This window comes from Sceloporus occidentalis, unplaced genomic scaffold, assembly GCF_023333645.1.
Source record: "Sceloporus occidentalis isolate IW3139 unplaced genomic scaffold, rSceOcc1.0.p SCAF_72, whole genome shotgun sequence".
NCBI lineage: Eukaryota > Metazoa > Chordata > Lepidosauria > Squamata > Phrynosomatidae > Sceloporus > Sceloporus occidentalis.
Window position 1 is genome coordinate 613,642 of NW_028317052.1, and position 72,089 is coordinate 685,730.

At 38.2% G+C, this 72,089-nt stretch overlaps 1 protein-coding gene across 1 annotated transcript; it reads left to right on the forward strand.

Moving 5' to 3' along the window:
• The first annotated feature begins 15,872 nt into the window (after positions 1-15,872).
• LOC149286052 (gastrin-releasing peptide receptor-like) lies at positions 15,873-54,098 on the forward strand. Its single transcript, XM_089494480.1, has 3 exons — positions 15,873-16,285; positions 47,864-48,215; positions 53,706-54,098. Exons 1-3 carry the CDS (start codon positions 15,873-15,875, stop codon positions 54,096-54,098), a joined length of 1,158 nt encoding a protein of 385 aa, XP_089350606.1.
• The last annotated feature ends 17,991 nt before the right edge of the window (positions 54,099-72,089 follow it).

A 72,089-nucleotide genomic window follows, 5' to 3' on the forward strand; every position in this document is an offset into this window, starting at 1 on the left:
CAGTTTTCTTCACTGAGCACTAAAAATCTCTGGGCCTAAAGGACATGAAAGGGACACCCCCATCATCATATGCACTTTAATGCAAATAATGGTTGAGTGTCACCTTTAAATTACACACCCCCTGTGCAAATACATGAAGGCCACAGTACTTTTTAACCACCATACCAAGTATGTCACTAGTACTATGACTAAATTTGGCATGACGTACCTGGCACCTCTCTGGTCATGAAAGGATTAAAAAGAAAAGGCACGCAAAGAGAGGTTCCACAAAATAAAGGATGAGTGCAAAAACAATGCTTTTATTCCAAAGTATAATGCGGACGCATAGTGAAATACGCTGATGGTAACGCCTTATGCATTTTGTGCTGAATAGGCTCAAGGTAGGAGGTCTGGCGCATGCTCTATATAGCGTTACCTGTTAATTGATCTAGTCAATTAAACACAAATGGACAATCACAGGGAATATACCCTTAGAGTAAAAAAATAATCAGGCCACTTAGTTTGCCAGGCAACTTGGTAACAGATAACTGAAAGTTCGCAGTGACCCAACAATCTATTTTTCTACTTTATGGGTTGCTGTACCTTCATCCTCTTGTTGTTAATTATGTTGCTTGTTTTTTTGTAGGTTATAATGCTTCATTTTATTTCTTATGGTTTAATGTCAAATATGGAGCAAGTATGATACTAAAAACAGAATTCCAATGTTTGAATGTCAACCAAAAGTTCTAATGCAGTTTTATTTCCCTATATGATACTCATGTTGTGGCTTTATAGTAGGCTGCAACCAGATGGGGCTCCAGAAGGTAAAGGTCAAATAAAGATTCATTTTTGTATACATGAAATTTCCTCTGTTAGCCATACAATACTGCCAAAAACTATATCTGCACAGAATATCTGCTCTGAGAAACTGCCAACAAATATCTCTGCATTACATCTAGTCTACACTGCATGTCGTATATACAAGTATAAGGTTATGTTGCAGCTTACAATTGGAAATAATTTTTTACTGCCACATATAAACGCAGAGAGGTATTAGAGAATAGTTTACTAAATCTTATTGTAACAGCTACCTAAGCTAAGCAAAGATGTCTAATGCAGTGGATCATGGGCAGATCAGTGGATTCAGCTGTGCTTTAGGATTATTAAACATTTTTACTTTTCACCGGAAGTTACATAAACCTAGTACACACATCTCAGCGCTAATGTACAGGGCTATTAATTACAGGGTGTATTAATACTAAATAGAGTGTTTGCCGGTACGTTACGTGTTTTTTGTGCCCAGAAACCTGAGACTTTTTTAGTATTTTTACACTGTATTTCCTTAGCCATGATTCTCCTTTTTCCTTTTTAATTTTTCATGCACACACAAATTATATAAATATATATTTTACAAAGATAGATAACGCTTTCTTTTCATGTGTAGATGTATAGCCCAACATGTACTATGAATAATAATTAAAATACAAAAAAATTAAATATTCTTTGAGCCCATATGCATAGGGTTTTGTGTATATATATATATATATATATATATATATATATATATATATATATATATATATTTTAAAATCTACAGGGCACACTACGTACTACCAGGGCCAGACTGGGACTGAAAAACAGCCCTGGAGACCAGCCCATATAGTTTATCTCGCGGTCGAGCTCTTATACCCACACGCACCCCTTATACATACCCGGGTCACACTATTTGCCATACAAATAACTATAAAACATTATTTTTATCACATTATTTGTATTAAAATGGCAGAAAGCACAAGTGTTAAAAGGCCCTAATAAATGAAATACATTAGACAGAAAAGAATCAAAACATTCGCTACTGCAAACATTTTTAGATGAAAAAGTTCCATTTTATTCAGTAGAACAAAAAAAACAAAACTTCAGTGATCACATTATTCTTCACGATATTCTTGTAAGAAACTTTTATTTCTTAATGAATTCATGTAAACTATTTTTTTCAAATTTAATAAAAGTTGTGATTGAGAAAAATATTTTTTTTATTTCCTTTTATTTGCCACTCTGCCCCCAGAAATGCCTTATACCCTCCTATATGCCACTCTGCCCACAGAAATGCCTTTTAACCCCCTATATGCCACTCTGCCTCGAGAAATGCCTTATACCCCTATATGCCAGGGGCATATCATGGGACATAGTGGCATACAGGGGGTTATAAGGCATTTCTGGAGGTAGAGTGGCATATAAGGGGTTAAAAGGCATTTCTAGAGGCAGAGTGGCATAAAGGGGATTAAAAGGCATATCATGGGACACTCTGCCACCAGAAAAGCCTTAAACCCCCATATAACACTCCCCCCTCCCCTGACTTACCACTGCTTCTGGTGTCTGGTGAGGGAAGCTGGTAGAGGCCGGCATTCGAGAAATTAAAGGGGGCGGCGTGCACGCACCGTGCCGCCCAATAGCCGTGCCTCAGCTCTTCGTCCTGTGGTGTTTAACCAAATATAAAAATATATCTCACAAAGGTTCGTCTACTTTAACAGATATTTAAGAAGAGACAAAAACACAGTAACATACAATAAATGAGTGACAGCCCAACATACAATGCAACGCTTTCCAAGACTAACCTGCAACCTAAAGGTCCAACATAACCCAGCACACCACCGATTACCCCATCCATGCAGGATGGTGGGCAGAGAGAGATTTTGCATTCAACAGGCATATTGAATCACTGTACGTGTGCCCTCGTTAACATATCAAAAGACACGTGATACAGGAAGAGTTCAACTGGCAAAAACATTGACAACAATACTTATGTCACCACACGTCCTTTTAAGACATGGGACAAAGTGTTGAGGCTCAGCCATTGGGTGGCGCGGTGTGTGCAGGTCGGCTGCCGCTTTCAATCCCGCTCGCAGTGGATCAGTGGCTGTTTTGAATGTGGCCCACAGACCGACTGGCCCACCAGGAAATTTCCCGGTATCCCTGTGGGCCAGTCCGGCCCTGCGTACTACATTTCACTGCGCAACAGCACACAGAATAGGGCAAGTTAGGTTACATTTCACTGTTATCTGTCCATGTGCTGACATCTCCCACAATGATATTCCTGTGTTTATTAGTAATCAGCTGGGCCCCAAGATCGTAATTGTAAGGAAGAACGTAAATGGTCCTGATGGGCAGTATATTAAAATTATTGTTGTTGCCACTGCTTCATGCATGTCTGATGTGAAGTGAAGTGATAGGGCCTTTAATCTATGTACATTCATGCCACTCTTCCTCCTGATCCTTCACGAAGGGATGATTGGTTGTGAATGACAATCCATATTTCCTTGAAGCCCCTGCTGATCTTGACCTCTCAATGAAGTTTTAGGTATATCTGTCCATTGGCAACTGCAGATCTTATATTGATTAGGTGAAATTTTCAGTTGATGTTGTTTTTGATGAAATTTAGTTGTATTAGATTGGTATGAGAGTGGTAGTTCAACATGTTGATGTCTTGAGGTAGACAGTTTGGGTTTTTATATCTAGGAGCTGTTCTGTTAAAGGTTTAGATTTGGTTTTTCGGTATGGTCAGCTTTAGAGGTCGTCCTACCTTTAAAAGCTCTGGCATTGCATGGCATTGCTTTGATAGGAGACATGTATAGTTGTCTTAACAATCTGGTTATTTACTGGGAAATCTCTAGGAACCCATTTCAGATAGGGAGCCCTGTTAAGTATGTTCTGGCTGCAGTATGACAATCTAGTCAAATTGAGGATTTAGGTTTTTTTTCCCCCTAGTTTAATTTTTAGATGTAGATAACAGCCTCTCTGGGAGCTGTGTTTTCTTTTGTTTAAGATTGTTTTATTGTTTTTATGTGTGGAAGATGAATTACATTCATTGTCCAGAGGGTCAGTTAAAAAGATGAACATTTGAAGCTAAGACACGCTAACTTTCCATGTTAGCTACACCTTCTTTTCATGACATTTAATGTAGATGTCCTTTTAGCAGTTGTGAGAGTTTCCATGAAGGCACAGCTGGCAGTTCAATCTTCAGAATATCCCCATTTAGCAATACAATCCATTAAGTTAGATCCAAAAGTGTAGTCAGTGAATGGGATCTGGGCTCTTGAGTATTTCTGGTGTTCTTTGAGATCTATTGCCTAAAATTAAAATAAGTTGGAGAGGTTCAGGATCTGAGAAAATGTGTGCCAGACATTTTGGATGCCAAACTACATCATGTGCATAACTTATTAAATGGATCATAGGGTACAGACAGTCATAGAAATGTAGGCTTTATGAATCAGAGAATCAATCTGAGCCACTGATAATAGAATTCAACAAAGAACTTTAAAATGAATGGATCAAAGCAAGCAGTCATGGTTTTTCCTTTTGGGAGAGTCACAACCTGCCTTATTTGGATCTGTTCCAGATAAAAAGAATCACTGGTGTGATTTCCTGTGGTTACCTGTCATTTTCGGGAACTAAAAGTACTTAAAAAAACTGAATGTTCTTTTTTGCAATAATCTAAGCTTTTGTTTTTTGAACTATCTATTGTAATTAGTTTTTGTAATTAAGGTTATTCTGTGACCCTCTAATAAGCCATCCATAAAAAGCAATATTTTGCCCAGAGCCAGTTTGTTATTTAGAAGAATAAGGAAAAAAAGTGAAAATCCAACAATCTATAATTTATCCCTGAAAGGGGGTGCATATTATACCCAAGTCTAACTTTGTGTGCCATTAACCCCTTCAATGCCATAAGTGCAGCATTGTACAGATTAACATTTATGTCTTGTGGGGATCAAGTCACAATCAATGTTGCTTCTTTGGAGCACCAGCATTGAAAGAGTTAAACAAAACAAAAAATAACATAAAAAATCTTCTCCAGCACTGACCTGGAAGTCAAAAGATACTTCCCAATGTCAGTTACACTATGTAGCAGATGACCCCTCCCCCTCTCATCGGTGAGAGTCAGATAAAGAAAGAGGGGTGATTTTAGTCACATGATATTAAAAAAACAAACATACATTGTTAATAAAAATATTTTATCATTTTCACCTGATCAATGACTAGTGACATTTAAGGTCTGATTATTGTTCGGATTTACTGATCAATGTCAATGGCCTAAAATAAATTTGATTTTATTTTTAACAATTATAAACCTAATAAATTACCTGATCAATGACTCTTTGATCTCTGATTATTAACCAGTCTTACTGATCTTCAGCAAGTGACCTAATCTGGTGGGTATTAGACTTGTGCATTCGGATTCGTAGGAATTGCAAATTTATGGAATTTTGGTAAATTTGGCAATCCGTTTGACGTCCCGAAGACGTAGCCAGTTCACCTGGGCAAAATGTGTGCACTTGAAGTGACGTCCTCTCCCTAAATTGGATGACTGGGGAGAGCACGTCACAGCAAGTGCCACCGTATTGCCCTCAGCTGGCACTCTCAGTAACTTCCTCTTCCCCTATTGGAGGAAGCAAGTGCAGCCATTTTGAGGACAGCATATTAAACTAAACATGGATTCATATTAGAAAATGCTGTGTATTCACCTGGCCACTTCATAATTCAACCAAGAGAGCAATGGGGCATCAAATTAGGACCAACCTATGTGTAGAGAAAATGCTGGGGAGATGAAGTTCACAGAAGAAACCAGTTACTGTTTATAAGATACAGTCTTATCTAGCAAACTGTGACAACTCTGCACAAAATTCCTTTTTATATAACAAGACTAGGCCCAAAGTATAATACAGGATCTTTGTAACACAGGCAACTAGACCTTAGAGATGAACATGTTCTATATTTTACCAATATTCAAAGAGACCTTTGGTTGTTCTTTTGGGTTGATTCAGAAATTCCTGTTGACCTGAAGACAGCTTTGCATTGCTGGCAGTTTTTACAAATTCAGTACACTTTAGGTTAGTTCTTGGTTAATGCTTGGAAAATTATGAAGTGAAAACAATAGTATTTATTCACAAAAGGGACATATGGAAGGTGAGTTTAAAGGAAAATTGTAGTTTGGTCTTCCTCACTTTGCTATTCATTAGGAAGGGCTAACATTGACAGTGTTTTCTAGTTAGAAGGGCTGAGCTGTCCCTGCATAATGCATAATTCGATGGATGAAGCGACTTCAATGATGTCTCGATGATTCAATAATACTTTATACAGAGCCCACCAAGAGACCCAGGAGGCAAACAGTATTAGAATTCTGAGTGTTTTCTTTTCTGCATGGAGACATTGTTGGGGCTTTCTTTACCTCTTTTTAATATTGTTTAATATTTTATTTACCAAGCAAATGAAACTTTATATTGTATATTGGAAACAGAGAAGGGAAGCTAACATGTTTTAGAAATGTAATCAGTCAATATCCCTTGGAGTTTTATGGCTGTTGAGAGGAATGTCTTGAGGGGATATACATTTCTGTTCAATCTTGTCGTTAAGCGCATATTATATTATGTTATATTAAATGCCAATAATTATGTCATATGTATGTATGTAAAGATTACATTATTTTTTTTTCCGTACATCTACAGATAGAGTTTTGTTGTAATTATAGTTGATTTATTTATGACTCTATTTAAATAAATTATAGCTTAAACTGAATATGTACACAGATGAAAAATTGATTCATTTCATATTTTTGAAACTGAACATCCGAAGTGTTAAGCTTTATTTAAAGCCAATAGTACATACTAAGCAGTAAATTCTATGTAATTGCAGGAAGATCTTTAGTGCTTGTTTAGCATGTTTAACTACACTCAGTACTAGTTTTCTATTGAATGGGAAAAGCTAATAGGGAGTATGCCAGCTGCAGTTTAATGTTGATAAATGTAAAACAATGCACTTGGGACGTCAGAACAGAGGGACCTGAGAATCCTGTTGACTTAAACAAGGCATAAAGCCTATTCACTTGCACAGTCTCTGCAATACAGCATCTATGTGGTCTGTGTGGCATTATTCCCAGGGGCTGCTAGAATATTCATTGGCATAGAGTGCTCTGTAGTTCGATTTAGCAGTGGTACAGAGATGTGTTTTATTCCTGACAAGCAAGTATACCAGTGCAAGAAATTCTGGTTTAAAAATATTGCCCCTGCACACTTCCCAAATCCCACATCATACCTCACAACTGTCCCATTTCACAAGGGACAATATTGATTTTGGAGCGGTATCACTAAGCAGATTTTGGTCCTGTGATGCAGCAGGTTTTCTTTCTCTTACATAACAGATGCCAAGAAGTGCTATTGCATCGGTGAGTGCAGTATAGTCAGCCAAAGAGAGCATGGAGCTAAAGGACGGTGGCTGCAGATAGAGTATCCCCGCAGTGGGGGTATGGGGACATGTGTGCTGTGAGTATACCTGCAGCTGGGTTGGGGGGGGCAGAGAAAGTATACCTGTGGCAATGGGGTGTAAAGTAAAAATGCCCGCAACAGGAGTCATGTACCTTTCTTATTATTCTATGGTTTATGTTGTGTTTTTCCAATTTCTAATTCATAACAAAAATACTCAAAGCACATTATAAAATTGTAAAGAGTATCTCTACAAACAACGCATCTCAATGGTTTTGTCACACAGAATGTTGTCCACTACACAGCAAGACATTGTTATTTAAGAGCTAAACTATAGAAGAAAATGTGCTTCCATATAATAGCAATCTCATATCATATGGCCGTCTATTTAAGAAATAGAAATTCCATTATTCCCTCTGCATCTTGACACCTCTGCTCAGTGCCTCCATATTATGAATGTGGGCTACCACCGCATTCTCGTATGCGCCTCTGATATCTACTTTTCTCAAGCACCAGTTTCAAGGTCTTAGCTATATAAATGCTTATTGGCCTGATGCTTGTTTGTCATCTATTCTAACTTACTGTTCCTAGAGATGGAGGCTGAGCCTTGTGTTCGTGTGTTCCTTTGTTAGTAAATCATCCTGCGTGCCTTCTTTGTGATTTTTGGTTGCTCTTTAATGTCGCTGATTTCTGGTTTTCCTAATTCAAAATGTACTAAGGCTACGTTGCAGTGTTCTGTATTCCATAATTTTTACTGCATACATTTCAGACTGAAATAACATTAAAAAGCAGTCAATGTTACAATGTTGGTACACTCACCAAGTCCTGCACTTGTGGTGGGTTGCACAGCTAAGTAAGAGAAATTGTCTACTATTTCTCCCCTGTCACATATGCATTATTCCAGACCTGCTTAGTCCTTGCAACAGAAGCTCCTAGTGAAATGAAATGTTCTGCTTACTTGCAAACTTTGCATTTTTTTAAATGAAATATTTATTTGCATGCAACTATCCAACAATTGCTGCCAGGAAGGTGGTAAATAAGCCTCCTAGCTGAAGTGGTAGAGGCTAATACTGAGAGGGAACATGCATGGGATAGACACAAAGCTATCCTGAATCTAAGACGAGTCCAAGAACTGATTAAGGTTTGAGTCTTTACATCAGGAATAATTGGCGGACTAGATGGGCAGAATTGCCTTATCTGCGTTAAAGTCTATGTTTCTATGAATATTGTGTATGCAAATTCTGTTAACTTGAATGTTAGAAGAGATACTACAATTTAGTGTGCAAGAAAGAACCTTTCAGAATCACAACAGGACTATAGTAAGGGTAGATGAAGGTTAGGGAGCATTAAAGTGCTGAAGAGTCAGAGCCTTTAATGTTCTTTTAAGTCTGTTTTAAATACTCGGTTTCATTGTTAAGAGTAATACTTCCAGGTACTTTTCATTTTTAAGCTATGCTTTTAGTTCGTATTCCCTTTTTAATGAAGGCTTTAGGCTTGAGCATTTGGATTCGTACAAATTACAAATTTACAGAATTTTTGCAAATCCAGGAGGAGATGTTCAGAAGGCAGAAGAACAAGAAGAGTCAAGATAAGAAGTGGAGCCATGGGAAAAGAGACAGGGACACAGAGGCAGTCAGCAAAAAAGGGAGGAAGACACTGAGAGTGTGAATGAGAGTGTGAGAGAGCATGAGTGAGAGTGTAAGAAAACATGAGAGAATAACATACTGGATGTGGGCGTGGTTTTGGTGGTTAGGGTGGCCTTGGTTCCAGGCAGCTCAATGTCTAGGGCTGGCCCTGCCAGATACCTACACTAACATACCCATGTTCCAATACCCAGACAGAGACACATATCCAGACACACAAGCTAACATACCCAATTAAAGACATGTTTGCAAACTAACATACTCACCCCGACACACTAACATACCCAGACACTCACACTAACATACTCAAAGACACATGTTCACACGCTAATATGATCACATACCCATACATACACACAAACAAACCCAGACAAAGACACCTGTTCACATACTAACACTAACATACACCCCTCACACACACACGTATATACCCAGACAGACATGCAAGCAACTCACTTACCCTGCCTCCCCCTGGAAATTAGGAGGATAAAGAGGTAAGTCTGAGTGTCAGCACTTACCTTTTTCTCCTTACTACCGGAGCACACCCCCTATCTCGAGGGGTGGTTACAATTGCCCTGTTACACCACCTCCCCCAGATCTGCCAATGTTTACATGTAGCAGCTACCTTATGACACCTGTGTCACCTACTTTTCACTATGTATGTGATTTCTAGATTCCTCCAAAAATGGCCTAAACAATGCTCAAAAGCTCACAATCATGTTGACTTACACGAAGTTAAGTTCTTACTGCCGTGCTTTCTTAACATTCCTACCTAGATGAGAATGTAAAGGGTAAATTTCCGTTATGACTGGTATCGTAGATCATGGCAACATTGATAGATAAGAAACCACATGTAACATACGTGTTTGGTACTACATAAGAATAGTGACAGCAATTATAACAGCCATCATTTCTCTCAGGAGCAGTAGCTTCCTGGATTGCAAATAATCAGTGACAGATGACTTCCTTTTCTCCCACTCACACTGCCCTCTGTGCAAAGACTTTGTAATGTGCATATAAACACATACATTTATTGCTTATAATTAATCTCCTGTCTGCCTTTCCCTATTGTCACATGTAAAAGACAACTCCTGGGTTATTTTAAGTACGCATTAAAATCACTGTTACATATTCATTGTGATCCCTCTTTGTGGTTAAAGCTTAAATATTGCGTAGTATTGCTATCATTTAAGGATATGTTTTCCTGTTATTATTAGATTCGCAGAAGACAAAAATCAATAAAAGTTGTATATTACAAAGAAAAGTAAACATGATGCAAATGTATCCGGAAACTAAGCCTTCCAAATTCACAATTGTTGAAATAAAAAAAAAGTCAATATGAGAATAACTAAAATATCGGCAAATTTATTAAACACTGTCGTTAAAAGGGAGTTGACGGCTTCAAAGTGTTTCACGTAACTAAACCTTCAGAATCATAAACTTAAAAAGAGGGGGAGGACTAAATCCGGAGGAATAATCATGCAGACCCAGAAAATGAAAGTTAAGATAGCTACTCCGATAGTAAATATACATAAGGCTAGTTCAACAAGTGATTTCACTTTAAGGACATAGGTGACTAGTGACAAAATATAAATAAATAATGTTCTGCACGTTCATCCAATAGAATGCACTTTTTACATTGTTTAAAAGAGGCAAAGAATTCCTTCCTGACTCCAAAACGTCTCCAAACGTTTTTTTTCCTGGCTCAGTCTTCCCCATTATTTCCAAAAATCGTATTTGTTTGCCACCGTGTGCCAAAACTGTATCCTGTGTTTTTCTGAAATTTAGATTCCAAAAATATCGGGGCTCGTCCACCTTTACAAGCTGCTTTGTTTTATATTATATTTATATTAATTTATCTTAACAACAACAAAAAATATGCCACAGAATACATTATTATTGTTAGATAGGAAGACTAAGTTATGCCAACTGTGCCCTGCTAAAAAGGATAATGTATATACATTATTAATAGTCATAATATATATAATATTTTACATAATTTTACATTTATTCAAGAGAGAGAACATATAGGCAACACATATATAAGCTAAATTGTTTATGCTTTTTTAAGCATACTATTGACTTAGTACTATTGACAGGTTCAAGAAAATGGTCAAATTTAACATCAACATTTTATTTCATTCTGCTGTGGAGTATAGTAATTTAATAATATTTTTTATAGTGCTTTTCTCCCCGTGAGACTCAAAGCACTTAACAAACATAAACAGACAAATACAGTAGGTCAAGGGTTTCTGATGGTCAGATGAGATGACTGAGTGCCTGATAAAAGAGGTGACTCTTTAGATTTTTTTGCAAGGTTTGGAATGATGGTGACTCACTGAGCGTGATAAAGAGTTCCAGAGTGTGGGAGCAGCGTGGCTAAATGCCAAGGAACCTGATTTTGTCCAGGAGGGATCCGTTGGCTGATCAAAGAGAGCAAGAGGGAATATAGGGTGTACTTTGGTCCTTGATTGTTGAAGGCTTTGAAGGTAAGAAGGATAAATATTAAAGATCGTTCCCCATTTAATTGGAAGCCATTGCAGGATGTGGAGAATGGGGTTTATGTGACATGAACGAGTCACTAGTCTGGCTGCTGTATTTTGTCTGTAGACATTGGAGTTCTTTTTCTAGTAGGTCCAAGGTAAAGTGTGTTACTGTATTCTAGACAAGAGGACACATGCATGGATTAAAGCTGGCATATCATCTGGTGAAATCGGGTGTCACATCCTGGCTATGTTTCTCAGAGGAAAAAAGGCAGATTTTATTATGGAAGAAATGTGCTTTTTAAATGACAGTCTGATGCAATCAGCACTGCAAGATTTCATACCACTGTTGATCTTAGCAGTTCCAGGCCAGTTGGGTGATCATCAGGTATTCTTGTTGCACAGGGTCCCCTCACCAAGAGTTTTGGGTTCACTTTTAGTCTGCTAGCATTCATCCACTCTATGAGGTCTGCTAAGCAACGATTGATGAGGTATGTCTGGTCTTTAGTATCTGGTGCAAATGAGCAGTAGAGTTGTGTGTCATCTGTGTAGCAATGGCATCTTAAGCCGTGTCACCTAATGATGTCTCCCAGTGGTAGCAAGTAAATTGTGAATCTTATGGGAGACAAGATGGAAATGTGTAGAACTCTGCAGGCTTATTCTGTTGAATCCAATGAGCATGATCTGGATGTTACTGTCTGTGATCTACAATAAAAAAAATATTTAAACAAGTTAAGGACTGTGCTTCCTAGATCACAGATGTCACTCTATTACAATTCTTTGGTCAACGGTGTCAAATGCAGATGAAAGATCCAAGAGGTTTAGGATGCAGTAATCACTTTTATCTCTGGCCATAAGGAGATCATTTAGCACTCAGACTAGCGCTGTTTCTGTACAGTGGCAACATCTGAAACCTGACTGAAAAGGATCAGATATGTTACAGCTTGATAGATGGGCTTCCAGTTGTGTGGCCACTACCTTTTCAATGACTGTCCCCAAAAATGGAAGGTTGGATACTGGTCTGCAATTTGCCATGCAGCCTGAGTCTTTTAACACTGCTTCTTTTAGAGGATCCAAGAGGTTTCCAGTTTTTAGTGAACACAGCACTATTTTTTTGAGAGGTAGGGCGAGTGCATGTGGAGATGCGAAGCATGAAATCAAAGTAAACATCTTTGATAAAGAAAGAAAATGATGTGGATGATGTTTATTTCATAAATTGGGTCTACGGCTCAGTAAAAGTCGTTGCTGTTGTTGTGACATGCACAGACGCTTTTGCCTTTTTGAGTATAAACATAAAATCAGTTTAATCTCAAACAAAAGATAAAGACATACAAGTTACGCCAGCCAACCGATCGAATAATGTAACAGCTGAAGAAAACTGAAATATTGCTTAAGTTGTTTAATAAATATATGTTAAATTTATGAAGCATATAGATTAGGCTAGATGTACCTCATCTGGACATAAGTGAACTATGTAATTAACATTTACAGTATGTCAATGCAAAGCCACTGCACTCCCACTCTGATGTAAGCATGTTACAGTGTTTCCCACAGTTTTTGATTTCTTGAGGAGACATTGGAGAGCATTTAGAGAACACTGGATACATGGACACATGAGGAAACACAGGAACACACAAACCAACAAGGGGACAACGTGCCCCAGAGCCACTCATGTTGAAAAAGGCTGTTCACTCCTTCCTTTATGTTAAGCTTTCAAGGACCCTACAGATGTATTATTACAGCCACAAAAAAGTATATTTAGCATTGTGCACAAGTGTGGGGGATCTTCACATTGATGCACTGGACATCAGGCTGTCTAAAGACATTGGTGGCTCCATGCTAACAGGTTCAGTGTAATGGAGCTTGGTGTAAACGCCAGTACATCTGCACAGTTTGAATACCCCAACATACATGGAGTAGCCCAGGGGTCTGACCATGCTAAGATATGTGAACCTGGGAAGTCTCATGGCTTTTGCCCCAGTATCAGGGTTAAGAGGCATATTTTCAAAGTCACCAAATCATTCATAATCTATAATGCTGTGTTTATATAAAAGGCTGCAGTATGTTATGATTGATATACCTGCTTGAATGCATCTGATTCAATTAAGTTTATCTTTAAATAATGACAAGTCAGTGTTTTCCATGAGGACTGCTATTAGATCAATGCCATTAATACATTTTGTGAGTCACTGCATAGAATCTTCACAATGGTCTATTAATAATTAATATTTCAAAGTAAGCTCATTTAGAAAGTTCCGAGGTATGCTGATACCCAGCATACCCGGGAACTTTAGATCAGGTCTTAATTTGTTTCTTTAAGGGTCCCTCCTCATTTTTGGACATTCGCTGTCTGCTGTTTGAGTGCATTGAGGGCCCTGGTTTATTGAGAAGGGTAAAAAGAAAGAAGACAGAAGAACAAGAAGGGGCAAGAAAAGAACAGAGCTTTGGGCAAATTTCGTACAAACTGAGAGGGCAGGAAACGAAATGAAAAATGTGTCCAAATAATTTTGGCCCAATTAATGAAATTATGAAATATATTATATTATGAATGAAATGAATCAATAAATATAAATGAAAAACCACAAATTCTTTCTGACATAGGTGAGAACCCTTTCAAACAGAATAGCTATTAGCAGCATCACATTTCCACATATTGCAATTTAATAAATGTTTGATTTGTAAAAGTGAAGTAAATGTCATTAGAAAAAAAAAGACTTTTCAAAATTCCTTGTGAATGCTTAATTGATCAGTTTGGTATACCTCTTAATACCTGTATAAGCTGTTAGTGTTATGATATATCAGTACTAGCTTGTGATTTTTGGAATGTCTGCAGGGAAAAAAGACATTGCATATAACAGCTGGCTGTTGTTAGATTGCTTGTGCATCTGCTTGTCATCTGCACTGGTTTCCTATGTATTAGTATGATTTGATGGACTAATAATGGAGGGAAACAGATGGTTTCTTTCCAGAATAGAGATTGTGGCTCATAGAAAGCCTCATCACCCAACAGGGTGCTCTACACCCCCACCTCCCATTGGGTGGCCATATCTAAGAGCTTCCCAGGGAAACTACGTGCAGCTTCACAAATGCGCAGGACTAGCCAGTAGCCACAAAATAGGCAGGGCTAAACCCAGATAGCATTAAGTTAGTTGGGGTGGGTGGGGAATTGGTCAGGAAGTAGGTGTGGCTAAATGCTGCTCCTCTTCCTTGAGAAACCTGAGAGTAACTCAGAGGCATGGGGAAGCAACAGTTCACTCGGAGACTCTGGGTCAGGCCTGGAGAGTTCCCAGCTATGAGAGTGGCAGAAGTTCTGCTGCGCCCCCGGATCTGCTAAACTGACAAATAGTACTTTGCAGATACATCAAAGAGATGGGTACATTTTACCACCAATAAGCCAATTCATCAGTCCAGTTTGACCGTTAGCATATCCAGCTGTACACCCATCTACTGCATATGTAGGTGTTGCCTCCTTATGTATAGACAGCTGTGGTGACTACTATAGTCTAACAGAATATAACTATATATTTTATCAATAGACAGTAGATATTGCAACAAATAATATATATATATATATACCGGTATATATACACACACAAATAATAAGTGGTGCAATATACATGTATTATGTAAGAACGAATTTAGCAGTCTACTAAAATAACACATATAAGCAGACCATAAAGCTGTTTAGAGCCCCATAAAGTAAGGGGGTCCCTATCAGTGGGGAAAAGGGAGAACCTTAGCATATATTTCACTTTAATGTATTTTGAAACAAAATGAGAACTGTTGAATTAATTCTGAACATGGCCATCTCTACTATGGACTGCACATGGTTGATTTTCTAATGTTAAGAAAATCAACTCCTGCAGATGTCAGTGACGTAAGAAGTTGTGATTTTCCTCCCATGACAGTTCTCTGTCTGGCTCCAAGGAACATTTCCCTGTAACAAGCAGGAAGGGAAGACATGGTTATATTGATTGAAGTCCTTGCTACCAGTGATGCTGCATTTGGCCAGCAGATGGCTTCATTTGTCATTAGAAGCCTCAGTCTTGCTGCAGTAGAGATCCAGAACACTTTCCCTGCTACTTAGCTGTGCTACAGTTGTCTTGTGCAAGAAGGTGAACAGATGACATTCCCAGGATTGTGTCTAGGAAGATCACAAGGGTTCAAAATAACTACAAATTCTTCCACTTTTAAATTCAAGCAACAACACAAGCATGGACCCAATTTAGGAGGACAGTAGTGGGGAGATACATCTCAGTGAATGCACTGGAAGTGAACATAGAACTAAACGTGGATCTGGCTGTGTAGTGCTTTTACAATAAGGAATCATTTGGGATGCGGGTAAGGAAACATCAGCTGACTAATATATGCTTTAAAAACTCAACAGCACAGAAGATCCATATAAGAAAAATAATGTGAAGATATTGAGAAGATGAAGAGCTGAAGGTCAATTGCAAGGCATATTAAGCAAAATATTTCCCGTGCATTTAAACACAAGTCAAAAGAGACAAACCATGAGTCCGGAAAACTGCTTTCTGCTTGACTTTGAATCAGATAACTTTGCTCTGGCCAGCTCCTGTATGAATCAAAGCTCTAACCATTCATCTGAAGATTGGTTTTACCCCGGAGTCACGTATGCTATAGCCCCAGTGTATGGGATCATTATCCTCATCGGGCTCATTGGGAATGTCACTCTGATTAAGATATTTTGCACTGTGAAGTCTATGAGAAATGTCCCCAATCTGTTCATCTCTAGTCTGGCTTTGGGAGATCTGCTACTCCTTGTGACTTGTGCCCCAGTGGACGCCAGCAGGTACCTGGCAGATAAATGGCTCTTTGGACGAGTGGGTTGCAAGCTTATCCCCTTCATCCAGCTCACCTCGGTGGGGGTGTCTGTCTTCACATTGACAGCCCTTTCGGCTGACAGGTATGTAAAGCGCTTTAAACCCCAAGGGAAACTGCAACAGCTGCTAAAAGTTACCTGCAAGCAGCAGTGTGCACAATGTGGCGGGGAAAGGGTTAACAGCAGTGTGCACAACACGGCAGGGAAAGGGTTAACAATCATTGCGCGCACCTTGCTGATGCTCCTTTACCTTCTACTGTCTTGGTTTGTTAAAGAGTGTTACAGAATGTTGGAAACACTTAAATACATAAATAGATTTAGCAAAGTATGGATTGGATGTTTACAAACAAGAGGTCATAATATAAAACTAGAGATTCTGGGGTGTAATAGTAAAGAAGTTTTACTTTACTGAGAATATGGTAGATAAGTGAAACAGCCTCCCAGAAGTAGTGGTAGAAGACAGAACAGGGAAGGAATTTAAACATGAATGGGGTGGGTATATGGCTCTTGAATTAAAAAAATGAGGGGCAGATTAAGGTCTAAGACTTTACATTGCCTTTCTATGTGCCTTTATCTAAATTTTGCAACAGATGTTGAAAGCAGTAACATAATTACCTAAATTTAGAACTGGTTTTCTTAAGTGGTCTCAACATCTTAGGGCTGGAAGACAGTTCCCTGTAACTATGATTCTCTACATAGTGATCACTGTCTAAACCCATTGGGGGAATATATTTTGTGTCCTGTAAAGAGTGTGTTTATAGTTTCATTGACACGTTTGAAAATATTACTGAGGATAAAGATTGCTATAGAATGCTAGTGACTTGCATGTGGCTGAAAGTTCTGTTATAATCCATAACATAGAATTCACAAAGAAATAGTGCAGAGCTGTATAGGCAGATCCTGTCTCAGACAGTCTAAAAATATAATGCTTTTTTCTATAAAATGCAAGTAAAAGCTGAAATGAAGGTATGGCATACCAACTGTCAAAAATAAGTATACAGCTCTATGGAATATGTTGGCGCAATAAATAATAATGTGTTAGAAATATTACCAGTCTTGTTTGGTGATATTTTCAAAGATCAGGGGCAAAAAAGCTTTCATTCATAAGGTTTGGCTGTATAGCCATTGCCCTGGACTCTTGTTGTACCAGTGGCTGCCAATTGTAATTTGAATTATCCATCCAATTCACATTATACAACAATAATAGTAATGGAATTTACTTCATTCATGAAAAACAAATAATCCATACACTTTACCTCTTCCTTCTAAGGTGATATTTGTATTTTCTGTTGGAACCCATAGGTAATGACACATTGCAGTCCAGTAGCAACTCTTAATGCATGATATAATGTATGTGATATATACAGACATTTACCAGCATGGTCTGCCGTAGCAAATTTATATTCCATAACGGACTGCAAGCTTGTTAACAAAGAATTAATAGGACATTTGTGTAGCGCTAGCAGGAAGCCCAGTACATGCTTGAAGGTGATGAACAATCATAACTATATATATATATATAGATAGATATATATAGATATATATAGATATAGATATATATAGATATATATAGATATATACATGCAACTTGGCAAATGTCCAATTAAGTTTGTTTTCATAAAACAAAGTACGTAATAGTACTCTGAATATATATATCTTTATTGTGTTTAGTATACCTCAAGAAAAAATCCTCCCATGAAAGTCAAAAATTAAAGGTGTGTTTCGATAATTGGCTTACAAGAGATAAAAGAGCTAGAAGCCAGAGAAGCATAAACATTATTTTATTTATCTTTATCATCTATATGCCCACTATCGATCAATGTGTATATACACACGTGTTTATATATATATATATATATATAAATATATAGATTCCAAAAATATATATATATATTTATATATACACAATGTGCATAATACACACACACACACATATATATATATATATATATATATATATATATATATAATTATGCATGTGTAAAATGCAAGTTTCTGTCCTATCAAAAGACACAATTGATATAGATGCAGCATATTTTAACTAAATGACACACACAAATGGTCCACCAGCTAACTGCGGTTGATGGATGTTAAAGTCCAGCCACATCCGGATGATACCAGTTGCCAAACTCCGTTTTAGATGGTAAATGAAGAATTTCTAAATTTCTGTATTCTAGTCTGTGACAGATGTGATTTTCTGTGATGTCACTGCAGCGGTGAGACCACTTAAATCACTTGGTTGCCAGAAATTTGCAGTAAAGGTCTTGGCACTTGATGGAATTGAATATTGTCAATATTGATATAAAGCAATTCTGGGGTCAGTTATATGTAGACTAGAAACTATGGAAACAATCTTGTTAATGACCACACTCTTTGTCTAGAACCGATCTTCATAAATACGAAACATATTTGGTAAAAAAAAAAAAACCTTCAAGAAGCCCTAAAACATTTGAGATAATATACTGGATGATTTTTTTGTTATAAAATTCAGAATTACAATGGTCAAAACAAGCAAGAAATGGATCATACTAAGCTGTATTGGGCTTATTTGGCATGCAATATCTGGATTAATAGTCAGCTCTTTATCTAGTTTTCCTTTCAGCGTTTGCATGTTTGTAACATTGAATTACATCACATGTTTTTTTAGTACCAGCAGCAGGTGATTGATCCCAAAAGCAGGTGGCTTGTGCCTCCAGTTAGTCGCTGTCAATTGCATAACCCTCAAGCATCCTTTACACTGCTGGATCTATCCCATTCATGCTGAAAGGATTAAATCAGTGTTGATTCTCGGCTTTAACATCCAATATCCTCAGCCTGTATTTCACTAGATAATGGGAATGGGAGTTGTGGTTTAAGAATTGGAGATCTATGGAATTCTACCCTTGGACTGAACGTTCATAAATGGGAGCCACACAGTGATCTGCATGCATAACGTGACTGGTGCCACTTGGCACAAAACCATTCAACAGCAGCCAAGGAATAAGGAATTATTTTGTCATGTCTTACCACGGAAGAGTTTACTCCAAGCAATGGGGCATGGTTAAGAAGTTTAATTTGTTCTGCTTTGTACATCAAGGAGAAAATTACAAACCAACATTATTACGGATGACCAACTTTGGATAATTAGTGTTTATTTTCCATAAAATTGTTCTCTGTAGGGTTATCTTAAATGCACTTAATTACATAGACCAGGTGCAACATTGCTGCTTACTTGCATATACAAAACTTAAGAAAAAAACCCCCAAAACAAACCAGAAGCATTCTTCTAAAGCTGGGGAGTATACTAAATACTATATATATACTATATAAATACTAAATATACTAAATACTGGAAAGTGAAACAAAAAAATACACTGGAACGGCAGAAAGTAGTAAAGTTATGGTAGTTGCTGCCAGGGCAACATCCTTAGCCACCTCCTAGGACTGACCTTGAGTAGGGTCTCTTATTTATGTGAAGCATAACCCACATCTCAGTGCCAAATCTTGGGTACAGGGTTGTGCTAAGGTGGATGTGAGGTGTGCACTGCACCCAGAGGCCAGAAGGGATGGTCTTAGTATTGGGCAGCCCATGCAGCCACTTTGATGCCTTAACCGGGGGGTATCTTCTTCTCGAGAAGCACGACAGGTTGGGGAGATCAGGGATTTCCCTTTTACCTGGCTTAAAATTAACATTAAAGTAATGCCTCGTGAAAGCAAGCTTGGCTTTTAAGGCGCCTTATAGTATAGTATAGTATAGTATAGTATAGACTCTTAGTAGTATCTGTGTCTGTGTCCAATGAAGTTCATCTGTACCTGTAAGTTGATGTAACTGGCTTCTGCATAACTATGTTATTTAATTAAATTACTTATTTTTAGTATGCTGATAATCTTTTAATGCATTATATGAACTAGTGATATTCTGTGATTTCCAGGTTATTCTATGGCTTCTACACTATTATTTGGATTTGCCTGCCATGTCCACTGCAATCCCACATTGATTTTATATGATTCATTTATTGTCAACTTTATTTGAACACACACACATATATATATATATATATATATATATATATATATATATATATATATATATATAAAAAAAACGATAACATATACCCGATCAGCCATAACATTATGATAACACTTATAATCTTGTTATCATGGTAACTATCAGTAGGGGGGATATATTAGGCAGCAAGTGAACGTTTTGTCCTCAAAGTTGACGTGTTAAAAGCAGGAAAAATGGGGAAGTGTAAAGCGTGACTTTGACAAGGTGTCAAATTCTGATGGCTAGATGACTGGGTCAGGGCAGCTCTTGTGTGGTGTTCCCAGTCTACAGTGGTCAGTGGTTCAAGGAAGGAAAATCAGTGAACCAGTGACCAAGTCATAGGCAGTCAAGGCTCACTGATGCACGTGGGGGGCGAAGGCTGGCCCGTGTGGTCAAATCCAACAAACGAGCTAATGTCGCTCAAATTGCTGAAAAAGTTAATGTTAGTGTAAAAAAATAGCCTTACATTTGTCTTGCTAATCCCCAACCTTAAATCCCCCTTGTGTGGAGGAGATGAGGTCCCTATAATGCAAGCTTTGCATGATAGGAGACTGGCAGTGAAATCACTGTCTACGTCCTATCATCTTATGGGGAAAGTTTAGCAAAACATTTTTGCCTACCTTTTAACTTTATATTTGGGCTTGCCCCTTTTCATGGGACTTGCTCCTTTCCACACCAAACTTTTGTCCTTTTAACTTTATATTTGGGCTTGCCCCTTTTCATGGGACTTGCCCCTTTCCACACCAAACTTTAGTCCTTTTAACTCTATTTTCGGACTTGCCCCTTTCCATGGAAGCCTGAGGGCTTCATTAGTCACCCAAAGTGTGCTTAGGCAGGACCTCATCCAACCTACCAGGGTGACTTAGAGTTGAGAGGTTACATGTTTTATTAATGTCAAATTATTTTTAGTATTGAATTTACAATGCTGCACTTAGCCCTGCCCAATCTAAAAGACAGAGCTGGATGGTTGTATTAAAAGAAAAATAGCTTTTTTACAGATTCGCTGAAAGGTCTCTACAGTATCCAGAAAATGGGATACAGACTGAAAGAATAAGGCACGGTAAATAATTGTGATCAAGGGACAAAATTCTATAAACCTTATAGTTAATGCCAATGAAAACATACAGAAACAACTAGCTCACCAAAATAAAGATTTAAAGGGCAAAGGCAAGACAAATCAGTATTGATCTGGTGTAGAGAGGTTATACTCACTCTGTGTTCTGCTAGTGACTCTATGATAATGTTGACATTTAGTGAATTGACCTGCAAGTGCACAGGGGATACCGGGATTCGAGTACGGCCCCCATGAATGCACCATAAATACAGAATATGTGCCACTGGAACATGTAATTAACATCTGTCATTCGACTTCCCCAAAAAACACTTAACTTTTCATTGGTGCTATTCTTCTGTTATGTATTTGAACGTGTTTCCAAACATTAAATGCTCTCCTTACTTTATCTACTGTTTAAACACCAACCAAAACAAATATCTCGAAAGGAATGTATAATAAGTTTAAATAACACGCGATAGGAATAAGTACAGCAAATACAAAAATGAAGCATTTAGCCTAATTGAAATTACCCTGCTTTGATGCTTATCTATTATTCAACAGGGTTAAGAGACTTCCAAACACAGAATGACTTTTTTAAATAAATTGCAATTTGTTTTATCGTATTCATTGCTTACCTCAATGCAAAACTAAACACGCCACCTTGGGAAACTGATATAAAGACTAGAACCAATAAGAGCCAGGGCTTTCACTCTTCATAACAAAAGAACCCTAAGCTGCTTTTTACAACCAAATCCAAAATCATCTGATAAGTATGTTGCATGTTAATATATGAACAGTCCGGTAAACAATTTAAAATAATAAATATATGAAACTAGGTACTAGTTCTGTTGAATGAAGATTTAAGTGGAAGATGAAACATCATAAAAAGCATAAAAATTGCTTGGGTTTTATTTTGCCACCTAGTCAAGCCCCTCCTGGACTTTCTCAGAAGAGCATAGGTACATGAATCAGTCTGTGCTAATTCCAAGGGAAACTACCAAGGAAAAAGAACCCTTAAGCTTAAAATGTGATGTGTTTTAAGCTTAACCCCATATTGAGTTGATTCTTTATGAGAATGCTAAAGTAGTCCTTTCTCCCATTGACTTTCCTATCTCAGAGTGTCCAGCTGTATGATTAAGAAAAATCCATTTACCACAGGCAGTATGATAAGGGGTCTGGGTGCTTGTCTTGTAGATTGATGTAAGATTATAGAGCAGATTAATTTAATTAGAGAAATAAAAAAATGGCACTTCCCCTTTCATAAACTGCCATTGTTCAAGAAATGGAAAAAAAAAACCAACAACCTTGCACTATTGTGATTATTTTACTGCTCTGGTTGATAACCAATGGTGTAGTCTACCAGTTGCTTGTCTTACAGTTGTTTAGTTGTGTAATTAAAACACAAAAATGGCTATTGTAATCAGGGCCTACCTAGAATATTTGGCAACCATGGCAGATCCTATTTTGGCACCCTCCATCAGCCCCTTGCTCCACCCAGTAACTCACATACACACATGCACATGCAGACACTCACTAACCCATTTACACACTAGACACAGATACTCACTAACACATACTCCCCCCCCCACACATATACACATTCACGATCACACACAGTTATACATACATTCTCACACAGCACGTATAGCTATATGTACATTACTCATGCTCACAGACAAACACTTAGAAATTAGTGTTCACTTTCCTTGGACTAAACCAAAGACCCAAATCTGAAGACTCTTTGTGAATGTTGGTCCACCGAACGGTTTTACAAATTTATCTGGGCTTGTTAATAATTCAGCATCAGGAATGCATTATACCGATCTTTAAGCAATCTTTCATAACCATATTTGTCAATCGTCATTATAATTCTATGTTGTCAACTAGTATTCCACGATATTTCCTAATGATATTGTACTTCATTTTTCCAAGTTAATATTTTAAAAATATTCTGGGGGATAAAGGTGGAGACATAGGCAGTTAATGTTAGGTTAAGGCAGACAGGACATAGTGTATAAAGCCTTACAAATGCTACTTGGTTAAGTTATTAAGTATGAATTTAAAGATAACCTTTTTTTTTCACTTTGGCTGAAGAACAGAGTCATGACATCACCCACTCACACGTCTCCTCCCTTCACAAACAGTGCTGTAGGTGTGTTATCAATTTATAATGCCAAATAAATACCATAAATTGAATGTATTTGATTCTTCCAGTGCTGGAGTAACAGATTAGGATATATATATAGTTACAGGTATTTTTTTTTCATTTCTATGATTCATAGTGTGCCAAATAGCTGGGAATATGCATTATTTTTATTTGTATTTTGAAACATAGTATCGTTGGAATTCAGTGGATACTACCAAGTTAATAACCTATGCGAGTAATCTATGTAATTTTGGATGCCCAGTGTTAATTGATGAATTGTAGAACTTTACCTTCTAAAGCTTTTTATTTTTCTGCCATTATAAAAGGATGTTAATGCCCACACTGCTTCTAGATAGCCTACTAATTCATCACAAAGTGGATGTGTAATTGACTGAGAGTAAACGTATTATTATCTTTGTTAATTGGCTTGGAAGGCAAAATTCCTTGTGCTCCTTAATTAATAAAAAATGAATCTCTCCTGATGTGTTGGAATTATCACATACACTGGATTTTTTATATTTACAGAACGCAGCATTAGGATAAGGGCATTTGTCTGCATTTACTACTATATTTTTTATATTTAGCTATGATGTATCATCTTGCCATTAAACAGTCTAATTCTCTTTACAGTTTCACAGTTTCAATACTCTTTCTAATCCCATGTGATAGTAGTTACAATAAACAATATGCACTAATTAGACATCCATATTGCATGTACACCAGCAGGAGATATAACCTACTGTTCTCTTCCATATTTTCTCTTCTCATTGAGTTACTCTTCCCATTTTTTGATTATGAGTGTTGGCAGCCCTTGAAGGAAGATAAGAGAAGGAAGGTGGTTGCACAGCAGCGCTTGGTTATACAGGTATTTTGCAGCAAATGCTTTTGTGTCTAATGTTGCCAATTTTTTAAATCCTCTCTATTACCTACACCTTCTTCTCAAGCCACCATGAGTGCAAAAGTAGACTTAAACCGTCAGTTTCTGACTACTAATTTTATTCTGTACTCAATGTGTATATCACGAGAGGTCACATCACATCATAAAAATAAATCACAATATTCGTGATGTGAAAGTTGGCAGCATCTTAGGGGCAGGGAGAAGGTAGATATTTTCGTCCAGCTTGTAATTACTACAACATAGTAACATAGTAACATAGTAACATAGTTCATAAGGTTGAAAAAAGACCAAAGTCCATCAAGTTCAACCTATATACATATTGTGTCCCTACTGTGTTGATCCAGAGGAAGGCAAAAAAACCCTTATGAAGCAGATGCCAATTGCCCCATACCAGGGGGAAAATTCCTTTCCGACTCCAAATATGGCAATCAGAATAAATCCCTGGATCAACGTTCTGTCCCTATTAATCTAATATCCATAACTTGTAATATTATTGCTTTCAAGAAACACGTCCAGGCTCCTTTTGAACTCTTTTATTGAGTTTACCATAACCACTTCCTCTGGCAGAGAGTTCCATAATCTCACCGCTCTTACTGTAAAGAACCCCCGTCTGTGCTGGTGTAGAAACCTTCTTTCCTCCAACCGTAGAGGATGTCCCCTTGTTATAGATACAGTCCTGGGTATAAATAGGTCCTGGGAGTGATCTCTATACTGTCCCCTTATATATTTATACATAGTTATTAAATCCCCCCTAAGCCGTCTTTTTTCCAAACTAAATAACCCTAATTCTGATAATCTTTCTGGGTACTGTAGTCCTCCCATTCCCCTTATTACTCTGGTTGCCCGTCTTTGAACCCTCTCCAGCTCCACTATATCTTTCTTGTACACTGGTGCCCAGTACTGTACACAGTATTCCATGTGTGGTCTGACTAGTGACTTGTACAGTGGTAGAATTATTTCCTTGTCGTGGGCATCTATGCCCCTTTTGATGCACCCCATGATTTTATTTGCCTTAGCAGCAGCGGCCTGACACTGGTCGCTACAGGTAAATTTACTGTTAACTAAAACTCCTAAGTCCTTTTCCATGTCAGTCGTCCCCAGTGTTTTCCCATTTAATACATATTCCCAGCCTGGATTTTTCTTCCCCATGTGCATAACCTTACATTTATCTGTGTTGAACCTCATCTGCCACATCCCAGCCCAAGCCTCCAACCTATGCAGATCCATTTGTAATCGTGCACTGTCCTCTATTGTGTTAACCACGTTACAGAGCTTAGTATCGTCTGCAAAGATTGATACTTTACTATACAATCCCTCTACAAGGTCATTAATAAATATATTAAAAAGAATAGGACCCAAAACTGACCCCTGTGGTACCCCACTAGCAACAGTAACCCACTCAGAGTATGTACCATTAATAACCACCCTCTGTTTCCTATCACTGAGCCAGTTACTTACCCACATACACACATTCTCCCCCAGCCCAAGCATTCTCATTTTATGTACCAGCCTTTTATGTGGCACCGTATCAAATGCTTTGGAAAAATCAAGATATACGACGCGATTCACCCCGATCCAGTCTTGAGCTCACCTCTTCATAAAAGCTGATCAGGTTAGTTTGATAGGACCGATCCCTTGTAAACCCATGCTGATATGGAGTCATACACTTATTTTCATTGAGATACTCCAAAATAGCATCTCTTAGGAAACCCTCAAACAGTTTACACACAACAGAAGTTAAACTAACAGGCCTATAATTCCCCGGGGCACTTTTTGTCCCCTTTTTGAATATTGGCACAACATTTGCTATGCGCCAGTCCTGGGGAACAGACCCTGTCACTATAGAGTCCTTGAATATTAGAAATAGGGGTCTGTCTATTACATTACTTAACTCCCTTAGAACGTGGGGGTGAATGCCATCTGGACCTGGTGATTTGTCTATTTAGATTTTTTTTAGGCGGCACTGCACTTCTTCCTGGGTTAGACAGGCGACATGTACTGGGGCAGTTATCTCATCCTGCTGTATATTACCTGGCATTTCATTTTCCTCTGTGAATACAGCAGAGAAGAATATATTTAATAGATTAGCTTTTTCCTGATCCACGTCTGTAACTTCTCCCTCATTACTTTTTAAGGGCCCAACGCTTTCATTTTTAACCTTTTTACTATTTATATAGTTAAAGAACATTTTGGGGTTTGTCTTACTCTCTTTGGCAATGAGTCTTTCTGTCTCCACTTTTGCTGCTTTTATCTGATTTTTACATATTTTATTTTTTTCCCGATAGCTTTTTAGTGCTTCCTCACTGCCTTCCTGTTTTAGTAGCTTAAATGCCTTTTTTTTGCCATTTATTACCCCCTTTACATTTTTATTTATCCACATTGGTTTTCTCTTGTTCCTGACTCTTTTATTCCCATACGGTATGTACCTTTCACAGTGAGAATTTAAGATATCCTTAAAAATCTCCCATTGAGTGTCTGTACTCTTGTTTTTGAGGACATTTTCCCAAATTACAGTGTTAAGGGCTTCTCTTAGTTGATCAAACTTTGCCTTCCTAAAGTTCATGGTTCTTGTGGCTCCTCTAAGAGTTCCCTTATTGAAGGACAAGTTATAATGTATCATATTGTGATCACTATTTCCTAGATGCCCCCTGACCTGCACATTAGTTACTCTGTCAGGTCTGTTGGTTAATATTAAGTCCAGTAGGGCGCCCCCTCTGGTCGGGTCCTGTACCATTTGGGACAGATAATTATCCTTACTTATAGTCAGAAACCGGTTTCCTTTATGAGATTCACAGGTCTCTGTTTCCCAGTTTATGTCGGGATAGTTAAAGTCCCCCATAATAACCACCTCATTGTGATTTGCTGCCTTGTTTATTTGCTTTAATAATTGATCTTCTGCTGCTTCCATTATATTTGGTGGCTTATAGCAAACCCCGATCAGTATTTTATTATTTTTCTTTCCATATATTTCTACCCATAATGACTCCACATTATCATTTCCCTCACATATATTCTCCCGCAGTGTGGCCTTTAGGCTGGACTTTACATAAAGGCAAACTCCTCCCCCTTTTCGTTTTTTTCGATCCTTCCTGAATAGACTATAACCCTGTATGTTAACCGCCCAGTCATAGCTATCATCCAACCATGTCTCTGTTATACCCACTATGTCATAGTTTTCTTCAGACATTATTAACTCCAGTTCGTCAGTTTTATTGGTCAGACTTCTGGCATTAGTAAGCATACAATTTAGAGTTGTATGGTTTTTTTCCCTATGAAGCCTATCCCTATTGACTATTCTAACCCCTCCCTCCGCTCCACCCCCAGGTACATTTATAAGCCCCAGCTTTCTATCTACACTATCTTCCCCTTCTATATTGTAGTTTCCCTCCCCCCCTTTACCTAGTTTAAACACTCCTCCACCCTTCTGGCCATCTTCTCCCCGAGCACAGCTGCACCCTCCCCATTGAGGTGCAGCCCGTCCCTACCGTAGAGCCTGTATCCGACAGAGAAGTCGGCCCAGTTCTCCATGAACCCAAACCCCTCCTTCCTACACCAGCTTCTGAGCCACTTGTTTAGCTCCCTAATCTCCCGCTGCCTCTCTGGTGTGGCACGTGGTACAGGTAATATTTCAGAAAATACTACCTTGGAGGTCCTTGCCTTAAGCTTGCTACCTAAGTCCCTGAAATCATTTTTAAGGACACTCCGCCTACCTCTCACTTTGTCATTGGTGCCAATGTGCACCATGACTGCTGGGTCTTCTCCAGCCCCCCCAGTAATCTGTCAACCCGATCCGCGATGTGCCGAACGCGAGCGCCAGGCAGACAACACACTGTTCGGCGATCCCGGTCTTTGTGACAGATCGCCCTGTCTGTCCCCCTAATAATTGAGTCCCCCACTACCAGCACCTGTCTGGCCTGCCATGCGCTCCTCCTTCCCTCCTTACTGGAGCAGACACCCCTCTGGTGGTCAGAGGCAGTGACTTGCTGCAGTACTGCTAACTCTGAACTAACATCCCCCTCATCTGCCAACCGGGCAAACTTGTTGGGGTGTGCTAGATCAGGACTAGCCTCCCTGGCGCTTTTCCCCCTACCCCGCCTTCTAACTGTAACCCAGCTAGCTGCCCGACTGCCAGTTGCTCCTCTAGACTCAGGATTTGTGCTTCCAAATGAGCAACCCGCACACATCTCGCACAGCAATATGCACCCTCGAAGCGCTGATCAAGGATTGCATACATTGAGCAAGATGTACACCTGACCGCATTGTCAAACATGGAGGACATCTTGGCAATGGGGATAGCTCAAATAACATCTTTGAGATGTCTTTAATAAATGCAGATACAGACACAGCTGTCAGATACAGTGTAAAACCTAACCATACATTCTCCAATAATGTAGAAAATGCATTCATCATGTAGGGAAATCTGAGTATAAAATATTTCTCTAAATGGAAACAACTTTAATAAAATTTCCAGCAGAGTTTTTCAGACCGCTTAATTCTTATACTCTGTATTCTTTACACATTGTCAGTATCTATGTGAACAGTAAATCTGGAAGACAGTTCTAGTTGAAGCAGGATTAGGAATCATAATTTATAGTTTAAATGGCATTTAGGTCTACTGTCACAATTTTTCTCATACTCTGACAAATTCAAAATATAGCTTAAATATATAATAATATAATATAGCATATCAACATCCTAAAAAGTTAGTTCTCGAGTAATTGAACTACAGTTTGAAAAGATATGTTTTAAATTCAGGATTCAGATTTGCTGTACGGTTCTAGTTAGTAGTATTACAGAATCTTACATAGAAACACAGAATTTGATAGCAAGTAAGAAGGTTTTGGACCGTGTCGTCAAAATCTCAGACCTTATGTGGTCCTTTGTTTTGTCTTAGATTTGGTATCACCTTATGCCTTTCCCATGTATGTTCCATCACTGGCTTGTGTGTATTCAAACAGAGATACTTCCGTAAATTGTTTTGGCAATTAAGCTGATTTTGAATTTATTAATGCAAAATATTAAACAAATCCTATTCTACTCTTGTGAATGTCATGGTGTTACGCCAGTCTGTTTTTTTAAACAAATAAATAAAAGCAATATAAAAAATAAGAATTGCACATATAGACTAAGTTTATATGCTATGTATATGTATATAATTTTTGGAATCTATATATATATATATATATATATATATATATATATATATATATATATATATATATACACACACACACACACACATGTATATTTAGATGATATTTGTATTATGATATCTGCTTTACTGAATGTTTTGAGCTAATTCACGGCTTAATCACGGGTTATTATCTACAAAAAACGATCTAATAACTGAATCTATTCTGTGACAGTGTCTGTAGAGCTTACTGCTGTCTTATGTATTGTGCCTCCCAAAATTCTAGGGTATTCTCTGCCTAGGTTAACAAAAATAACAACATTCACTTTTGTACATCAGTATTCCAGTTGTGATTAACCATTATCTCCCAGTAGCAAGACTGGTATTTGCAAAGCTGTAAAATTAATTTGGCTGGGCAGTAACCTAAATTATAAAGCAACTACAGCCAACAGATAGCAACCCAGCTGCTCTGCAATGTTACTCCCATGAGGACCAGCCAACCACATAACCAAATACCATGGGGGTTGCTGTTCCACAACAATGGCACCTGCCTGCGTTCTACACAGCTTGTATAGGGAAATCAAAATGCTAATAATTCCCTTTCAAGAACGTATGTTTAGGTTAACAGACAATGTTAACCCCAGCAGTTTTTTTTCGCTTTTTTTTATAGAAATCAATCCATAGGCTCAAGCACTGCTACGTTTGGTGTATAAGAGTCTAGTAATTTTCCAACATAGAGCAAGCAGCTCTATAGCTGTTCACTTCTCATGACATAAGAGACAATTTGTACATCCTTTATCTGTTGCAAATCATACTGTATATATTTATATCTGATTCCATCAATTTACTAAATATTATTTCGTAGAACACATGCATATTTTCACATTCCTTCCGTCAAAAACTAAATAGCAGGGCTGATCCTGTTGGTAGCTTGTGATGTATTTAGCTTTACCAGTTTCCTCCACCTCAATGATCGGTGTTTCTAGGATAATGAAAGGCTTTGGGCACCATTAAGAAAAAGGGCCTCGGGATGAATTCTATGGAGACTGTGCTGAGCCAGCAGATCTCCCTTGTAATCGGCTCACTGTGCATCAGGACACGAAGAGGACGATCGGCCCCCAGTTTTGTATCAGGGTCACTGCAGCCCTGGGCCTAGTAGACCGAGGCCGGGATATGTCATTGTTTGTAGCTCTTTAGGTTAACTATATCTCCAATTCACTCATCTTCATTCTCTTGGACAGAACCACACGATGGTGCCCCTTAGTAGCTCAGTACCTTAAGCAACGTCTCAGTTTATTTGTGTGGTAGGGCTGTTGCCATAATTTGTCAGTTGTCATATTAACAATATTTGTGGTAGAGGTAAAACATGAGCGAACATTCATTGGTCTGAAATGTGCCTGAACCCCCCCCCCATTATAGGTAGTATAGGGCCTACATCTCGTAAAGGAGAAGAAAGAAGTATAGGAAAGAGAGAATTTAGAGAGTAGCATCTGTGGGGAGCAGAAAGAGTGAACTTAGGGTGGGGCGGGCGGTCGGGCTAAGCGCTAACGAAATGTCGTAAAGGAGGGGGTCCTGTAGGAGGCATAAATATTCCCTGGGCTTTGGAAGAAACAAAGCAATTACTTTTTTAAGTTATCACCCAGAATAATGAAATGATTACTTAAAAATCTAAGCGCAAACAGGTATCTAAATGATAATGGCTTCCATCTTGTACACTGTTTGTTAGAAGTGTTATCACAAAAGTTGATTTTTACAACAAACTAATAAATGTTAACATCACCTGCATACAGAAGGAAGGCAGAGAAAAGGACACTTTTGAAAGCAGTTATCCCTCACATATATTTGGTTATGTTGTAATTAAAACATAAAGTACTACTTTTCAATAATTCAGGGGCCCCATAAGTGATACAGCTTCCGAGTTTAGAGCCTGCAGATGGAAACAAATTTATCATACTAACTTGTAAAAAAAAAAAAAAGAACTTTATAATTTAGCAAATGGTCCACATTTCATAGGCAATTTTTTTTATCATGTACTTTTGGCAAAATTCTGTCGAAAATAACAGCCAGTAAAATATTTATCATTTGTTCAATAAATCATGCCTCAAGCACAGAACACCTCAATTGATGGATTTACAAATCAATGAAAAAAGGTTAAAAGTTAAAATACAGAAATTACTAATGAATTGCCTCAATTGCTAGTCTGTTATGGATGCACTAGCCATCATATGGTAAGATTTGTGCTAGATGAGGGTATCCATTATAGGGCATGTCTTTCATTTATTTAAATCAGGGTAAAGAGGCTATTGAAGTTTAAATGGAGATTATACCATATGAAAAGATTAGAATCTTGACTATCTTTTGCATGTATTGTAAGATTAAGGTAAGATTAATACTGTACATATATACAGCCCATATTCTTTAGTATTTGACATGCCAAATGAGTTAAGAGCATCCATGCATCTTGTAATGAGATAGAAATTTCATACAAAGCCCTTTACTTAATAATTATGGTGGCGGATGGTTGCGTGATGGCAGAAACTCACAAGGAGCATATGCATAAATCCCAAAAATTAAAATGCCTGAGACAGCCTTTATTTTGCAGGAGTGTGGTAAGGCCATGGGTGAGTGTTTATAGGAACTGACCACCACAGACATATTTATTTTATTTACACAATTTAATTTGTAAGTGAATTTTAGATAGAAGTTATCGTGTGTTTCAGAGATGTGGACTACTGTGATTCATTAATACCCTGCAAATATTCTGAGCTTCGAGACAAAGAGTGACCCAGGGAATTAGTCCTACAGGCACTGAAGATGTACACTGAAAAAATGTAACCCTCACTAGAACATTACAGACAGAAACTAATGGCCAGATGCATTGCTGGGTTCCATAAAGATCTACAGAGAGAGGAACCACAAGCACAGAGAAGGCCGGTGCTTGAGTCCAATGAACCCTAAATCGAAAGACAACTGAGAAGAATGTTAACCGGTCTTTCATTCAGCTGAAGAAAAGAACTGTCCCCATTCAAGGCTGCCAAACAAAATGCTTGGGACTTTAGCCTCATAAGCACTCTATTAGCGGCACCCATATTAATGGTAGTTCTAATTACATATCACAAATGCTTTTTTTTAATTCAGTTGACCCATCTGGTAGAGAGTGCAAACTGCTTTGTGCCAATTTACCAAACACTGACTTTAAAACTAAGAGGATTTGCTACATTTTGTTACCTTTCAATAATCCTTAAGAGAACAGAGTTAAATCCAAATTAATCTAAAATAACTCTACTGCTCACCCAGATCCCTTTATTCTCCATTTCCAAACTCTCAAAACTTTCTCCATTTTAGTTTATGCCGTTGTCTCAGACACATCTACCTCTGCACTCTTTGCAAATCAATTTGCTAAAATTCTTTGATTTTTCAACCTGTTGTAACTAATTGATTAGTCAACCAAATTATGAGTTATCAGACAGGGTTTTGTAGTAACAATGGCCCTAGAGGTTTTGTTCACACAGGGCCCACTAGGACATCCGACTACTCACATTGTCACGGCAATGCAGGATATGCAATTTTACCTGTCCCCGATGGGCTTCCACTGCATTAGATGAGATGTAATTATCTTGATGTTTCCCACATGTTTACTGGAAAGAATTGGGTAGTTCAGCACATTTTTCCCATCCTATTTATTTCCAGTTAAACCCCTGGTGCCATCAGTAATGATAGAGAATCCCGCTCCCCTGCTGTTCTCATTATGCAATATAGAGGAGTCACATTTCATCCTAAAAACACTGCACAGAAACCATATTACTTGAGCTACAGATCCTTCAACAATTGAATTTAATTTGAAGCAATATGTCACCTACCACATTCCTGATATCCTGTCAACCTCCTTAAATTAAATTTAACATACTGTATACATACTACATGTTTATAACATTGCTGCATTCTGACAATGCATTAAATCTTTTTAGGTAAAAAATTGCCAAAACCCATATAATTTCCATCAATTGTGTGTGTGTGTGTGTGTTCTGGAATGTAGCCATGTAGAAATTAAAGCATCTAATCCATATAGATGACAGATGAAAATGTATGGGGTTTTTTTTCTTGCATTACAACGTTTAAGAAAGGTTGTGGAGTTGACTTTAACTCATTAAGTTCATAAGCGGTAAACAATAAACTACAGAATAACCTCCTATTAGATTGTAAATTCCAGTTAACAGATTCTAGTAGTTTGCTCAACACTTTCACATTGATTATGACCTTTCCATGCATGATTTGTCAATCATAGCTTTTATTCTCTTTAAAAGAAATCTGTAATAAAAACCTCTTACCTCCCTTTCTTGCTGTGTGAGAGTCTTTACAGTGTTTTTGTTATTATTATTGGTAATTAGAAATAAGATATATTAAAAATGACAAAACAACCCATAAATAATTTTATCAAGTGAAATAATCTGATCTGTTCTGATCGCAGTATATCCCTGTGGCCAGTAGACCTGTGCACAAGGCCCAGAATCATTTCAAACAACTTTTTTGCTTTGTATTTGGTTCATTTGTTTCCTGCCCTTTCTGTCCAGGTGAAATTCTGGGGATCTTTTTTTTTACCCAGAAAATCTCTTTTTCTGTTTCCTGTACCCTCCCTTGTATCTGCTCCCTGTTTAATTAACGGGTGCGTGGATATGTGGATTTTCACCTTTTTAAGGAAAAAAAGTCTTACAGAACCCCTGAGATTTGTACTTTTATTTAGTGTAATAAAAGCTCACTTAATGTATGCAAGATTTACTTTACTGGAGAAGTGGATATGTGGAACAGCCGCCCAGCAGAAGAAGCCTTAGGTCTTCTAAACCAATTAGATCTTTGCACCTCTATTATAAGAGTTTTTAATATATTATTAATATGTTTAGTTTTCTGAGTAATCTGAGATCCATTTTTGTCAGTATAGATATGTCTGGCATTGCAATGGTTAACCATAGCCTTTTTTGGCTGTATGTAACCTTTTGCACCCTGTCCTTGCTCTTTTCCTGGGCGCTTGCATTTGCTAATACTTAATAAGCAACACCTATGAGATTTATTGGACTCTGAATGCTACCCTCTTTTAACCTTGACTGCATTTTCTGTTTAAGCTTGTCTGGCTCCAGGAAAAAGTAACTTTTTGTAATTTGTCAACTCCCAGAAAACCTGTAAGAGGAAGAGATGAGTGGTTCTATAGCAGGCAAACAAATTAGCAAAACGTACAAAAATGATGGTTTTATTTAGGGTTTAGGGTTTGTTTTCATTTGTTCCGTTGGTCCCTCCTTCTGCCGACCACTTTTGCTTCCACTTCTTCTTCATCTTCTATCTTTTTTTCCTTCTACCTTCTCTCTTCTACTGTCAATCTGCTATTTTCAATCTTATTTCTTTGTCCGTATCTCCCTGTACATAACCCGGCTGTAACTTGTGCCAAAATGATGGTGCTGCCAGTGACGTCTTTTCCCTGGATTGGAGGATCTGGAAGATGATGTCACCAGAAGCGCCACCATTTTACCAGAAGTTCCCACTGGGTTATGTTCACGGAGATGAGGTCATTAAATATAGCAGATTGAATATAGAGGAGAGAAGAGAAAAAATAGAAGATGACGAAAACGCGGAAGAGGTAGGCAGAAGCGGTAATAAATGTCTGATAAGGTAGGGAAACATTTAGAGAGGTTGAGAGAGTGAACGAGAATGAGACTGAGTGAGGGTGTGTGAGTGAATGTGAGTGAATTCTTTTTGATTTGTGGGGTGTCTGGCCTCATTTCTGAATGCACAAGTCTTAACAAAAACTGCACTGAAATCATTGATACAAGTTGCTTTGTATTCATACACAGGAGAAAACTCAAACAAAGACATCATAGTCAAGACAACATTATAGTTGTAAAAATGAAATATATAGCAAGGAAACCGCACAGTAAAATAATTCTTCACATATAAATTTTGTGATTATGAACAGTTACTGCACAACTGAAGTGATCTTTTGATTATTTTAAAAGAAAAATGCAAAGCGTTATATGACACTGAAGGGGAACGGTCACTGCCATAGCTGTTGGCTGTCCTTACGAATGCTACCCAAACCAATCAACAAAAATCAGCAACTGAACAATAGGAATTATCATTCATATCCTGAGAATGGTAATACATTCTACTGTAATAGTATAAAGCAGGTGTTTTTTTTTGTTTTTTTTTTAAATAAGTTAAATAAGTTTGGCACCCAGGGCAGATCCTATATTCGGCATCTCCTCCATCAGCCCTTTGTGTCCCCAATCTCCAGTAACTCAGATATGCACTGGCACACGTTTGTAGACAGGCTCTCACATTTGCACAGACTTACACACTCATGTCAACACACCTGCACACACCTCCCCCGGGTTAGCCCCCCCATATTAAATTTTTTTACAAAAGATCATGGCATTTGTTAGATCATTGTTAGATCAGGTTTGATCAACTGTTTTTTTCGTTAGATCTACTCTAAAATAGGCAATATTAACAATCTTTTTCAGGGGGGGCTAACCCGTAGCCAGCCCCCCCTCAACAAAAATTTCAACAAAATGTTACTGATTATGATAGCTCTACGTTAGATCAGGTTTGATCAGACAACATTTTTGTTAGATCTAGTCTAATTACTGAGATATTGCATATTTAATGAGGGGGGGCTGGCCCCCCCTCAACTGAAATTTGGATTTTTTTTAATGGATCTTGGTAGATATTCGTTAGATCAGGTTAGATCAACTGTTTTTTTCGTTAGATCTACCACGCAGGAGGCGGTATTCACAATCCTATTTTGTGTGCGGGGGATGGGTACACATACGGTCTGGCCCCCCCTCAACTGAAATTTTGATTTTTTTTTAATGGATCTTGGTAGATATTCGTTAGATCAGGTTAGATCAACAGTTTTTTTCGTTAGATCTATCACACAGGAGGCGATATTCACAATCCTATTTTGTGTGCGGGGGATGGGTATACATACGGTCTGGCCCCCCCTCAACTGAAATTTGGATTTTTTTTAATGGATCTTGGTAGATATTCGTTAGATCAGGTTAGATCAACAGTTTTTTTCGTTAGATCTACCACGCAGGAGGCGGTATTCACAATCCTATTTTGTGTGCGGGGGATGGGTACACATACGGTCTGGCCCCCCCTCAACTGAAATTTGGATTTTTTTTAATGGATCTTGGTAGATATTCGTTAGATCAGGTTGGATCAACTGTTTTTTTCGTTAGATCTATCACACAGGAGGCGATATTCACAATCCTATTTTGTGTGCGGGGGATGGGTATACATAGGGGCTGGCCCCCCTCAACTGAAATTTGGATTTTTTTTAATGGATCTTGGTAGATATTCGTTAGATCAGGTTAGATCAACAGTTTTTTTCGTTAGATCTATCACACAGGAGGCGATATTCACAATCCTATTTTGTGTGTGGGGGATGGGTATACATAGGGGCTGGCCCCCCCTCAACTGAAATTTGGATTTTTTTTAATGGATCTTGGTAGATATTCGTTAGATCAGGTTAGATCAACAGTTTTTTTCGTTAGATCTACCACGCAGGAGGCGGTATTCACAATCCTATTTTGTGTGCGGGGGATGGGTACACATACGGTCTGGCCCCCCCTCAACTGAAATTTGGATTTTTTTTAATGGATCTTGGTAGATATTCGTTAGATCAGGTTAGATCAACAGTTTTTTTCGTTAGATCTACCACGCAGGAGGCGGTATTCACAATCCTATTTTGTGTGCGGGGGATGGGTACACATACGGTCTGGCCCCCCCTCAACTGAAATTTGGATTTTTTTTAATGGATCTTGGTAGATATTCGTTAGATCAGGTTAGATCAACTGTTTTTTTCGTTAGATCTATCACACAGGAGGCGATATTCACAATCCTATTTTGTGTGCGGGGGATGGGTATACATAGGGGCTGGCCCCCCTCAACTGAAATTTGGATTTTTTTTAATGGATCTTGGTAGATATTCGTTAGATCAGGTTAGATCAACTGTTTTTTTCGTTAGATCTATCACACAGGAGGCGATATTCACAATCCTATTTTGTGTGCGGGGGATGGGTATACATAGGGGCTGGCCCCCCCTCAACTGAAATTTGGATTTTTTTTAATGGATCTTGGTAGATATTCGTTAGATCAGGTTAGATCAACAGTTTTTTTCGTTAGATCTATCACACAGGAGGCGATATTCACAATCCTATTTTGTGTGCGGGGGATGGGTATACATAGGGGCTGGCCCCCCCTCAACTGAAATTTGGATTTTTTTTAATGGATCTTGGTAGATATTCGTTAGATCAGGTTAGATCAACAGTTTTTTTCGTTAGATCTATCACACAGGAGGCGATATTCACAATCCTATTTTGTGTGCGGGGGATGGGTATACATAGGGGCTGGCCCCCCCTCAACTGAAATTTGGATTTTTTTTAATGGATCTTGGTAGATATTCGTTAGATCAGGTTAGATCAACAGTTTTTTTCGTTAGATCTACCACGCAGGAGGCGGTATTCACAATCCTATTTTGTGTGCGGGGGATGGGTACACATACGGTCTGGCCCCCCCTCAACTGAAATTTGGATTTTTTTTAATGGATCTTGGTAGATATTCGTTAGATCAGGTTAGATCAACAGTTTTTTTCGTTAGATCTACCACGCAGGAGGCGGTATTCACAATCCTATTTTGTGTGCGGGGGATGGGTACACATACGGTCTGGCCCCCCCTCAACTGAAATTTGGATTTTTTTTAATGGATCTTGGTAGATATTCGTTAGATCAGGTTAGATCAACAGTTTTTTTCGTTAGATCTATCACACAGGAGGCGATATTCACAATCCTATTTTGTGTGCGGGTAATGGGTATACATAGGGGCTGGCCCCCCCTCAACTGAAATTTGGATTTTTTTTAATGGATTTTGGTAGATATTCGTTAGATCCGGTTAGATCAACTGTTTTTTTCGTTAGATCTACCACGCAGGAGGCGGTATTCACAATCCTATTTTATGTGCGGGGGGATGGGTATACATACGGGCTGGCCCCCCCTCAACTGAAATTTGGAAAAACAATTATGGATTTTGGTAGATATTCGTTAGATCTGGTTAGATCAACAGTTTGTTTCGGTTGGAGGGACAACCCATATGTACCGTGTTTCCCCGATAGTAAGACACCCCCGATAGTAAGACGTATCGGGAGTTTCAGAGGGGTCAGCTAATATAAGCCGTACCCCGAAAGTAAGACATATGTCTTACTTTCGGGGAAACACGGGGGATTTGCCTACGGCCTACGGCCGCATTAACGCAGGGCATAAGGGGCGCCTGCCCCTTAGGCCCGCCGCACCTGCGACCGGGTCCGCCACTCTAAGGGGCCGGGAAGTCCCCACCAAGGCCGGCCTTACGTGTCTGCGGCCGCACAGGATTTAAATTAAAACATCGGGGTTTTTTTTTTAACTTTATTTAACATCCTCCATGTTAAATAAAGTTAAAAAAAACTTTATTTAACATGGAGGATGTTAAATAAAGTTTTTTTAACTTTATTTAACATGGAGGATGTTAAATAAAGTTGAAAAAAAACCCCGATGTTTTTATTTAAACCCTGTGCGGCCGCAGACCCCTAAGGCCGGCCCCTTAGAGCAGGGCCGACCTTTGGGGTGTGCGACCGCACAGGGCGCCACACTCCAGGGGGTGCCAACCTGCGGCACCCGGCACCCCTCCAGAGACGGACAGTAATGTCCGCCGCTGGAGGAGCAGGCTCGCAAGGGAGCGGTATCGGAGGTCTTTAACAGACCTCCGGCTCCCTTGAGTGATTTTAAGCCGGGTTCAACCCGGCTTAAAATCACTCAAGGGAGCCGGAGGTCTGTTAATGACCTCCGATACCGCTCCCTTGTGATCTGCGCGGCAACAGCTGTTGTGCGCCGGGGTTTCTTGTCAGATCCCGGCGCACAACACTGAAGCCGCGCCCACCGCTGTCCGTGCCCTCTGACCCGGAAGGAGACAAGAACTGGCGAAGAGGAGGAAAAGAAGCTGAAAGAAGAAAGGAAAGGTAGGAAAGCATTAAATTCGAAAAAATTTTCCCAATATAAGACATACCCCGAAAGTAAGACATAGTGGGGCTTTTAGGGATAAAAAGAAAGTAAGACGCTGTCTTACTTTCGGGGAAACACGGTATTCCCATCCCCCCGCACACTATATAGGATTGTCAATACCCCCTCTTGTGTGATAGATCTAACGAAAAAAACTGTTGATCTAACCTGATCTAACGAATATCTACCAAGATCCATTAAAAAAAATCCAAATTTCAGTTGAGGGGGGGCCAGACCGTATGTGTACCCATCCCCCGCACACAAAATAGGATTGTGAATACCGCCTCCTGCGTGGTAGATCTAACGAAAAAAACTGTTGATCTAACCTGATCTAACGAATATCTACCAAGATCCATTAAAAAAAATCCAAATTTCAGTTGAGGGGGGGCCAGCCCCTATGTATACCCATCCCCCGCACACAAAATAGGATTGTGAATATCGCCTCCTGCGTGATAGATCTAACGAAAAAAACTGTTGATCTAACCTGATCTAACGAATATCTACCAAGATCCATTAAAAAAAATCCAAATTTCAGTTGAGGGGGGGCCAGACCGTATGTGTACCCATCCCCCGCACACAAAATAGGATTGTGAATACCGCCTCCTGCGTGGTAGATCTAACGAAAAAAACTGTTGATCTAACCTGATCTAACGAATATCTACCAAGATCCATTAAAAAAAATCCAAATTTCAGTTGAGGGGGGGCCAGCCCCTATGTATACCCATTACCCGCACACAAAATAGGATTGTGAATATCGCCTCCTGTGTGATAGATCTAACGAAAAAAACTGTTGATCTAACCTGATCTAACGAATATCTACCAAGATCCATTAAAAAAAATCCAAATTTCAGTTGAGGGGGGGCCAGACCGTATGTGTACCCATCCCCCGCACACAAAATAGGATTGTGAATACCGCCTCCTGCGTGGTAGATCTAACGAAAAAAACTGTTGATCTAACCTGATCTAACGAATATCTACCAAGATCCATTAAAAAAAATCCAAATTTCAGTTGAGGGGGGGCCAGCCCCTATGTATACCCATCCCCCGCACACAAAATAGGATTGTGAATATCGCCTCCTGTGTGATAGATCTAACGAAAAAAACTGTTGATCTAACCTGATCTAACGAATATCTACCAAGATCCATTAAAAAAAATCCAAATTTCAGTTGAGGGGGGGCCAGACCGTATGTGTACCCATCCCCCGCACACAAAATAGGATTGTGAATACCGCCTCCTGCGTGGTAGATCTAACGAAAAAAACTGTTGATCTAACCTGATCTAACGAATATCTACCAAGATCCATTAAAAAAAATCCAAATTTCAGTTGAGGGGGGGCCAGCCCCTATGTATACCCATTACCCGCACACAAAATAGGATTGTGAATATCGCCTCCTGTGTGATAGATCTAACGAAAAAAACTGTTGATCTAACCTGATCTAACGAATATCTACCAAGATCCATTAAAAAAAATCCAAATTTCAGTTGAGGGGGGGCCAGCCCCTATGTATACCCATCCCCCGCACACAAAATAGGATTGTGAATATCGCCTCCTGTGTGATAGATCTAACGAAAAAAACAGTTGATCTAACCTGATCTAACGAATATCTACCAAGATCCATTAAAAAAAATCCAAATTTCAGTTGAGGGGGGGCCAGACCGTATGTGTACCCATCCCCCGCACACAAAATAAGATTGTGAATACCGCCTCCTGCGTGGTAGATCTAACGAAAAAAACTGTTGATCTAACCTGATCTAACGAATATCTACCAAGATCCATTAAAAAAAATCAAAATTTCAGTTGAGGGGGGGCCAGCCCCCCCTCATTAAATATGCAATATCTCAGTAATTAGACTAGATCTAACAAAAATTTTGTCTGATCAAACCTGATCTAACGTAGAGCTATCATAATCAGTAACATTTTGTTGAAATTTTTGTTGAGGGGGGGCTGGCTACGGGTTAGCCCCCCCTGAAAAAGATTGTTAATATTGCCTATTTTAGAGTAGATCTAACGAAAAAAACAGTTGATCAAACCTGATCTAACAATGATCTAACAAATGCCATGATCTTTTGTAAAAAAATTTAATATGGGGGGGCTAACCCGGGGGAGGTCCTGCACACGCACATACTCAGTAACACACACCCTACACACTGTATGTTAACACATACTCCCTCTCTCACACACACACACACACACACACACACACACATATATATGCACTCACACTCATGCTAACACACATGTACACATACAAACTCATGCTAGCTATACATCCCTACTCACACAATTATATATATTGTGACACAATACCCCTTCACTTGGTACTCTGTCCGGGAATCTTTACTTACACACAGTCTTCCAGGCTGCAGAGACGGCTCAGACACGAGGAGGGTAAAATAAAAGGCTGGGCCTGTTTTTATTTTGTCATCACAGGCATTACAGAAAATAAATAAATCAAAACAAAAAGCCTTGCTCTCGTGAGCACTAACTAATACACAGTTCTCCAGCCTAGCTGCAGTTGGACAGCTTATCCGTTCCCAACAAACAAAATAACAAATTGTATATAATATTGGCAGCACTCAGTAGATCAGGAGGCTACTTAACTGCCTCTCCCATTAATTAGTGGAACCAGGTGAGTAGTAGGAGAGTTTCTGTGAATCTCCGGACTGGATTCTCACCTGCTGGTCTTCGGCTGCTCACAAAATGTGGAGTGGAGCACCGGCCCGCCCTACTCTCCAAATGCTCCACCCCAGGGACCCAAAATACACAAATAACAGACATCAGCAATTACATTCTTAACAATACATCTCCCTGGGGCTAGTAGAAACTATTGTGGGTAACCACCCTGCAAAATATAAGGGGATAAGTACACTCCCTCCATTATCATCCCCTGCTTTCTGTCACAATATATATATATATATATATATATATATATATATATATATATATATATATATATATATATATATATATATATACATTCAACCTGACACACACATACATACATGCTCACACACAAGCATGTCTGACCTGGACTGGCCCTTTGTGAACAACTTTGGACTGGCTACACCACTGTTTATATCCAAGAATGACATTGCATAGGTGTTTGTTTTTAGTAAAAAACCATACAATTTAGCCATTGGAAACATTGAAGAAACAAGAAGCTTATATTAAATAAGGGATTACTTATTTGTTAGGGCAAGTTATTTGGTAGTGGCATTGTTAAATATTAATAATTATGTGCAGTAAGGTCTGAAACATTGCTAGGTTCTGTTTAAAAAAAGTAGATGGTTACCCTGAGGTCATTTCCATTGTCACACAGGACAATTCATTAGAAGAATATAAAAAGGAAGCAATGAACAATTAATTAGTCTAAGTTATTAAATTTATTTTTAGATTTATCTTTGTGCAGTAATCAATTTAGCTCTACAAACAGAAATTCCGCCTGTTCAACTCTTACATAATTTCCTTATTAGAATAAACATTAAAAGAGGGCTGTGTTATAACAATTGTATTTGTCCATGAGGACACAACTGCGGGGTAGCTCTAGTCTTGACCTCTGGGCCACCAGACACCTCTGTTTTAGATGATTTATTAAACCTAATTTAGAACCTAAGCTTGCTACCAAATATATAGTATTGTTGTTTTAGGTTTATAGAATTCTATTGCCATAAAAAATATTAACAAATTGCATATTTTATATTTTATAACTTTTGCCATTTTAGCATATCTACAACTATAATGCAATAACAAGGTTTCTGGTGGGTGTAATATATTTTCAATTGCAATTTTTGAAAAACAGACTCTGCTTTATAATAGCATCAAGCATTTCTGAATTAATAATATTCTCAAGGACTTGTTTCCATCTGTACGGTCTATGTAACATTTTAAACACTTATTTGGTATTGAATATGAAAGACTACTAAGCACACAAAAAAGGCTTAGATTAACTAAACATTTCCATCAGCATATCAGACCAGATACACCCACATGGATCCACAAGGGATCCAACAACCCCAGGCCCAGGTTTCAACCACTCCTTGACCTTGGCAGTGAGGTCCAGTTGGCGTTTCTCTAGGTCACTGGTTAACAACCTGGACCTTAAGGCACACCAATGGTCTAGAATTTTTAATGTCTTTATTGGAATAGAATGTGATAATTACTAAATCTAGTCCTGTTAGTTTGTTTTGAGAACTGGTTTGGCGCAGTGAGCAGAGAGCTCCATGTCAAGACCCACTTTTAGACTTTGGGAGAACCGCAAGAGATTCCCAAGGAAACATATCCATAAATAAAAATGCACCAAAGATGTTTATGACAGTCTTTTTTTTCTATACACTGTTGATGTGTCTTTTACTAAGGTTTTCTCAGTACATCCCTTACAGTACTTACAGTTGTCATGAGTGTTTTGTTAGAGATCCTGTTCCCTGGATGCAAATATTGTCTTAGTTGTTTAGTATGTGCTTTTCAAGCTATTGGACCAGCTTGCTGTCTCTCTTCCATTCTGACCGGTTTCTTGATGGCGTAGGAAATGTCTTCTTTTGGTAGGAGTTTTTTGTTGACGGTAATAACTTTTATTTGTTCATCACAGAACATTTTGTACATTTGTTTTTGGGACCTAAGGTGTCTCTTCTTCAGATGTACCAGAAGCACATGCGACTTTACATATTTCTCTATGTTGACACCTCTCTTGGACCAATATGGCTACATATATACCTCTTAAATGGAAAAAATGGCCACAGAGCTTTTCCTGAGAACCAGTACACACTAGTGGAACCTATAATATTACCCTTCTCATCGTTAACTTGCATTCTGTGTCATGTCTTATCTTTACCACACTGGTCTTTCCTCTGCGTTCTTTAGTTTTAATTCATTCTTCAACTCTACTCTACTGTATACCACATCCCAGTCTCAGTGACTGCTTAATGGAAACATGACAAGCTACTGGTGGTGTCTGACGTCTGTTTAAGAAAACCAGATGGTTTGCATGCTTGAAAATTAATATACATACAAGGTAAAGTTAATGATGGCTCACATTATGAATTACTCTATCTATATATTTTTCATCTATCTTTGCCAAGAACTAAGAACCTAAAGTAAAATTTCCATTTTACTCTGTTCCTTCCTGTTTTTCTTTAACCTATTTCTAAATCTTTCTTCACCTTAACCTATTATCTTATTCTCTTTTCAATATTACATTTCATTTAAATCAATTATTTATATAAGGATACTTTCCCTCTATGAGCTCTTGTAGAACATTCTTGACTTGTGTAAGGCAATGTCACAACAGGTAAACCTGGTTTAACAGCTTATTGTAAGAATTAAATCATTTAAGTTTACATAGATGGTCAACGCGTCATTTTCACAAGAAAGCTTTTACAATATCAGGACTGTTACAAATGTTCTTTTATGTTATGTTTGTGGTTCTCATCCAATGTTTTATCTGCCAATGCAATAACAAACATGTTGGAGGTACAAACATTAATTATACCTTGTTACTTTTAGATCAGGTTCCAAAGTGTGTGCAGTCCATTTACAACTAAGCAGAGTCAACGTGGTTATAAACAGTGTAAAGATTTATTGTCTTTATTCTTTCCACTGGATAAGGTATCCTGTGTCAGATGCCAATAAGTTGCTTAGTAGTGTGATTGCTGAAATTGTACTTATTTAATATTAAATAGCACTAGGTGTTTGCTTACCATTTGAGATCATTAATAATGTTTGGAAATATGACACACAGGGGTTTTTTTTGTTATGGAACTCATTCTGGCATATTCTGAGCTTGGTATGCTTACTCATGCCATGTTGGCAGCAACCAGTGTGCAAATATACACCCTCCCCAGAGATAGATAATGATGCTGTGGACGGAGAGGGCTGCCTACACTACTGCTCTGCGACAAGTGCAGGTAAGCGGCCCAGTGTTTGTCCTGCCTGACACATATTCAATAAAGGAGACCGTATAGAAAGCATGTAAAAGAGAACAGAATGGACTAAGTGCTTCCTTGAGCCTCTGATACATTTGATATCTTTATTTAGGGGTGGTGGCACAACATCTCCAAATCATTGCAGCCGGGGGGAGGGGGGTCCCGGTTGACAGGGAAGTACTTCCAATAAGATGAATAAAAATCTGCTCAGAAACAATGCTATGAAAAAGAACAGGCTCTGTAGTTTATTAGTTTATGCATAAATAGACAACACGGAGAGAAATGAGAAAGATGATAAGAAAGAGTACAGGAATGATTATATATAAGGCAAAAGCAAATAAAAGTGATATGGAAATAGTGACATAAGAGAGTTATATTTTTATGAAGAATAATGAAACAATTGGAGACAATATGAATAATTATGCTGCAGATATAGAAACATCAATAACTAAGATTCCATCAATTTCTTCTAAATTCATGCTGACTTTTTCACACTCTAGGATAATAAAATGTAAATTGTATTCATAAGAAAATGTTTAAGTTTCAGTAAAGTTTATTAGCTCTTAAGAAAATTATTAAACATTACTTGCATTAAAAGTAAGATTTGCACAATCGTTCTTGTGAGAGATTGAGGACCCCCCATGCTATTTATCTACTGATACTTATTTCCCCCCCCACCCGAGTTTATTGCAGAGCTGGTCTCCAACATTTTACAAGACCCATCTGTGTCTATACGGCACTGTCAGATCCTGTCTTGATATTGGACTTTTGTGTTTCTATACATTTTTGTGACAGAATACATTCATAGTTACTGAATTACAACAGCTACAATTACAATGAATAGTATTTTAAGATTGACTACAGAATAAAACAGTAGACATGAAATACAATGGTCAAAACTGCAGACAGGAAATATATAAATATTTAGGGAATAATTCTACAGTAAAATCTCCCTCCAATTCTTTAACCCCTTCAATCCCAGGGGTTTTTGGTACCTCAAAGCCCAGAGCAATTTTGCCATTTTTGGGGTATGTCGGTTTAGCGATGATTCTCTGTTCCTGTGAATAGTGTACCCATGTAAACTATATATTGTTTTTTCAAGGAGAGATAGAGCTTTCGTTTGATACCATAGTTGGGTGATTAGCTGAAAATTTAGAATGAGAAATTTAGTAAAAACTAGCGAAGATTAGAAAAATAAACTAATTTTTTTTACATTTTCCCTCTGAATCCTCACAAAATTAGGTAAAGTGATTGAAAATCCCCTCCAAGTTTATCAATTCAGGTGTCCTGATTTCAGAAATACCTAATTTATATAGATTTTCCAGACTTTCCCAGCACCAGGGAGCGTTCTATTAGGTGTACAATTTTGTATAATTTTTATGCCTATGGCTTAACGGGTTTGGGGTTTGTGAACGGGGGAAGGAGGGTTATACTGGCTAGATGTTATGCTAGGGCAATGGGAAGTAAGGTTTTTTAATAATTTTTTTATTATCTTTTTTTATATATTTTTTTTTAATTTTTATTTTATTTTAATTTTTTTACATTTTTTTTTTATTTTTTATATATTATTTTTACACAGTAATGGTTAGAGGTCCTCCTAGGGACCTTGTGAACATGTCAGTGATGTCACAATGACATCACAGCCCACATTATAATTTTTTTTTGTATTATTTATATTAATATTTTAATGATTTATTTAATATTATTTTTAAATGAATAACCGTTTTTTTTTTTCTGCTTTTCCCCTACAGGACGGGAGGGGGAGTGAGAGAGATGGTTTCTCACTCCCCTCCCCGCGATCCCCCTGCACCGATCACACTGTGATCTCTATGCAGGTCCTCACAGACCTGCATAGAGATCGCAGCATCTCTGTGCCTCGGGGATATCCTGCCCTCCGATGACCTTCCGGGTTACGTCAGCAGTGACGTAACCCGGAAGGGAATGCCCGATCGCGCGATTGCAACTGCGCGATCGGGCAGTTTACCGGTAACAGCTTACCGGCTTTCATGCCGGAAGCTGTTACGGGCGATCGGACAGCAAAAAGCCGGCAAAGCCGGCTTCTGCTGTCAGTGGGGAGTCCAGGCTGTCAAATGACAGCCTGGTCTCCCGTGCAGCGGCAGGGATGTGTCCCTGACGCTGCACGAAGGGCTGGACGTACCGGGACGTCCATAGGGGTTTCTTTGTGGGCGTTTTTTGGACGTCCCGGTACGTCTATAGGGGAACTAAGGGGTTAATAAAGAGTTCTGTAGGCATTGAATGTGATACATGCATATGGATACTGAGGGAGACACAATCTTGCTTCAACGCTATTAACGGGCCTTTATCGATCAGTCACTTACAGTCGGGTTATAATTGGTTTCCCAGGACTGATGGTTTTAACATAGTGCTCTTTTTATTGTCCTCCTAGGTATACTGCAATAGTAAAGCCCATGGATATTCAGGCCAACAATGCTTTAACTAAGATCTGCATCAAGGCTGCACTAATATGGATATTGTCAATGACTCTTGCGATCCCAGAAGCTGTGTTTTCAGATTTGCACCCGTTTTACGACAAGGAAACCAACAAGACTTTTGTTAGCTGTGCCCCGTACCCACATTCAGATGGACTACACCCAAGAATCCACTCCATGACGTCATTTTTAATCTTCTACGTTATTCCTCTGTCTATCATTTCAGTATATTATTATTTTATTGCCAAAAACCTGATTAGAAGTGCTTACAACATGCCGGTGGAAGGAAATGTGCATGTTAGAAGACAGGTAAGAGTTTCAATTTCTTCATAATTAATCGCACAACTGAACACACGCAGCAACATTAGTCAAGCACATCTGACACTTTCCCCTTGTTATCTAACAGTAGTTGAAAGTAACAAGTGAAAGGAGAGGAATCTGTCCTAGAATTATGTCCGGAATAATTGCCCCATATTAATGATATATCATTTATTCCTAAGGGGAAAAATAGATCTTCAACACCCACTGCCTCACTGCTCTTTTAACACATTAAGGACATGTCACTAGCACATCATATTGGTCTAATTTTGCATTTTGTGCTGATCAATAGGAATCCTTATAAAAGAGTAATTATTTTTCTATAGAAAGTCAAGATATTGGTATGTTTAAAATGAGGACGACAGTACCGTAAGGGGTGGGATCATTTAAAAAGTATAATTATCCGTGGTAATGGTTTTGGCATGAACTAAATGCTAATTTGACGGTGTACTGAACTAGCATTTATGTTGTTTTTGGTAGGAACTAGTTGCCAAGCTTTTGGGAACGTACAGTGTTAGAACAACAGACATAGAAAGGGGGCAAGGTGAGGCTGTGCAGCATGTCGCAAGTTGTCCTTTATTTAGTCCTTTATGAGCCATAAACAAAATGAAAGTTGGATCACGGTTGACCGTACTGTTTTCAGTCATTCTGAAACCCTGACAATTTGGTTTTTAGAAAGACGTATATAACATTTACTTTATACAGACCTATTAATGATGATCACTTTCCATTTTAAATAGATTTATCCAATTTTGCAATATTATGTTCTCCTATACTGCTGCTAAAAGAAGTTTTTCTTGATGCTTTTCCGTAAAAACATAGTTATGGTGATTTAGTACAGTTCAAGGTAACATCTCTTATCAGAGTTAAGTGAGACTATTGGAATAAATGACATCATTATTAACATGGCAGCTTTTAATATGTCATTGTCAATGCCAAAATAAGGAGTGTAGAAGAAATGAGGCAGCAATATGTTTGTCAACCATCAACTCAACTCAGAGGAACTGCTTTTTAAAAAAAAAATGATGTATATATATATAGTAAGTTTATGGAACAATGTCTCTTTCTCCATTGTTGTTGTTCACAATAGGAAGACTTGGATTAAGGTTTGGATTGGAACGTTACAGAATGAATAACAGGTCTAGTTTATTGCTTTAATTAAAAGAAACCTTAGTTGAATTTTCAAGATGAGCAGAATGGGTAAAAAAAAGATATATAATTAACACGATATAGATAAATCGATAAGTACAGCATATACACATACATTTGTTTATAGCTTCAGTATCATGAAGAACTATTCTAGCGAAAACTACCGTATTGGCTCGGATATAGGCCGCCCCCGTATATAGGCCGCCCCCTAAAAGTTTGGTGCTTTTTTAAAGAAAACGTTTTTTTCTTTAAAAAAGCACCAAAAAAACATGCTGCCACTCTGTCTCCCCCCCCGAGATATGCTGCCACTCTGTCTCCCCCCCCGAGATATGCTGAACCTGTCCTCCTCCCCCCTCGAGATATGCTGCCACTGTCCTCCCCCCCCCCCCGAGATATGCTGCCACTCTGCCCCCCCCGATTTACCAGAGGAGACTCCCGGGTGTCTTGCGGGGCTGGCGGGGGACATCTACGCAATACGCGTACACAACTTCCGGTGCCGGCACTCAGCTGATGTGCCGGCACCAGAAGTTGTGTACGCGTATTCCGTAGATGTCCCCCGCCGGCCCCGCAAGACACCCGGGAGTCTCCTCTGGTAAGTCTTGGGGGCAGAGGTAAAACGCATCGTGCGCTTAGACAACCTCCCGTGCCGGCACCCCCCCCCCCCGTGGAAAGTGCTGGCAGGGCTGTCTGAGCATATCGGGGAGTAGGATGCAGGTCCCCTGCACCGCTGTGGGGGATCTGTATCCTAACCCCGCTGCCTGCTAGACCCCGAATATAGGCCGCACCCCCACTTTAAAGACTTAAAGTGGGGGAAAAAAGTGCGGCCTATATTCGAGCCAATACGGTATTTATGTTGAGTTATAACCAACCGACTGAATTTTTCTTGTTATAGATTTAGCCCTTTATACCTGAAGTTACTTTGGATGGAAATGTCCATCTAATTTATGCTGCTTAAATTAAACTAAGGCACCCTGAACACCGTTTATATACAACAGAGTCTGTGGCCATTAAACTGTTATGTATTTAGGAGAGGTATTTAGCTTGTTTTGAGCTCTTCGTTTTTATGAATTGTTATGGAAGGCTTGATGCCATTCGGTTGCCATAACTAGCAAGTTGCAATATAAAAGTTTTACTACAATCTATTACATTTTAGAATGGTCACAATCAAGATATTATAACAAAAGAATTTTAATTGGATGACATTGTTCTCATTATGCCAAAGATAATTTTCGGGTTTATATAGAAACAAATATGGGCAGGTTTGCTTAGTCCAAGGTGTCATCAGAATCATGGCACTGTTATGACTGGCTGTCAAGCTTGTCTGAATGATGAATTTATTTAGAGTGTATCTAGATGTCAATGATTTATTGAGAGTTTGAACAATAAATGAGCCCCTTTTTACGTTCTACTTTTTAAAAAAATCTTAGCTTGACTCTACATTCTGTGAAATGATTTCCATTGCAGCCAGACGCAAGCTTGACTTCAACTGTGTGTTGCCAGTTGGGTTGACTTTTATGAATCATCAAGATGCCATTAAGACCGAGTCATTCCATTTGGCCTCAGCAGGTTAAAACAACTAATATCTCAATTTACTTGAATAGAGATCCAAATCTATACAAAATGAACAGACAATCAATGAGAATGTTTAAAATGTTCAATACAACTATATTGCAAAGTATTAATGCAGATTTTTATGAAACTTTAGATTAAAGTAGACATTTGGTTATGAATTTCTTTTAATTACAACAAAATCCGGTGATTACATGATTATGTAAAAACCTCACTGTAAATTATGCTGGGTGATTTCCTATTTTCATGCCAGCTGGCAATAAAAGAACCTCTTGTGTCTGCGTTCTCAATACCAGGAAGCTGCGACCTCTTAAAAAGTTTGTACCCGTATAGGAAAATGACGCTAAATATTCAAACTGGCAAGCCAGAGAAGCAAAAGGACTTGGTGCAGATCTTGGTGCTGGATTGACTTAAAAGTAGTTTATTAACTTAACATACTTATGGGAAACAAATATAACACATTTTTAAAGAAAATATAATTCAAGTTACAAATGTTGTTAGATAATGGGTATTTGATTTTGGGCAGAAATAACAATAACTATTCTAATTATTAGCAACAAGAAATCTTCTATAGCATTTTAAGGTGGTTTGTAAGAGAGTGTGGATTTGCCAGGTGGGTTTCAGTAACATTATATAGCTTCTTACTTTCAAAGTAACTTACACTGATTGATAAACAAAATATATGAGATATAAGTAAATGTAGTGAATAAATGAAGAAGATGGTTTTAGAACATCTAGATAAATGCAGATATACTTTCCCATTTTATAAATGGAAACTTTATTAAGTTTTGGCCCCTATAAGCATGTCTATTACAAGGATATGGTTTCCTTTCAAATACAGTTTCAATGCTTCTGGTTTCCTAATGTGTCTATCTGAGCCATACTACAACTACCTATTGCTAGACATGTTTTAAAAGTATAATTGAATTGTTCTCATGGTTTATACTTTTATGTAAAACAATCAGTACAATGAAAATACAAAATGTTAGTATCTACTATCTGGTTATAATTTCATAATAGTATAATTTAAAGGCACACGTGAACTTTGACATGCACTTTAATCCATATGGCAGCTGAGAGGTTCCTTTAAATGTACACAGTGGCCTCCTTGCAAATGCATAGGGGGGTGCTGCAGAAATGTATTGTCCCTTCCCCACCTCCCAGTTAGATCCTCTGCAGGAGATATGCTCAACCAGATACATCTCCTGCAGCGTGAATTACTTGAGGACTAGCATGGTAAGCGTTGCAAGGTTGGTCTATTGATCAGCCAATCAGTCACAAGAAACGTTGCACCACCGAAGAAGTGCGGGCTGTAGCTTTGGAGTTGCAGCTTCTCCCTTGGTTAAGTACTTTATTTTATGTTAACAAATGCACATTATGTACTCATAAACTACTTTAATATGCATTATTTTTAGTGAGGCCATCATGGACATTAAACTGTCCATTTTATGTCACAAATGGTGGCTTTCAATCTTGTGATTTTTTGCCCCATGCAAATGAACACAATATAAAACAAATAGCTGATACAGAATAGCATCCACCTTCAGTAAAACTAATTTCATTGCTCATATATCAGCTAAAACTGATTTGAATGGCTTCAATTGTTAGTATTAAATTTGAAGTGTACCGGATGGATATCTATTAGGAACATGGTTATAACGTTACATAAATTTTTGGAATTAAATGTATCTTTGTTCCCTAGTTCTGATACTGTCAGCAGTAAAATATGAGTTAATTTTATTTTACTGTCATTTACAAAACAAATTTTTATTTGCAATGTTTTATTCCATTATCCTTGTTTGGTTTATCGCATACATTTGTACATTAGTTTCAAATGAAAAAATAATAATTATGCTTTCCTGGTCATGGAGAAACAACCATTGTGTGATTGTCTAGAGCACTCATCAGACTGGGGCCGCAGCGCTAAGTGATGTCTCTGATCGGTGATCTCTCTGCTACGTACATTGCCTACCATCAAACATGGCCCTCACTGGGTGGTTTTCAGCAGAACACAATAAAATTGGGTGGGCTTTATGTAGTGATAATTAATGCCACTTACTTTTATACAGTATTGGTCCTGTCAGCGGCTTAGAGCCACCATGCTTTACTTCTTTGAGTGTTATTGATTTTCACATACTTTGCATTGTTTTACTTGTTTGTATATTGCCATTTACTGACCTGGACAAATTAACCTGTCAACGATCCCCTTAACATCGACCAGTTTGTGCTTCGATGTCTTGCTGCTCAGAAATACAATAAGCTTCTAACCCAATTTTTAATGCTTAAACCAGTATACATTATTTGGCACCTAACTCAGAAAATAGCAAAATAAACTAAAATAAATATGGATTTTACATTTGTATATTTGTCCAAAGAAACAACCTTGGCAAAAAAATCTGTCAAATACGTATTTAGTTTAACCCCATCCTTCCTTTGGTGTGTTGCTTTCTTCCTGAACACTTAAGAGGGCAGCATTGGTGTATGTAATATTGCTATAACATACCTTCTTAATTTAAACAAATATCTCTTATTCTTTATAAAATCAACAAGTATTTGCAAATTGTATGTGTAGCACTGTATGTAGCAGACTCGACAATGACTCGACAGTGACTAGCTTGAATAATCTGAACGCATTTGTCTGTGGATAGCTTTGATTTAGTAGCCAAACGAGAGTGACCTATTGGGTGATAGCCATAATTGGAACAAATTGTGCACATTTGTCCTCATACTAAAGATTTAAATTTTTGTTATTTTGTTCCTCAGATTGAATCTCGCAAGCGCCTAGCTAAAACAGTACTGGTGTTTGTTGGACTCTTCGCTTTCTGTTGGCTGCCAAACCACGTCATCTACTTATATAGATCCTACCATTATTCAGAAGTGGACACCTCGGTTCTGCACTACATCACCAGCATCTGTGCCAGGGTCTTGGCTTTCACTAATTCATGTGTGAATCCATTTGCACTTTATTTGCTCAGCAAGAGTTTCAGGAAACAGTTTAACAACCAGCTCTTCTGCTGCAGACCAAGACTGATTGTAAGATCACAGAGTATGGGAAGAAGTACAACTAGAATGACCTCTCTCAAAAGCACAAACCATTCCATGGCTAGCTTTAGCTTGATCAATGGAAAGCGTATCTGTCATGAAGGCTGTGTTTAAAAAATATGAACAAAGGCCATGATTTAAGACATTTTGGGTACCCAAGCCAAATAAACATTACATTTACATGTACTGCCTGTTAAATTATACTTATATTTCATTCCAGGGCCTAATTCCCGCAGAGACTGCTGGTCGCATGTGATAGCTCTGGTCTTTACATGCAGCCATTGTTGCCACACAACAGATAAACACTACTATAGAGAATGTTTTAATTGAATTGCACTTGGTAATGTTGTAGAGTGTTAATAGAAGTTGTTCACCTGTATCTAAATGTTGTACTATATTTAAATAAAAATGTCTAAGTGAATATTTATTTGTAGCTTAAAGTAACTAAGTTATACAGAGCATTGTTTACTGGCTCTTGAAGAAGCCCCTCTCAAAGCCTTTGTGTTCTAGGGGTGGCAAGCAGCCAGTTTTGTACACTTCAGGGAATCGAATGGGTTAAATGAAAGCTTGGCTAATTAAAGTGAAAACAGTGTGAGTTAATATATAGGATTGTATACACATAAAGACACAATTTACTATTCTGGCACAGGGAACGTTCTACAAGTACATACACAATTTGTTTTCTTACAGGTAAGTACTCTCATGTGGAATATGGGTAATGAACAATGACCGATTAAGGCAAAAACCTGAATGCAGCTGTATCGTGTAGCTGTCTCAAGTGGTGTGTTTAGAGCATGCTATGTGTAGTGTTTATATGCTGCTGCTGCAGGAACCTGCCATCTTATTAATGTGTGCGTTAGAAAATGTATGAAGAAGTCACAGGAAGCATTGTAATAGTTACATGAGCAAATGTCTCAGATATTGGCGTCTTACTCTACACTGTCCTCATCAGCATATGTTAAGGAATACTAATGTCGTGTCAAGGTCATACATGCTTTTTCAGCCTTACAATGAATTACACACATTTACTATAGAAATTGATTAAGATGCTACCAGGTACGGATACCAAATTCAGGCCCCCTACCCCTTTGTCTTAACACATAAACAATTACACTTAATTAAGCTCTGTGTCTTATGCATGGCCTTATAATGCCAGGTGTGGTAAATAACTGCACCCTCACATAGCCAGGGGCTCTAGGCAGTACAGCAAGGAAGGCTTGTTGCTAATCCATTATGCTTAAATGTAAGTGGGTTTTTTTCCGCTTGTTACTAATGTGTTTGCTATGTACATACCAGGACAGGGCATCTTTTGACCTAAGGGACAAGCAAAGCCAAGAATACATAAACACACATACAGTCACTCACTGACACTCTTACCTCTAGTCGTTTGTTTCCTGCTCGTTTGTTGTGCTAGCCACCTTGCTACTACTGCAACATTGCGTTATGTGACCCACTGCACTGCTGCCTCTTATAGCGGCCACCGTCAGGCCGACTCTGCTTGAAGAATTTGGAGCAGCCCATGGTGAAAATGCCACTTGCGATCAGCCTGCTCCTGGTACACGCTGTCTCATGATTTCACAAAGCACAATTCAATAATAGTACGATGTGCACTTTGATGGTGGTGGGTGATCCATATTAAGTGACCTCAATTGGGGATGGAGTGACATTCCAAGTGCCTCTATGCCTAAAGACAGGTCATGCTCCCCCATTAACTAAAATAGATAAAAGCATAATACAGAGGGGTTAGAAGATGTTCTACAGATCCCAGGCCCGTCTTGTTTTATTTGAGCTGAGCCAAGTATACCCATCAAATATAGGAAGTCCTTTTGCTGCACCAAACCTCATTCTGTTTTGACAGTCTGTTCTAACCAGGTTATTGTGCCCAAGGCCAACTCTGACCAATGTTGGTTGACCCAATGTAAAGGGTTTTTCTGATATGCTGTTTTCAAGGCCAAGTAAGATATACTTTTTTTGTTAATTGCACACAAAATATGACAGTTGCCAATGTGTTTATGCAGTAGTTAATGAAATACATGAGTATAGTTTTTAAAAGACAATACTGCTTTTTAAATTCCAATTTCCTTTCATTTCCTACAAATGGCTGGTTTTTCATTGTGTAAACTAAACATAACATAAAATGTGGGGTGTGGTGATGTGGTTACTGTCACAAATGCAGTAATTATTTCACGGTGTACAAAATAGCCATGAATGAACACTTTGAGTGCCTGAGAGAAAGTTCGAAAGGTTAGATCTGTTCTGTATAATCAAACTGCATGCAGATCTCGTAATGTCGCCAAATCTAGAAACTACTGAACATATATATATATATATATATATATATATATATATATAGGCACAGGCTACAAACCTCCTCAAAATGTGTTATAATGTAAAAAATAAAAACACTGTAACTCCACACATTCAGTATAAATAGAAGATGGCATATAAAATGTTAGTTATTGTATGATATTTCCTCTGTCAAATATCTTTTCGCTCCATACACGTCACAGTGTTGATGAATATGAGTACAATTTAAATGTGGTATTTGAATTATTAAATATAAAGCGGTAATATAACACTAAATAAACAAACATTGCTAATATATATGCAGCAGGGTTTTTTTTGTCTTTTTCAAAGAACTGTTCCAGATTGTTTCCAGCATATGGAAATTAGGGAATTTCAGAATTCATAACCCGCACACATACAGCGTGTTTGCAGACTTGTAGGGCTGGCATCTTGGCAATCCAAAAGAAATCCATATAATGTCACTTTGCTAACTGCATTCCACTTAGTGGAATTCCACTAGCAATTTCAGTTCAATCTTAACTGAATTTTAACTTCACCCAATATTAAGCTCAATATCAGAATTGTTTTTAAACCTATAGACAAGGTGAACACTTATCTTGGGGTATAATTATGTTTATAGATTTAAAGTTCAATAAGAATTTTCAGATAACTCTAACAGGTTTCACAAACATCTTTTGCCTGTGATGTATCAGTATTACTTTACAAAACATTTAAAATTTATGATAAACCATATGCTAAATGATCTACTCGGACCCTACACTGCTTCTTCTTTATACATCTACATCATTACCATAATACAACACTAAAGAAACAAGCAGAAATAAAATAACTATAACATTGAGCCTATACCTAGAAAATGGATAATGAATATTGGAACCAAACATATCTCAATAGCACATGTACAAACCTTTTGCTTGGGGTTCTGAGAAAAATGCAAGGGATGGAATTCAAAAGTTAACTAAGTACAAGTAGACATTTCAATAGTCCACATGTCCTCTCCTAGGTTCCCTCACAGCCTATTACTGTTTGTTGGGATAACAGACTTTCAATGTTTCTTCAAGGTGCTCAAGCTAAGTTTCTCTGGAAAGTCTGTCGCTTTCTCCTTCTTGAAGCACAAGAGTCTGCATCTCTCAGAACTGATCCAAAATGTTGAGCCACATTCAAATTGGGTAAAGCTCCAAGCCATTCAGATTTAGTCAATTTTGCTTTGGCACAACAAATCTTGTGTCTTTTGTCCTAAAATAGTTTTTGATTTAGGTTATATAAAAGCTAGTTCAATATCCTTGTTAGTATTCTTTGGGCTTGTTAATTTTCATGACTCAGTTTACTTAATTTCTCTTTTTCAAACATTACTTTAGTGTAATTTAGTAATTCTACCCTGTGCAGTATTATTTTCCTAAATATATTTTATTGTTGAAATTTAACAGCTACCATTATACATATACAACATACTGGAAAATGATTTCATCCTGATGTGCTGAGAAAGAATAGCAAGTAAAGACCATTTTTGGTTTTAATTGAAAGCCCATTTTCAGATCACATTTCTTCCGCTAATTTTTATTTTCATAAGAAAATTACTAATGAAGTATTACGGACTAGATGGGCTGAATTCTTATGCACTGTCAAATGTATTTTGGGTTTTCACCAATTAAAATGGATACGTTCCTGGCATGAAGCTAAACTAAATTTGCATAATTGCTGAAAACTGAAGACATTTAAAATTGTTAATTTTTTGGGGGAAAGGCATTTAATCAAATTACTTTGAAGTGTAAGTTTACGTAAATAGTAAAAGAAAAAAATCTTTTAAAGAAGAGTTTTAATGATAGTAGATACTTCACTTTCTATTGAAAGGGTAAAATTGTCCCTGTGTTTGGTGGTTGTTTTATCTTTATAGTGTACATAAATTAATATAGATACTGTGACAGAATGACCTGTAATACAGGGGCCCAAGGTAGTCAGAGATGGCTCCAGCCTGGCTGCCAAACAGGCAGGAACTCCATTGTTGAATTAATCCCATCAATAGGATTGCTGACTGGGGATTAAAGGTTGGGTTGAATACATGTATCTGTTAATTTATGTTAATGACGTTCTGTGGCTATATCAGTCTATGTTTTACTACAATAAACTGTTCATTCCTGCTGTACTCAATTCAAGGTAGTTGTATGTCTACTTATTGGGTACACATAGCAGGGTTCCAAGGCGCGCATGCTGGCTGGTGCTGGAAGTGATTCCGGGGACAAGAGGAGGATACATGTGGGTGATCTCTGGGAGTTACTACAGCTCTCTTGGTGAACCCGTTACAGACACTTTAAAATTTCTATGTGTAGCTTTTGATTTCTTGAAATTCTATCTAATTTCCCAATGAATGCCCTAATTAATCACTTAGGGGAAGTAATTTCTATCTGTAGCCATTTTTCAGCCATCATAGGCCACGTTTTAACACCACAAACCTGTAGTTTGATTACAAACCAAGCTTTATTCAGGTCAGGGGAAGGCTGACACCTTCTATTCACTTGCACACATATTTACACACATACAATTTTTACAGACTTACACACATGTTAACAAAATGTAGACATACACACTCATGCTAACACATGCTTTACATATGCACACTTACACATGCACTGTCATGTTAACACACATGTTGTAACACATACTTACACATACAGACTCATGCTAACATGACCGTTCTGTAGCAGGCACTTAGACATTCTAATGCAAGCTCACAGATACACACTCATGTTATTACATACACACTTACACATACAGACTCACTCTAACATACATACTAAGTCCCTACCTCTCTCTCACTCCTTCACTCCCTCCCTCACCCTCTCTCACTCCCCCTTCCCCTCCAACTTCCAGGAGCCTTCTTTCTAAAGCCACAATTTGACATGGAGTCACGTAACCAAGTCAGACTGGTCCTTTCTTAAGAATCTTGAGGCGGCCCTGGGGCAATTGCCCCATTGCATCCCAGGCCAGCCTGCCCCTGTATCTAGTACAGTATTACCAATAATTAACTACCCTTGTTGGCAGTCAAAAAAGGTTATTATAAATTAATATAAAAAGGTGCCTGTGAACCATTAATCAAAGTTCTCTTGTTCTAACAAACATATACAATCCCCTGAAAAGTAATGGAAAATTAAAATAAACATTGGTACAGGGAAAAGAAAAATGAAGCTATTTAAGTGTATTTTATTTCTAAAAGCATTTACTTTCTCTTTAGAAATAGGCCACCAAAACACTCATAGTTGACCATTGCTTCCATCTTTGGACACTTTGTAGACTAAAGAAAATTCATATTCATTAATTTGCATGAAGTTAAACTAAATAATGCAGCTATATTTAAATTGGTAAGCGTTACATTTCCAGCACAACTAATTCATAATTAATGCTTGTGTGTTGTGTGTATACCAAGACTAATTTTCCAAACGTAATATTACCGGTAAATAGAAGATAACATTTTAGGAAAGAATTCTCTGAACAAAATGTCTCTAGTGTCATTTATAATACCAATACTTCTAACAAGTCCCAGAATGAAGTGGTATAATTGATCCTGTTACTTTTAGGGTCATCAGCCTATACATCACAGATGTGCGGCAATGGCCCCACGCTACACTTTTGCTGCGTGCAGCTGCACACTGAATAGAACATGAACTGTTTTGAGTGACACCTGTAGCGTTATGTGTTGCAAGACTTATTCATCATAATGTTGTGTGCTGCAAGCCCTATGTTCATCCTCTACTCAAGGAATCTATATTCATCATCTATATTCCTTTGCTCGCTGTAACATGTTCTATTATTCATTCTAAGGAATTAAATGGCTAATTCCATGTTGGTCTGCTTACCAAGTTCCCTAATTAAGGGTCTCTAGAGTACAGTATCCAGAGACTTTGTGTTGCAATGTAAAGAAGTTGTATATCCGCTGTTATAGTTATCTGCCCTAGTTTGCTGTTGTTTGTATGGGCAAATAAATGCTTTTGTTCTGCAAAACATATGCAAACGTCACCTCTAGACTCAAAAACCTAAACACACTAGAAATAAGTTATAGAAAATGTTAATATGAACAGAGCTATTTTTCCGCAAGGCTGAAATATGGAACCAACTTGCAGAAAAGTAAAGGTTGCAAATATGCAGAACACTCAGGAAGAAGGTACTTTGTGTTAAAATAATCCAAGGAAATGGCTAGGTTGGTCCACAGACTTAGTAAGAGAATCTCATCTAAGCTTGAATGAGCAAACTTTCCTGAATAATTCAAAAGGGTATCCTCAGCGAATGCGGAAACTACACATTCATTGAGAGCTCGAAGTGCAATGGAGAATGTTTATTTTACCAATAGGAATGGAGGAAATTTAAACATCCATAGAATATGCATAAAGCTATCCCAAACCTAAGACAAGACCAAGGACTGATTACGTTTTGAGCCTTTAAAGCAGTAAAAATGTTGGCACTAGATGGGCTTAATGGTTCTTATTATACTGTCAAATAGATTTTTCTTAGAAGTTTGATAGAAAAGAAAATATTAGTGACCAGGAATAACCCCCAGCAAGTCATTCTTATCTTTGAATTACTAGGCTTTGTAATTTTACTAGCCTTACTCTTTACTGATTGTCCAACATAATAACATGATATCACAGTGGAGGATCTAATAGCAAAGGAAACTTCTCAGAAATAGATGTAAAGAAAGGTAAACTCTGGCCATGTAATAAAACTTGTTTTGGGTAATGTCATTTATGCCACAACTATGACAGACATTCTAACAATTTCATTGTTGTAAAGAAATCTGTATTGATACAAAAATACTCAGAAAACGTTATGGAGTATATCAATAATCAAAGGGATTGTGGGAAGAGGCCAATGAAAAAAACGGAAGTCTTTTTTTTTTATTTCAAGTATTTCTTTGGTTGAATTTCATAAAAATAAAGGGTAACAAAAGAGAAGATAAGGAAGGGGACATAACTCAATTTATACATACAAATGTGCAAAATTCAATAAATATATATTTACTTAATATCAAACAAACAATTGTGTCTTAATATTTTGACAGAAGAGGAGAAAAAAATAAAAAAAATAAAAAGAAAAGAAAAAAAAAAGAAAAAAGGGAAGCCGGGGGTAACATTATTACTTGTGGTATGTTTAGACGTCACTTAGTTTTAGGATCCAGTCCTCATAAATTGCTATTCTGTGGTGAGTCTGACTAACCCAACCTAACCTTTTTTCCGTTTGTAATTGGTATAGTAGCTGATTTTTAAATTGCATCCACAGAAAAGAGTGATTATGTTTCCAATACCTAGCAATCAAACTTTTGGCTGCTGCTAAAGAATGTATTAATAGAATTTTCCCTTCAACAGAAAGGGTAGGTGGAAGTGAAGAAGAGCTATATCAGAAGATTTATTTATCATACATTTAGCAAGTTTTGTAAATAAATAAAAAACCATGTCCCACATCCAGTGGCGTCGGCAGGGGGGGGCCAGAGGGGGCCATGGCCCCCCCTAAATCATGCTGTGCCCCCCGGTGTGCCCCCCCAATTGAAACGCCGTCTTTTTTTTTTTTTTTTTTAATAGATCCGGAGGAGAGAGAGAGAGGCGCCGAGCGGTCGCTGAGGAATAAGTTCTCAGCGCCTCTCACTCTTTTCCGCGACCGCGAGGCCTCTGCCTTGGTCGCAGTGCCGGCATTTCAAGCCGAGCGCCGGTATATGATGTCATATCCGGCGCTCAGCAATGAAGCCGCGCACACTGCGGCAGAACCAGGAAGACAGAGACCTCGCGATCCCGCCGCTGGACTTCTACAAGCCCAAGGTAAGTGAACTTCAAAGGGGGGGAGGAGGGTAGAAAGTTAGGAGGGGGTTAGAGAGTGAAAAGAGGTAGATAGGAAGTGAGAAGAGGTAGATAGGGATACATTGGGAGGGAGAGAGGGGGTAGATAGGATAGATTGGGAGGGAGAGGGGGTAGTTAGGATAGATTGGGAGGGAGAGGGGGTAGTTAGGATAGATTGGGAGGGAGAGGGGGTAGTTAGGATAGATTGGGAGGGAGAGGGGGTAGTTAGGATAGATTGGGAGGGAGAGGGGGTAGTTAGGATAGATTGGGAGGGAGAGGGGGTAGTTAGGATAGTTTGGGAGGGAGAGGGAGATATTAACATATATTGGCAGCAGGGGCTAATATTAATATTAATTGGCAGCAGGGTCTAGTATTTATATTCATATTGGCAGCAGGGTCTAGTATTTATATATATATCGGCAGCAGGGGCTAATATTAATATATATTGGCTGCAGGGGCTAAGTTTATATATATATTGGCTGCAGGGACTAATAATATATATTGGCAGTAGGGGCTAATATTAATATATACTGGTAGCAGGGTCAAATATTAATATATATCGGCAGCAGGGTATAATTTTTATGTATATCGGCAGCAGGGTATAATATAAGTATATATCAGAAGCAGGGTGTAATATTTCTATATATTGTCATCAGCAGGGGCTAATATTAAAGAATGAGAAATAACTGCCTAACGTGTGTGTGTATATGTGTGTATATATATATATATATATATATATATATATATATATATATATATATATATATATATATAGTGTATATGTACCGTTTTATAATTGGCCCCCATACTTTGGTTCCTGGCCCCACATGTGCCCCCCCTAAATATGAAAGCTGGAGACGCCACTGCCCACATCTGACTAACCACACTGCATGACCACCATATGTGTATAAAGTCTCCTTTTTTCTCTATTGCATCTCCAACAAGTCTCTGATACGCCAGGGAACATTGAACTTAACTTAGATGGAATCAGATACCAGTGGTTTAAGACTTTAACCCCTTAATGACAATTGCCGGTCCTGGCACGGCACGGAAAAGCATGTGCTTTACGACAATTGACGTGCCAGGACCGGCACGTCTTTAAACGGGTGCAGAAAGCGATCTACTATCGCTTTCTGCACCCAAAAAGCGTTGCTGAATGCCTCGACCTCGAGGCATTCAGCAACGCCGCGATCGGCACGAAGGGGCCATCTCTGGCCCCTCCACGGGGCGTCAACATCCGCCATACTTTGTATGGCGGCGGACGCCCGTTTTAAAAGCGTTTAGGAGGCGATCGACGATCGCCTCCTAAACTTAAATGGTGTCGCTGGAATGCCTCGATCAGGAGGCATCCAGCGACACCAAACACTAACCTTTTGATGGGCTGTGACCGCTCCGGAGAGCGGTCACAGCCGCAGCTGCCGGCAATCTTCGCCATCAAGGAAGATGGCCGCCGTCCTGTAACAGGAACCACAAATTTTAAAAGTTCGCTAGATGGTCCAGACCATCTAGAGAACTTTGGCTGCACTTGCAGGTTGAATACAGGTACTGCATTCACCATGCAAGTCAATGGAGCCCAGCTTTCTAATCACAGTGTGATTAGTAAAAATAAATTAAAAAATAAAATAAAATTAATAATAATTAGAAAAAAATAGTAAAAAAACAGTAAAATGTAAAAATCATTTCCCACTGATGTCACTATCAGGGGAACCTCCAAGTTGAAAAAAAATGTTAAATTTTTAAAAAAAAAAAAAAATAATAAAAAAAAATATATATATATAAAAAATATATTTTTGTGAGCAAGTCCTAAAATTAGCATATTAGCTTAAAACAATTCTCGCATGGAAAGAGTTAAAATACTGGCATATTAAATGCCCGTGGGGTGTCTACTTTTAAAAAATGTATGATTTGATGGGGTAAATTGAATGGGCCAGGTTCAACAACGTCCCAATTAACACGGGGGGAAGGATGGCCACACATCTAATTTCCAATTAGAAAAATGCACACGTACCAAATGTGGCCTTTTAGTTCCCCCAAAAAATGACACACCCATGCATGTGGGGTATCACTGCACTCAGGAGATGTTGCTGAACACATTATGGGGTGTCGTGTGACAGCGGCATATACCAGGAGCTGTAAATTCATACATAAAGTAGGTGTGTGTGGGAAAAATACACACACAAAAATATTACTGCAAACTTTGAAAAAATGCTGGTGGTAAAATATGTGCATGCAAAGAGTTAAAATACCAGCATTTAAAATACCCTGTGGTGTCTAGTTTTGAAAAATATATGGTTTTGTTGGGCACACTGAAATGGCCCGGCTCAAAGATGTACCAAATAGGGCATGGGCAGTGGATCCCAAATGCCAAAGTTCAACATTGAAAAAAGCGCATGCCCCAAATGTGGCCCTTTTGCCCCAAAACAGCCAGGCAAAATCATTCATGTGAGGTATCGCTGTACTCAGGAGATGTTGCTGAACACATATTGGGGTGTTTTGTGATAGTAACATATACGAGAACATTTTAATTCATACCTGAATTAAAATGTGTGTGGAAAACCAAATGCAAAAAAATGACTACCACAAAGTTTGACAAAGACTGGTGGTAGATATGGTGCATGGAAAGAGTTAAAATACTAGCATTTGAAATACCCTGGGGTGTCTAGTTTTCAAAAATATATGGGTTTATTGGGCACACTGAAATGGCCCGGCTCAAAGATGTACCAAATAGGGCATGGGCAGTGGATCCCCAAATGCCAAAGTTCAACATTGAAAAATGCGCATGCCCCAAATGTGGCCCTTTTGCCCCCAAACAGCCAGGCAAAATCATTCATGTGGGGTATCGCTGCGCTCAGGAGATGTTGCTGAACACATATTGGGGTGTTTTGTGATAGTGACATAAACTAGAACATTTTAATTCATACCTGAAGTAAAATGTGTATGACAAAACAAATGCAAAAAAATGACTACCATAAAGTTTGACAAAGACTGGTGGTAGATATGGTGCATGGAAAGAGTTAAAATACTAGCATTTGGAATACCCTGGGCTGTCTAGTTTTCAAAAATATATGACTTGATGGGGTAAATTGCATTGGCCGGGTTCAAAGATACCCGAAATGGCACATGGGGGGAAGAATTACCAGATTTGGAAAAAATGGCTTTGAAATAGCAAAACGCTACCTGTACTTATTGCCCCATAATGGGTAGAAAAAAGCAAAAAAACATAAAAACATTGGGTATTTCTAAACTCAGGACAAATAGTAGAATCTATTTAGCAGGTTTTTTCATTACCTTTTATAGATGAGTAAAAGATTTTTCAACTAAAAGTTAGAAACAGTCATTTTTTTCTAAATTTTTCACCATATTTTATAATTTTTTTAATAGTAAATAATATGATACAATCAAAACAATGTCATCTAAAGAAAGCCCTTCTTGTCCTGAAAAAAACAATATCTAATGTGTGTGGGTTCAGTAAACGGGAAAGAAGAAAATTACAGCTAAACACAAGCAGCGCAGAAATGTTAAAAAGGCCATTGTCACAAAGGGTACAAAAAGTAAAATCAGCCTTTGTCTCGAAGGGGTTAAAATAATTTTCTCTAATTGAAATCGAGTGTATAATATTGTGACATAAAGATATTGCGCTTTGCCAGTATTTTTTTGTGATCAGTGTCCGTGTCTCTTTAGACCATCTAGAGACACTATTTGAAAAGTCTACTTCATCTATCTTTTTTATTACTTCATATATTTTTGTCAAGATTTTCTTAGTTTCTTTCCCGTTAAATATATGGGCTAATTTTGACTGAATATTAGGATCGGCGAAAAAACGGAAGTCTTATAGCAGCAATAATTTACTGATCACAATTACATTGTAAAACTACTACTACTAAATTCATTAGAATCAAATGTTACATAAAATCCACAGGGCATCCTTAAAGCTGAAACCACTCGACATACAGCTGCAAAATGTTAAAGTCAAAGTAATAAAGATACTAATAAGAAATTAAAAAGTTACACAGTTTTAATATGAATAAGAAAATGAAACAAAGCATTTATTTATGTTGATGGTCCCTCTTTATGGTGCTAGTATAATCTTTATTTTCAACATTTGTTATTTCTCAAAACAACAAAAAATGAAACCTAAATATAACATATGTTGGGGCATTGCTTGAAAGGTACAGAGTATTGATGTGTAGTGTGTTCTATATAGCAAAAAGAATGACCTTTCCAGTCCTAGTGTATACTCTAGGTAACCCTATCACTCAAAGGACAACTTGACTGTTAGTGAATCATCATGAGCCTGATTTATAATGTTACCCCTAACATGTTTTTCCTCTAAAAGATAACTAGCATTAATATTATTAACCCCTTAATGACAAAGCCCGTACATGTACGGGCTCAAAATGCATTGTTTTCAATGGGTTTAGGGACCGCTCATTGTCCTTAAGGGGTTAATAACTATAACACTAATATTAGTAATCTGTGACCAGGGGTGGAATGGCCCAGGAAGTGAGAACAGTCCCCTCGGTCAGCCAAAAGTTCTTCAGCCCACTTGTGAGGCAGAAATGCAATGTGTCATGTAATGTGAGCAAAGTCATAAGAAAGAGCTCCAGGCAAGGTAAGGGTGTGATTTATAAAGGGTGATAGAGGAGTGAGGTGTGATGGAGTGACGTTTTAGTGAGGGTGTATGCGTGTGTGTTTGTTACCTCCTCCGTCGTCCCGCGGGTAGGGGAGCTGAGACGCAGCCCGCGCGTCCAGCCCCCTGCTCGTTCCGACGGCGGGAACCGCCGCCAGGTCCGTTCTACAGATAGACGTGCGTCCCCGCAGAGATCAATGGATCCTGACGGGGCGCGCGCCTCATAAATATTCATGTCGCTTCTTAAAGCGACATTTATTTTTTTTCCTCCTCCCCCTAATTAGGAGGGTAGGAGGATCCTGATATTGAAAGGGATATTTAAACCCTCAGTAAGCACTTCACCTTTGCCTGTGATAGTGCCTTATAGCCTTCACTAGCGTTCCTTGATTCTTTTGTTATTTATTGGTTCTGACTCCGGCTAGTTTTTGACCTTTGATGTTTGCTGCCTGCCCTGACCTCTGCTTGTGACCCCGACTACTCTTTTGCCTGACCCCTGAATTTATTATTTTATTTATTATTTTGTTCCTGATTATTTTGTACTACGCTACGCTCCTGTGTCCGCTATACACTTCGGTGTTCTGTTGCTGGGCTCTCCATCTCTGCCAGGAGGCGCCTTTTTCTACAGCGAGGATCCTCTGCCGTATTGCAGACGTGACAGTGTTAGAGTGACTGTGTATGTGTAAGTATATTTAGTGTGAGTGTATGTGTTGTTGTGAATATGGATGTAAGTCTGTGTGCTAGTGTGTATGACCAGGAGAAGAGGCGGGGGCTATACTGGCCTGCAGCCAGAAGTTGTAAGCCCTCCCTTTATCTGTAAAATTTTAAAAATGTCCTGATATACATTTTAAAACTTAAATATAACATACGTTGAGCGCATGAGAGGTACAGAGCATGGATGCATAGTGTGTTCTGTATAGTGTTGAGAATAAACAAAGTTAAACATTATGACACCTTAATCATCTCAATCTCACTAGCATCTAATCCATCTGGGGTAAAAAAGGAGAAAGAAAATCTACAGAAGAATTACATATCTCCTTTTCTGCAGCGCCCCTTCTTGCCTTGCCTCTTCTTGTTCTTCTCTATTCTTACTGGAAGTGAAAAAGTGCACCAACACTTTGATGGACCATGACTCTGCAAGTCAATTCTTTCTACATTCACCTAAAAAAAGTTGCTAAAAATATATAATCAAAGAGTTATTCCACAAGATAACAGAAGTATTTATTTATTTTAATATAGCAGTACCTAAAGTACCTATTATATCAATCCTCCACTCAAAAACCATTAACTATCTGTGACACTGGTCTGGTAAAACTCGTAGTGGGGAAGCTTACGGCAAACCTATGGATTTCCGTCCCTGTTAACCCCTGCGATGCTGTGTAGATAACGGAAGCGGAAATCCGTAGGTTCGCCATCAGGGGTTAACTTGGTGCAACTTGGCCGACAGAGACCACTGGTCTCCCTGCTCCAACAGTTAAAAGTCCGTACGAACGACCAATAAAGTCGCTTGTATTAAATAACAAATCTAACCATAGCCCTTGTACAGATGATTTTCATGCAGGGCAATGCATTTAGCATGGACTGAGCTCCACCCAGTGATCTGATCCAGACAACCAGTTCTGCAAGTTCACTTGTTACTGGTTTTCCATGTACTAGTAAATAGTTAACTATGACCTTAGCAGTGAATACAATAAACCCTAGACCCAATCAATAACATGTTAAAGTATATATTTAAATCACAGGGAAGTTTTTTCTTAAAGCAGTAATTTAAATGTCAAACAAGTCAAGAATTTCCATCAAGGCACCAACATAGCTATAAAGCTACAAGATTTATTAGCACGCTTTAATATCTACCTCACACAAGAAACTTCAAGTATCACATTCTTTTGTGTGGTTTATAGTGATATATTTATTTCCTTGGAAACAGACAAATTAGTGAGAAATTGTTTCAGATCTTTGATATAAGCTGTAAAATTGGATGACAATGAAAATCATATTATTTAATATCCTGCAAAAGTATAACCTGGTCCCCTTTTGAAGTTTTTGAATTATATTACAGTCATGTCATCCAATTCTAATAACCAAATAAAAATGAACTTCTATGCAGATATGGATTTGATAGGCCACACTTTTGATACCTATCAACACTGACGAACAACATGAAGGAATGTCTGTTTCTTTGATAATTAAAGCCCTATTTGGTACGCTCAAACAAATAAATCTTGAAATATTTGTATTTAAAATTGCCTAATGCACCATATTAAAAATAGTATTTCTAAGAGTTTCTGCAATATTCATGGTTAAATATTCAATATTAATTAGTGGGGATTTTTGTAGAATCAGTTAAGTAGAGAAGTTGCAGCATGTATGTAAAATGTATACCAGACATTAAGCAAATTAGTTACTTTTTTTTCAGTGAACCTCTCCGCCATATCATCTGACCAAGTGTATGCCTATATCAGCTTTATTCTGCCTACAAATATTTTACTTTTTATCAACTTTGTTGGTGAGTTCTAGTGATTTTCCCCAGTAAAACCAATCATTCATGTAAAAAACATTATTTATCAGTATAAAACTCATTCTATATCCTCAGTCAGTGTGTATATACTACAACAGCTCTTTGTTCTACATGCCACCTAGCTTGAACGTAGAACCTGGTTATTTGTGGACATTATATTATTTCCATCTGTCAACAGTCCTTTCCACTGCCTCTACTCTTAAGCCATTTTACTGGTGTTTCTCACTTGGTTACAGTGGTCCATTTTTCTTTTGGAACTAATTATCAGGTCCATAAATGCCTGGCTCCCTCAGACACTGGTGCCCTTTGAGTGGTTCCTGTATATGACTGGGTTCCTGAGATTGGGTGAGCTTCTTGACTTGGAACCATTCTGGCTTCCTTGCCTTTCTCCAGTGGTTGACCTTGGCAAAGTTCCTGACTATGATACCTCCTTGTTCCAGTTTGTGGTTACTGTTTCTGATTACGATTTCTACCTATTCTAGTGTATAGTTAATTATTGTTCTGGGTAAGGCTTTGCCTTATTCTGACAAATTATGATTATTGCCTGCTTCAATTTGATTAATCACTGGTGTGTGGACATCATTTGTAACACTTTGTCATGGTTGTATTCTTTTAAATACTTCAAACCTCTAAAGCATTCCTATTGTTATGGACTTTGATAAAATTTGATAGATTCTTTGTCTTTCAATAAAGAAAGACCATGCAGAAATGAACAAAATAATATTGGTTCAAGGTTAAAAATAGTTAATTTCATCTTCTAAGACACATTTTATTGTTCACGCCATGATAGTAAAGTAATTATGACTCATGTTTAATAAATCAAGGATTCTATTGATATACTTGCATTCCGATAATTATATTTAGGAAATTAGAAATGTGTGAGTAATTTGAATGAGATTGTATTGCCATTTATTCATTAGGTTAGCAGCCCTAAAACATGGCACTGGCAAGCAAGACAACATAATTAAAAGTACACATGAGAAGAGGTGCAAATTTAAATTTGTAGAGATATTAGATATTTTTAAGGGGGAAAAAAAGACAGGCATCTGAAATCTTGTTAGAAATCTCAATTTTGCAAATGCAACAAAATGACTAATTATACTTGTAATATAAAAATGGTTTAAATGACAGTGTTTTGCATCTTGATGTTCCAGCCGGGTTATATCCGCAGAGATGCAGACGAAGATAGAAGTTAGCAGATGAAGAAGATGCAGAAGTGAGAGAGTGTGAGAGAGTGAATGTGGGCATCAGGCAAGGAATTTTGTTCCCGAAATTAAAATGTCCCCAAATTTTCAGCTAAACTGAATAGACAGGAAACATAATTAATTCCCTGAAAATGAATGGGGCAACAAACTAAATCGAAAAATGTGTTTGAATGGTTTATGGGCCATTTGCGTATGTCTTTTACTTACGTAAACACTGTTAGTGGTGCCACACATTTCTTATGAGATATCTCACAGAATGTGACACATTTTCTGAAGTAGGAGAATTTTTTTGCTACACTAGAAAAATATATCAGATGTGTCTAATTAAGATGGAATAGAGAACCTGAACGCTAATGTGGCTTCACATTTTATTTATGATGACCCAATAAAAAATATCACCTTCAACTAAGGACTTCATTATCTCTTATATCAGTATGACTATAAGCATTCCTCTTATTAATGTATTATCCCCCAAGACACCTGACAAAAAATATCTACTGATCACATTTACATACCAACTATGCTCCCCTGAGAAAATATTACCCTGTGCTACTTACTTGACCTTGCTTCTCTGCAATAGTGAACAGTATAACAATTATATACATTTTCTGGACCATGGGCACATGAAGAGTTCAGACTGGACTACATCATTATCAGTGAAACAGTCTTGTAGTTTCCAATTTTCCTGCTGTAAAAACCTACCAAGCAAATCATAACTTCTCCACCAGAAAAACAAACATACTTGAGAACAGTGATTACGCTCCAGAAATCTTAAGTGTATTATAAGAATCCAACTGGAGGGCACATGTGTCATGTCAACTAAAATAATCACTAGTCCAGAAAGGGACTGTTACCCCTGTGTCATTTCAGATAGGTGTTTGATAAGATAAGCATAAAAATAGTTCACTTTCAGACTTCCAAGTTTTATGGAGACTACATCACAAATGTGCTCCACAGCCAGGAGCCACAAATGAAGATATCTACTGTTGGGATTACAGCCCAATACAGATACAATAAACTGCTAATAGTGTCCTTATATCACAAAAAATATGTGTTTTAACCCAACTTAATGCAACTCACTAATATGAACCTGTGTGCCAACTTGGTCATTCATAGATTTGTGTTGAGTGACTGAAGCACAAGTTACAGTTAAACTCAACAGTGTTGCCATCTTGTGTTAAACTCTGGATCTCAACATCTGGGGTATTATCTCATTACACCTTCTTGTGGCTGGCCATACTGATGTATTTACATCACAGCCCTACATAGCGGTAACGGGTGCGTTGGCGAGATCAGCGATCTCCCTTTTAATCGGCCCATGCTATTGATAGGTGGCATTGCAGGGAACCCGAGGCTCCCTTATTTGTGGCAGAGGGGCTACTGTCCCCCTGAACCTGCCGCCCTATGCCTACTTGGCCTGTTTCAGGATAACAGAGAAGCTGTTCCCCTGTACTTGTTACTGGAATTGATTATAGATTAAAGTGTTATTTTATCTTTTGAAGCTGTTGATTGGCAACCTGGTCCCATGTCTGCTTCATTTGTAGCAGCATCTGAAAAACACAGTAAGGAACAGGTTACGCCGTATGTAATGCAGGAATCAATTAAAACACTTAAAACACAGTCAGGAGG

Coding starts and splice junctions, on each gene's coding strand:
- LOC149286052 (XM_089494480.1), top strand. CDS start 15,873: ATGAGTCCGGAAAACTGCTTTCTGCTTGACTTTGAATCAGATAACTTT. Junction 16,286..47,863: donor ACAGCCCTTTCGGCTGACAG/GTATGTAAAGCG, acceptor TTGTCCTCCTAG/GTATACTGCAATAGTAAAGC. Junction 48,216..53,705: donor ATGTGCATGTTAGAAGACAG/GTAAGAGTTTCA, acceptor TTTGTTCCTCAG/ATTGAATCTCGCAAGCGCCT.